This window comes from Nelusetta ayraudi, unplaced genomic scaffold (genome assembly GCF_046127955.1).
Source record: "Nelusetta ayraudi isolate G7.1 ecotype Tasmania unplaced genomic scaffold, CSIRO-AGI_Nayr_v1 ptg000070l, whole genome shotgun sequence".
In the NCBI taxonomy this organism is placed as follows: domain Eukaryota; kingdom Metazoa; phylum Chordata; class Actinopteri; order Tetraodontiformes; family Monacanthidae; genus Nelusetta; species Nelusetta ayraudi.
This window is the reverse complement of record NW_027466120.1, coordinates 8,721,575-8,793,495: the sequence shown is the minus strand read 5'-3', so window position 1 is coordinate 8,793,495 and position 71,921 is coordinate 8,721,575. Positions and strand designations below refer to the sequence as shown.

Sequence of the window (71,921 nt, the reverse complement as noted above, 5' to 3'; positions counted from 1 at the left end):
AGCCACTTCCCCTCCTCAACTAATTGAGACGTCTGCAAATCCTGATAGAGTGAGATCTTTCCCCAAAACTCATTAAATCCTGGAGGGAAATCTTATAAGTGTGTTACAGCAAGGAGGCAGCCTTTTAAGTTTCAGACTTGCAGAGGCAGTGGCACTGCAGGCACTTTTTTGATGTTCACAGCAGTCGCAGACTCTCACGGCGATTGGCCCCGTAAAAATCTTTGGTATTCCTGAAAATAAGCCCTTCAGGGGGAGAGAATGCAGAGAAGAGGAGGAGGAAGAGGAGGAGGAGGAGAGAGTGCGGCTGTACAAGATAGAGAAAGGAAACCTAACCTCGTACATAAAAAGTGTGACTTTGAAAACCCTCTTTGAAATAATGTGTTGCAACGGCAGTCCAGTTTGGTTCATCGCTGCCTAATTTTTTTAATATAGCTAAATGAAAAGCTAGTGACCATCAGTCATTGACTGCATCAATCAACTCAGGATTGGTTTGCAGAAACACTCTATTGGATGTCATCCACAGATGTGAAGACTTTGTAACTGTGCTTTGGTGCAAGCATCTAATCCTACAGACGAGAGAAGTTTGTCTTTTAACAGGTTAGTTTTTGGTTGGTCCAGTGACTGAAGAACCAGGTCTTCCTCAGTTCTTTTCATCAATCAAAACTCGTCCCATTGGAGCATGAAAGCAACTGGATTGAAACCCTGCTGCTGAAGAATAACCAACACAGTGATGTCATCAACAAATCAACACACCTCAAATGAGACTTCTCGCCAGGTCTCCAGAGGTAAATACAACACCAGGTAAGTAGATGTATCTGGAGTTAGTATATGAAACATAGCACTGTGAGCTGCATACAACACCACTGTGTACCAAGAGCTCCTCTGTACCCTCCTCATCTGCAGCAGTGTGGCTGATGGAACAGTGTACAAATGCACTTTTCAAAGGCAAAATTGAAACAAAAACAAATGTTATTATATTTGTGAGACATTTAGGAGACATTCAGAAAAAGTGACCTGGTTATACAGTGTTGATCAAATTAAATGACAGAAAAATCTATGAATGCCATGTAGGTCTGAGAGGAAGATATTTTTGTACAATATAAAACACAGTTGCCTTGAATAAGTGTAAATTAGACATCTTACTTCATTTACCACTGACTTTGTAAATGGGAAAACACTCCAAGGACATATAACCTTCTCTATCCAGTCCATCTCTTATTTCCTTGGACTAAAATAAGAAGCCAGGTGACCAGCAAACCTGCCCACCTGAAGTAAAAGCATCCAACCTATAACACAACTCTATATGTTCACTGCAGAATGGAGGCTTTCGATAGCGGTGAATGGAAAAGACAGCATGACACTGTCCTGGTAATACAGAGTGACTGAATGCAGCTGCCTGCTTGTGAGTCACTGTGGGTGTGACTAAAGGGCTTGTTACCATATGCGGCGCTATCTCCCCTCCACTCCACGTCCAGGTAGCTGGAGGTGGCAGCTCTTCCACCCACGGCTGGCGGGCCTTCTGATCAGCTTCCAGACACCCACTCGCCCTCCAGGAGTGTCAAGTCAGCCTCCGCCACCGCGCCGGATTTAGCCGCAGCTAAAGAGGCGGGGGGAGAGCCGACGGTCCTTTGGAACTTTCAAAGGCTCTTCCCCCTCCAAGGCTGGATGACGCCATGAGAGCCATTAGTGAAGGCAGTGAGAGGCAGCGTGCACACGATAGCAGGAGCGGAAATACATGTGAGAGGTAGAGCGGGAGATAGGGGGAGTAAAGACTGAGGAAATTGGGGGCCAAAAAGCAAAAGATATGATGGGAGCAAAAAGAAGAAGTAGTAATGAATGTCATCGATCTACACTGCCAGTCAGAAGTCTGGACACAGCTTTTGTGAGTCAGTAGGGCTGTCACAGTACACAAACATCACAGTTTGGTACCGAACCTGGTTTTAAAGGTCCAGTGTGGAGAATTTGGCCTGATTTATTATTTTTATATTGGTAAAAGCTGAATATACTGCATCTAGTGGCGCCATATTTCTATGGAAGCCTGGTGTGGACAATCCAGCTGCCTGACAACGCATTTCATATTTAGGGTTAATGCTCACATCCTCAAATAAACCAACAAGAAAGTGAATGAGGTATCCAGGGTTGTGTGTGCAGGCAGTTGACTGGCAAGCTGCGGAGGGGGAGGTGTTTTTATGCACAATATATGAAGCTTTTACCAATACAAAAATCATAACTCAGGCCAAATTTTACACACTGGATCTTTAATACACACAAAAAAAAATGGTGTTAACTTGCTTGCATAGAGACTTTCTACACCGTTCCTGCATTTAAAAAGCTACTGTGCACGTGCACACACAATTAGCCAAACATTTTCCCAGTTTGACTACAGCGTGTCATTGGCTGTTTGTAAAAGGGGGCGAATATGCACCTTGTGCTCTGTCTACTTATGGAAGGTCTCTGGTTTCACACAGTTAACCTGTAGCTGTTTAGAATAACAACAAAAAAATTCCCCTAAACTTGCCAAGAAAACGGAATTCAGCCCGGTCGTCCTGCTTTAAACACACAGAGCGCAAACTCAGTGAGACGCCTTCAAAGCAGAGTGAGGCCAAAAAACAGGATTAAAGTCAGGCGGCTCTACCAACCATATCTGCTCGGCTAAAAGAAGATGGCATTACAGACATTCTGGCACAAGTGTGTTTTTGTAAAACACATACTGGGACTGCCTCCGACTTGCCAACAAACATGACTGGAGCTGAGGCCGTCACGGGCTGGCAGACAATCAAACCAGGGTCCATTCACTCAGACATATACATTTGTAAACCGCCTCTCATGGATTTAGACGCGTCAAATCAGTTTGAGTGTGGGCTTGAAGGGAGCGCATTGATTCTGTGATTTTTTTTTTAATCCATAATGAAAGGATTTTGTAGGTATCCTGTTCAGACAGTTCTTATTTTGTCTCATTTTTCTAAAGCTGGCAGGAAGTGATATCACCTACCAAAGCATCTGGATGGCGCTTTCTTTGATGTCCCTATGTGCTGTTTCAGAATGTCACCGACCAAGGAGGAGAACGCTGCGCTTTTTGATCCAGCTGGTATCTACAAACCCTCCTATTTTTACCAACTGAAAACCACGAGGTCTTTGCAAGAATGATATTTTGGAGCGTAACGTTGGTTAATCACAACTTATGCTGTCGTGAATTCAGTGAAATACAAGTTGTATTCCCAGGGAACCTTTGAAACTCATGTTTTCCTGGAAGTGAACTGCAAGCTCATGTAAAATAAAGGTTAGTTAATTAGGATGTGTGTGTGTGTGTGTTTGTGTGTGTGTCTGAGCATGTGCACATATGAATGAGAGTAATGAGTAATATAGGCTAATGTAGAGTAATTGCACCAGAAAACAACGGTGAAAATCTCCAGACATACAGCGGCCTGCATGTTGTTCGGGCCTCTGTCTCTTTGTGAAAAGCGAGGGGAAAAAATAAAAAATCCCATTATTGAATTTAGTGCCATTGTAAAATAGACTGTAATGAAAAGCAGGTGCAGCCAGGCTTGAATTTAAAAGTAGTGATAAATTGTGAGTCACATTTCAACACATCATAATCACTCTTCATTTGATCATTCGATCATAACCAATATGTGCATATAAAACACACGCAGGTTAAATAGCTTCTCTACGACACTGGAAGCAATCAGTGCATTTCCATAACATGCCAAGCAAATTCACAGTGAACCTGTGAAATAGAGAAATAAAAATGCATTTCCATCGAGCAAATTAACAAACAAACAAACATTGTAAAAAAAAAAAAAAAAAAAAAAAAAGATGCTCTACTCTTTAGCTTCCACTATTAAACCATTATTTTCAGTATCACTAAGTTGAAGTGATGATGATCTGGTGATCAACTCAAATGCATTTTCTTAGCCGGCTGATGTGAAAAAGGTTGAAAACATGTCAGTTGATTGTAGCTGTTTTGTGCCTCTTCAGACAACACTGGCAGTGTCTTCTGACACCCATGACGGCTGAATTATGACGGATTCATCCAAGTAACTCAGATATAAAAGAAAATTGTGTCTTCTCGTGAGTTTGCAACCCCCCCCCCCCCCTCCCCTTTTTTTTTCACTCAACCACTCGGCTTCTCTTTTGTCTGTCACCTGTTTGTCTCCTTCACTTCCTCCAACCACAGCAGCGCCGCTGCAGCGGAAAACCAAGAACCCTGGACGACCTCCAAGATGTTGCTTCCCACATTCCATTTTTGATGCACCACCTGTCACATACAAGTGAATTTCAATGTCTAATCAAAGCCATTCTCTTTCATTCGCGGCTGAAAAAAAAACTCAATTTCTCCACCGACTGTGAATTCTCATAGAATTCCACTCACTCATTAAGAGTCTTTGACTGAAGGCTGAGCACTCGGTGGGCCGGGTCAAAGCAAGCAAGGAGTGGTTTTCAGTCGGGATGCCCTCAAGGTTAGCTGATTAGCATATAACATGAGACTTGGGTATTGAGAGGCAACCAGGTGGCTGCCTCAATCCTCACACTGTACAAGAGCTGTTGGCGTGTTCACCGGCCAACACGCCTGGCTGCTGTTGTGTCACGTGACGTCACTGGGCATGCGTGAAGTCGTGTAACGCACGCTTTGTCTCACTCTCACTGTCTCAGACATAGGTTGAAAGTGTCTTTTTTTTTGCTTGTCTGTGGAACTTCTGGATTTTCTTTACTTTTCTGGAACCTCACTCCTCCCTTGTAGACGTCAAGCTGTCTTGACAAGTTTGACCCGGCCGCCTATTTTGCTCTCATGGAAGGCAGACTTTGCTCTGCTCCAACAGCTTTTTCAGCACAAAGGCAACTCAACATTATGTTTTCTGTTCGGTTCAGTCTGCATCGGCATGAATAACACCGAGTGCCTTTCCCAGTCTGTGTACTGTCTGTCAGTACTGTGTACCAGGCCTATCAGCTTCAGTGTGAGAGTTTCTGTGGTACCACTTCTTTAATCAATAGTTTTTTTTTCCCATTGATTCTGTAAGAGCCACTGTTTGCATCTTTGGGAAAGTATCTATTGTCACAGAGTGAAAGATTGAACAGATTTGCATTCACAAAAATAATGTTTCAAGTACGAGTGGGATATGATGGGATAGGCTCATGGGTCAGGATTCACTTGACCTGTGCCTTGCTGAAAGAAAAAAAAAGAATCACCAGCACGCAATAAATCCGAATAATACAAGATATTGTATCATCCATTATCCAGTTTTATAGGAGAGAAAACGCAAGAAATGTAGATTGAAAAAGGCCACCGGAGCGTAGCTCAGCACTCTGTGTGAGAGGTTGGACTTAGTGGTCATTAAAACTCGGCTGCCACAAGTACAATCTGAGTCATTTGAGCAATTTACGTCCTTGTCAGCCAGGCTGTGCAGGTTCCAACCAAACCAGCAGGCAAGAGGCACCTCGCAGCACTAATGTGGCCCAGGCAGCCCTGCCTAACACATGGTTGAGATGCAGCTCCGCTCACTTCCCCGGCCGAGGCGCACACTTGTACATTCAGTCGGTGTTCTCCTGCATGGGCGTACTGTACATGCATATGCATTCTCTTAGCACACATATAGCCACACTTCTTAGACATGGGAGAGGTAATGATGTCATGTGTGCCTCGGGGCAAGGTCAAACGTTCAGCTGAGTCTGAATGTGGGCAGTGCGGCCTGCGTATTGGAAAAAGCATCATGTTGGTTTTGCAGATAGCTTAGCAGGTCTGTCAGCGCACGACGTGGATCCCTGCGTGATGCGAGTCGCCCCCCCGTGCCAACGGGTCGGCTATCTTGGGCATCTGGTTACAGCCACACCAGTTGGAAAAACACATCATTACCTGCATCATGTGAGACAGAAGGAAATGACAACCTCAGCACCCGGCAGCGAGCAAAGATTCTGCATTCAGGAATTCACCTCAACCCAACAAATATAACTAATACTGAGGCAACACATATTTAACTTATGTCTGTGCATCCAGGAGACAAATACCAGCAGTGAATTGAAGGATATCAGCCTCGAAACCAAACAGACCTAGTGGACTCTGCAGGAAAAGCCAATTTGTATGTAAACCAACATGGTAGTGGTTACTGGTTGAGGTTAAATTCACTAGCTGGGTGAATTCATTTAGACATGGTTACCGTGACATGTAAATTACAATTTCCTAGAATCCCATCCACCATCCACCATGACCTCAACGCAGAGTTTATCCACTTCTTTTCCTTACTGTAACTAAAGTCAGTCACCCTACAGCAGTGCTGTGCTGCGCATACAGACACACCTGAGTCTATACTACAACCAGTCAACTACACTTACACCTGTGTATCATTGGTTCTCAATAGTCTGATGGTGTCCTCGAAATCCTTGAAGAAAAACCATGTAAATATAGAGCCTGAAGTTGTGTTTCTTCATTTCTGGAGAGCTGAAATGAGTCACCTGGTTCAACTGGAAGTTATATGCAGGTGGACTCTATCATATTGTTTCTTTCCGCCTGACCCTATTTCATCAGCACCAGTTACTCCTCCACCTGCCATCCGGGTGTCACATCGGCGCATGTCCCAGGGCCTCGCGCCGTCCTCCTCCTGTTTAACCCCCTTCCCCGCTGTCCTTCAGGGGCCTCACCTGTCAGTGCTCAATTCTATAGAAACCTATAGTCGTCCTTGGATATGAATGTCATTGTATAGCGGGCCTGCCAAATGCATCCAGGCACTATCTGTCTCCAGCTGCTCTCACCTCCTCCCTGCCTCCCTTCCCCTCCACTCCTCCCCCCTTCTCTTAGCTGCCACTATTCACACTTTCATCCCTCCCTGAGGGCCATCAATAATGCAGTGTGGAGCTCCTCGAGCCGTGTGTGTACACACACACACAAAGCATAGGAGGATACACAAACAGCGCTCCAACGTGCAGCCTCGAAAAATACACACATGAAGGCTGGGTTGTCTCTGTGTCCCCCGTGTGATTTATAGACGGGCACAGTGAGGGGATCCCCCTGCGGAGTCCATTATCATGCAGGCAGGCACATCTGCAGACATCAATAAGTGAGGCGGGGGGTTAAGGGGGTCCCAGGGTCACCCTTGTGGGGCGCCCCCAGTGTCAGCAGAATCCCCCCTCAGACTGTCACGGCCTTTCACAAGGGATCCCAACAACAAGCAGCGCCTGCCCGCCGCTGCTTCACCATGGCTGTCAGTCAGTCTGCTGGCGGTTGAAAACAAGAGTGCGGACGGGGAGGATTGGTGGGGTGGGGGGGGGGGGGGGGTGAGGAGGGGCTCCCTCGGACATGTGTATTAACAGAAGAGAGGCCAAAAGAGCACGCAGAGATGCTGGAGGCAGCGTTTCAAGCGGAGCGAAAAGAGTTTGCAGATGCAGTTCCCAGTTCACTGAACAAGTGGAACCAGCCTTCAGGTTTTGAGAAGAAACTGCGACATCAAGTGGTTATATTTTACATTGCAGCGCTCTTTCGCTCACTCTCACTCTCCCTCTCCTGAGTTTGCCAGTGAACTACGGTGGCCAACAAGCACAAACTTGGATACCTCGTCCATCTTCTTCTTTGTTGTTTTTTTTTGAGGATGCGATCGTTCGCCCTGAATGTGTCATGTGTTGCCAGGCAACACATAGAAATATGGTGGTAAAAGATGGCAGCTAACTGGGTGCATGGCCCTTGATCTAAGTATATTTTTATATAGATATAGCAAGGTACTGTATGTTCTTATACATAAATAAGAACCATTCTATGATCAGTAAAACCAAACTACTTTTACTGTACTGGAAATATACTTTTTTTTTAAATGTACTGATGGGCAGTATATTAACCTTTTACCAATATAAAACTCATAAATCAGGCCAAATTCTCCACACCGGAACTTTATTGAGAGTAGCCGTGAAGAAACGATGAGCAACGCCAACAGTCAAACTTCTGAGAAATGATGAGCCAACTCCAGTGGTCCATCACAGACAGGAGATGATTAGGAATTTTGCTGATTTTTTGGTTTTTTGCCTCATAGTCATCATCAGGATGCCTTCGTATTCCGAATCCCCATCGAGTAGCCAGAAAGGTTTAAATTATTAACAATTATTAACAATTCAGATAAGCAATAATAGTGTTTTTGCGATCACTCAACATTCCACGCGCAGTCCCTGCGGCCCTCACTCTCGAGTGGATGCAGCTGAAATGAAACACCCTGGCTGATCCAGCACATGCTCTCTGCGATTCTGGCACACCCTGACGGAATTGCACTTCTGGCATGGTAATGTAGACGACCACTGATACAGCTGCTCAAGAATCCAAAGAGAAGAAGGTTCTCGGATCAACAAAACCTCCACGGTCTACCTCAATGGTGGCTTTGCAGGTGCTTCTGTAGCTTGGATGGGGCAAGCTGGAATGTTACCTCTTCCTGCCTCGGCTGCTGTCTTTCTGTGTCGTAATCCATCCCTCCAGTTAGGACCAACCTTTGCTCGCTAGTCACCCAGTCTGTCCGCTGTGTCACTGGCTGTGCCGGACCAAAATTGCCAGAGACACATGCTGTATGTATAGCATGTTCAGGAAAACACCTTGGTGGTTCTCTACTCTTGCACCTGCTGTCATTTGCATGTGCAGTTTAGTAGGTCACCCTTAACATGCAAACCAAGGTTGCAACCTGTTAGCCTGGACACACAATTTGCATACCTCATTTGAAATCTTGGTAAATGAGGCCCTCAGGGTGTCTGCAAACGATCATTTAAAACAACTTCTAATTAGCAATTAAATTAAAATGTTCGCTTGAGGTGTTTTTTGTCTTTTCCAAGTCAGAGCTAATACAGCCAATTTAGAGTTTCCAATTCACCTCACAGTTTGGTCAGTTTGGTAACAGAAGGGGTTCCTCCTGGGTGGGTTGTTAGTCCTCTGCAGGGTAGTGGGTTGGTGGGGCTGCCACCTCGCAGCGTACCGACATGCTAGGGTCTTTGCCTGGGACCTACCCTGGAGACCGGCCCGCCAAGGGTGGCCCTACCAGGAGCGAGCTCCCGACGGTAACGCTCTCCAGGGTCACTGGAACGCACAAGACCCCTCGCCACGTCAAGGCCAGACCCAAGGAGTCTGGCATTCTCCAGTTTGACCCGAGGGCCGCAGGCTGGAGACAGACGACCACGAGGCGAGGCCTGAACCCGGTGGCTCGACGTCACTGCAGGCAACCTCCAACAACACAGACTTGCTGTGGAGGATGCAGAGCAGCTGGCACAAGACCGCCAGCACTGGGAATAAAAAACAAACAATTTATCTAAGTACTCAGAGAGAACCCGGGCAGACACACAGAGAACATGCACTGTCATCTTCCTGCAGTGAGGTGACGGTGCAAACCACTGTTACACCCTTTAGCATATTTATTTTGTCATTTTTAAAGCAGAATTTCAAATGTCAATTTTCAGTTCACGCAACATTTTTGTGCGAACGCACTGACTGAAGGAATTGTTTGCCTCTTGTTGGAATGAATTTCTTTAAACTTTCCACAACTTCAAACATCTGTGACCTGCATTTTCACACAGTCAAAACATCATCTATCATTTCAGCGCACTTCGACCTGCATCTGGAAATGGATGCTAGTGGAATCTGAAAATGCAGTTTTAGTTGCTTTCCCAGTATGATCACAATGCTTGCATGGTACATTGTTTGTGTGCTGTGTAAAGCCCTGCACAGAGCTTTATTGGTACACTCTTTCCAAAAGGTCAGACCTCACATCTGTCATGTTGATTACAGTAAACATCATGACTAGCTTGACAGGTTTGACCTGAAATGTTTCCTATGTTGTGAATGTGTAATAGCAGTGTGGTTATATCTATCAGCTGTGAGCAGAGATAAAAGTCTTTCTATATATACAGAAGTTAATGAAGAAGTACATGAATAATTGTACATACTTAAGTAAATCATTTTACTTTATTTCCCATCAGGGGTCGGCAACGTCTGTTTAGTTCTGTGTTTATTTTGGCATGGGTCTTTAACGTCAGCTGCCCTTTCGGACACAACCCTTGCATTTATTTGACTTATTAATCTCTATCTGTTTCTAAACGACTATGTGATTTCATGCAAGTACAATTTATACTGCTGTGCATGTGTGTGTGTGTGGGTTGGGGTGGGGGTGGTGGCCTGGTAATGCATGTTAATGTCAGGTGCGAGCATAGAGCTGTCAACCGCTTTGGGATTAGTCAGGATGGATTTTGGAAGCCAGGTGGACGCAGGGCCACGGAGACCCCCAGCTGCCGTGAGAAACATCTGGAGCCGTCCCGCACGCCTGCCAAGGAGCTCAGTCACACAACATACATTTGGAAGGTTCTTCATTGGGTGTCCTTATGTGAGCGGTTGCTAGAGACAGCAGCTGACCTTTTGATTCCCGCTATGATCCCACAGCTGGGGTGATGGACACAGGGAGGAAACTGCAATCGCATTCTTTGCGCAACTGGTCACTCAGAGTTTCCTGAAAATGCTCTCAGGGATTCGAAGCACATATCTGACTTTCTCAACTTTTTCTGTACTTTTGTGGAGGCTGCTGGTTTGTCTCAGGGCGTTCGCTGACACTGTCGTCATCTTCATCAATCGGCATCGCGCCGTTTGGATTTCAAATTGGGGTTTCGTTATTATTATGTTTAGTAACTGAAATTAGAAAAATTTGCTCCAACGCCCGTGTGGCTGGGATTCCATGTCAGTCACGCGCAGTCCGACCGTGCCTGCAGAACTGAGTCGTGGAATGAAGTCGGTCCAGTGAGGTCTCTGCTGCACAGGAAATTAATCAATACCTGTCATCCTGTAGCCACAGGGAGGACAGCTGACGGCACCCGCTGCTCACCAGAGCAGGGGAAAACTCCTCTCTGGATGTTGCAACTTCCCATTCTTCTTGGTGTTGTCGAATAGATAGATAGATAGATAGATAGATAGATAGATGTTTAGAAACTCACTGTTGATGTTTGCTCCTGGCTGTGTTCTGTCTGTACTGTAAAATTGGATAAGGGTGCATATGTAGTATTCAGTACACTGTAAAATCCATGCACCATGCTGTAGATGGAGTTAAGGAGGCTATGAAAGAGACAGAGCCAATTGAAAAGCTGGGGGAAGTGAACTCTTCCCTGAGAGACCCAGGAGAGCCCATACATACCTCAGGAAAATTGATGAAGTCTGCACATTGCCTGCACTGCACATGCATGTGCGCGAGTGTGCGTTCACATCTCCAACCGTTCCCGTGATAAACCAAGGTAGCGAAGACGAGTGCTGCCGAGAGAGAAGGGGAGAAGAAAGAGAAGGAGCCAGTCAGCGAGAAAATTAATGGAGCGAGGGGAAGGAGAGCAAGGGGAGCGAAAGAGAAAGAGAGCGTCAAAGTCAAACAAATTCAGAGGGATCAATGTGCAGACTTCTCCTGGCATATCCAAGGGAGTGCCAGACTCAAAGCTCTTCAAGTCCACAGTTCAAAGTGGTGACACGTCCATTAGAATTTCTAATTCTGATCGCATCGACAGGCCCGCGGCTACGGTGGAGGCAGAGGACGGGCAGAGTGAAAATGTGGGCCAGTGCTGAGAAAGAGAGGAGCAGGAGGTAAATTAGCGTGCAGATTTCCTCTCTGTTCCTCTGTTATTTCCAATCGACACGCTGCACCATTATCTCCCGAGTCAGAGGAAGGTACTCTTGAAGTGTTGTTAGGAAGAGGGCAGAGAGCCCTCTCTCTTCGACTTGAATCTGCACCTTCTTGCCGCAAGGTGGCGACTCCACTGGTTCTCAAAGAGACATCTGATTGAAACCTTGTGGGGAAAATGAACCTCTATCTGCATCATTTGGCAGCGGCTCACTTTCAGAAAGAGTACCTAAAGCTGAGAATACAGTTTTAAAGTTAGTCTCCGCCTTCGTCTCTGCCTTTTCTTCTTTTTATACACTGTTCTATTCTGTGACTGTGATGCTTCAATCCCTCCACAAAGGACAAGATGCCCTGCAAGGAAATTTTTGTGTCCAGTTGGAAGAACAAACCAGGTGGTAGCAAAAGAACCTCAGTCAAGCAGGGGAGTTGTTTCCAGATGATGCTAGCAGCAGCCACTCAGTTCAAGCCTGTTCAGGTCGTGGCCAACTACCAGACTTCCACCAGATGTTCATCCATTGACACATCTGAAATACAGTTTCATCACCTTGGCACAATTTCTCCATTGTGGAGTCTATTTTTCTCTTTTTACAATTCTATTTCAATATACCACATTTACCAAAAACATTTTACATCTGACTTGACCTCGCCCATCACACCCGAGCCTTTACTGTGATCTGCATGGCTTCTTTGGAAGCTTCTTCCCTCTGTTCCTCTCTGCGTCGGAATCCTGGAACATCCGACAACTAAGGCACTTCTACCCAAGGAATTTCTTTCGTTACCTTCCCGCTTTAAAGTCAGTCAAGACACAAAATGAGTTAAAAAAAAAAAAAAAATTGTGCCTCAGGAAGGCTTTTCGTTAGGGGGTTTGAAACATGAAAACATCCACAGATAAAGAACAGTGTTGACACCACAACCGTAAAAAGAACCAGTTTTCTGCCTTGAGGACATGAGGGGTTGAGACGCAGGATGCAACACGGCAAGTTTTACTCCTCATCTCTTTGCATCCACGAGCTAAGAGCTAAAAGGGAGACGTAAAGGTTGCTGGTGGGATGGGATGGTAAAGGATAGGGGCAACAGTGGTGGTGGTGGTGGTGGTGGTGGTGGTGGGGTGGGGGGGGCGACGGAAATCTGTGGGATTTACCGTTTAATCTTCTTAGGCTCTTCCCCGTCAGCCGGAGCTTGCAGACTGTGGCTGGGAGACGTTGGTGCTGGCTCAGAGCAGCTGTCAGGATCCGCCCCGCCACCAAATCAATAGAGGTCTTCTTCCCCACCTCGCCGCGCGCCTCACGCTCCCCGGCAGCAGCCGTCAGCCTCTGACTGCCTGCGCCGAATCGATGAGACCCGGAGCTGATTAGCAGGTTCAAGTGCGGGTCATTTCGCACAGCCCGAGGACATTCTCACCAGCCGGCACGCTCGGAGATTCCGTAATGACACGGCACAGGTGCAGCGGCAATGCTGACGACGTCTGGAAGACCCGGGAAATGTGGCGCCTATATCTAAATATCTTCCCGTTGCTCTTCTCTCGGTGCTGCAAACACATTGTGTCGAGCAGCTCCATCAGTACGACATCACCATCAGCTACCTGTGTTTCTTTGCGTCATTGTTAATGCAGTTCAGGTGAGTTTGACATTGTCATTGACAACTGATGACTCCTAAACCCTGAGATAAAACAAAAGTATATTCACCTTTTTAAATCAATGTGGGATCTCAGCCTTCAGTTACTCCTCCGGTACCTTTTTGATGGTCTCCACCCCAACGAACCAGACAATGTGGGTGTGAGACACTCATTCATCCGTCTTCTACACCTGCTTCTCCTGCACTCAAGGTGGTGGGAGGCATTGCAGCCAATCCCAGCTGTCAACCTGGACAAGTTGCCAGTCATTGTTAGGGCCACACAGACAGACAGACAGCCATTCACACGAGCATCTGCGGACAATTTAGAGTTCCCCATTCACCTCCCATCTGTATCTGCAGACACAGGGATAACATAAAACTAATAGGGTTGCCACCCGTCCCGTTTTCCCCAGAATTGTTCTCTTTTTTTCACCACCTGTCCCGGGAAAAATAAAATCTCTCCCGGAACACAAATTGTCCCGTTTTTTAGGGAAAATGACAAAACCTCATTTGATTTCCGTCTGTGGTCTAGATAGGGTTGCCAACCCTCCCGTAAAATACGCCATTGTCCCGTATTTGGCAACTAAAAAACCTGTCCCGTAATGAACTGATACAGGACGCACTTCACTTTGTCCCGTATATTTCGGGGACGCCCCCCCCCCCCAGAGATCTCCAACCCCCCCAAAATGTCCCGGATTTGAAACTCTAGGAGGTGGCAACCCTACATGCAAACCTCACACAGAAAGGCCCGCAGGCCCGGGTGTTGAACTTGCAACCTCCTTGCTGCGAGTTGAAAGTGCTGACCACTGCACCACCTGGTGGTCGCAGAACATGTTCAGTGAAAACTGATGGGGAAACACGATGCACTCAGTTTTGTTGTCCAAACACTGGTTACCAGTTTGCTTTATCTCGACAATTCCACTCTTTTTTTCCCCACAGGAAACAATAGAAGTAACTGAAGCTAGCATGCATGATCATCTTTCTGGGAAGTGTATATTTGCTATGAATACTGTGCTCACTCACTGTTTGTGTATTCCATTTAATTCCAAACTATTTCGAAATTTTAGAGATCTTGCAGATTTTCACACCACACACACATCTGAGCAGCACTTGGACCAACTTGCCATTAAAGTTTGGAAGTTGGGCTTGGTACCAACTCTGATGTTGAAAGCAGAGAAACAGCACAGCGCCGTCAAGGCTCCGGAGTCCAATGCCTCACCACGGTAAATGATCATCTGCCGCCAAGAGTTTTCCAAACCATCAGAAATACAATAGCGCCTCCATGCGGCCATGCGCCTGTACAACAAGCTGACTGAGAAAAGGGTGGAGTGAGGAGCCACGGGCCGCCCGAGGTTCATCAGCAGCACACACAGTTATCAGAGGATGACGCAGAAGGAGACGCAACCCTGCAGGCTTCAGTCGCACACTCGGAATCTCTCTTTACACTCGTGAGAGCTGCTGTACCTACACCCCTTCCATGGACCCGCAGCGATTGCTTTGAAACAATTACCCCGGTGCGTCTCTCTGTGCTTACTCACCAGCTTGCGGTCTGAAGAGAACATCAACTTCACGTCTCTGCGGTGGAGCAGCTGGCGTAGGCAGTTGTGGTTGTGCGTGCGCAGCGAGAGGAGAAGGAGCAGACGTCCGCTGGTGGGATGAGTCATCCGCTTGAATCTGACTTCCGGATGTGATGTCTCCCACTCACTGCCGAGGTCAGAGGTCGACCGATGCTGCCGTTCGCTATGATTGTCATTCATTGTTGTTTACTGATGTTTATCTGCTTACCCTTACCGTGTTTTTGAATAAAGATCTTTATTCAGTCATCTTTGTGTGATCAGCTCTAGAGCTGATCACACAAAGATGACTGAATTTCACAATGTCTTCTGTCTTAGACTGTATTTCAACCAAGAAGATGTTTATTTTCACATATTCAAACATGCATTCCTAAAATGTTTGTTTTAAAGATAATATATGTGTGTGTCTGTGTGTGTATTTATTTATTTATTTATTTATGTTCATTAAGAACAATTGTACATTCTCAACCACAACTCAAGACAACATTGGGGCTACTGGGGAATTTATTAAGAATGTCCAAACATAAAAACATAGAAGAAGAAGCAAGACTATGGTTACTACTATGCTTCAAAAACATATGGTCTTGACTCGGTGGAGGTGGGATATTTGATGACATAAATCTTGACACATACAAAAAAAAAATAGCAGTTAGTACTTGCAGGCAATTAATCTGCAGGTCCTTGCAGGCTGCTAAAGAGATACTGGTTACTGGAGGATGTGTTCTACTGTGATGGCTATAATTTCTGAAGGCAGATCATCTTCCTCACCTCTGACTCTACCCTACCAAACGTGCATCATTGAGAGAACTTTCTTAGGCTTTGCTCGTGTCTGAGTTGTCCTGCTCTGCGCACGCCTGTCCGCTGCCGAATCGGCGATTCAGCTCTGACGTCAGCACGTTGCAGCACGATTTCTGAAAGGCAAGAGAACAGGCAAGACTGTGAGCCACATCTAAATGGCACTGACGCTTTTATAAGCGTGTTATGTTAATGTTGTGTGTAGAACAAAATTCTACCAAAAATGTTGTTTTGGCAGGTAATTGTCAAAGTGAAGAGTCTGAACCCCATAACTGAAGTGAAATTGGGGAACCCCTAATTTAGGTAATATTAAACCTTTAGATCAGTTCCTGGAGTGGGGTTGGGTGAGTCAGATATTATGGGATGGTCAGTGTCAAACACTCTACAATCCCTCTACTTGTGAGTAGCAGTTTGAAGAGGCCTGTTTAAAGTCAGCATGGCTGTAGCTTTGAGGTGAAAGAAGCAAGAATATCATCAATAAGTCATCGAGCTATAACACATGGTCCCCTCCCGCACCTTGCCATCCTTAGCCTGGTGAATGGCCCGAGACAGAAGCTCCAGCAGGGCCAGCAGGAGGCCCAGGCCCAGGCCCAGGCCCAGGAGGAGGAAGAGGCCCTGCAGGTCGTGAGGCTGGAGCGCCTCAGAGGCGGAGGACCCGTCCGCACCCACACAGCTGCTGGCCCACCACTTGTCCCGCAGGTACTTCAGCTCACCGGACTCACTGAGCTGGAGAATGGCAACCGTGAGGTTCTTAATGAGTGGGGAACCTGGAGAGGCACATGTGGTGGGGTAGAAGGAAGGAAGGACATTCTCTTTTAGACCATGTAATGTTTCACCTGATCACCTGAGTCCAGTTTACTGATCAAGTGTTGAAATATCTTTACATATATGGAACACATGACAAAGGAACGCATAGCTCAGGCCGAAGTAGCAACTGTTTTTATTTTGATCTTAACTATTTTCAATTTTCATTCATGCTGATTTGCTATTGGACAAACTGGTCAGATGACGTGGCAAAGGGAGGAGCATACTATCGTACTACAGTGGGTTGTAGGCGATCTGGTTCAGCAGCTAATTGTTAAGTGTGTAATATTGGGAGCTTTAGAAGAAAAAACAGCCCCACCGAGTGGTTACGTTTTAGATTGCAGTGCCCGTGACTCTCAGATGGACTCACCCAGTGGTGCTGCGATGGAGTAGCCCCTCATACCGATGACTTCCTGTGAACGGATCAGCTTGCAGGAGCGAGACGCCGCCAGGTCCAAGGACACCGCCTCGCCGATGAAGGCAAAGTTTCCCTCCTGCGCCCGGCGGACGCCCTCCTGCATGCTGGACACGAAGCTCTTCTTACGCTCCATGTGCTCGTACATGCGGCGGTAAGTGGGGTTGTTGGTGTTCTGGAACGACCAACAGGAAGCAGGAGGGAAAAATAGACATTGGACTGTTGTAAGTGGGGAAAAATGGTATTGTAATGCCATTTTTGTTATAATAATATAATGTATTAATAATAGTAGAAGTGTTTGTCTCTCCGGACTGCTGGGCTTGCCTTGAAGAAATTCATGGTGGATCCAGCTTCCAGTGTTCCGTAGTCGACAACATCCTGGTTGGCGAGGTCCTCAAAGGTCTTGATGGACACTTGCTTGTTGTGGGAGTGCATGGTGGAGTGCAGGTTGCCGAAGTAGCAGGCCAGCAGCAGTACAGCAAACAGCCACCAGATGGAGCTGATTAGCCGCCCAGACAAGGCTTTTGGGTGGGGGCCAGCACCTAAAGACACACACGCACGCACACACACACACACACACACACACACACACACACACACACACACACACACACACACACACACATCATTCCAGTTAACTTTTTGTGTTCTGCATCTTCTCGCTGTGTCTGTGTGGTTCTCTTGGTACAACGTCTTCACATCATCCAAAAACATTAACATGGGGCAAATTAGGGAATGTAAACTTGAAACTGTCTGTAGGTACAAATGTTTGTTCGTTGTTTCTATGTTGCCCCACAATAAACTGCGGACTTGTCCTGGGTGTGACCCCGCCCGAGGAAAGCTGTGGTGGACTCAGCAATACTGCCACCTCGAGTGCAGGGGAAGCAGTGACTGTGTTAGTAATCTCAAGGCACAGAATGCCATTAGCCTGATCATGCACCTTATTAGCTTATAGAATATAGAGAATATATTTCATACTTTATTTTTTTACTGTTACTCTACTGTTACATATCAGTACACCTACATAACGCTACACAGCAATACACTGCACTGCAGCAGCTTTATTCTTCTGGGTCACTGTCAGCAGCAGCACCACTGTGTGTTTGCTTGACCTCAGTCTTACCTTGGAGGGTTAGAGCGCCTGTGATGTACCAGAAGCTGTGCAGCAAAGTGAAGTTTTGGCTCCCTGTGCCTGGCTCCGCCCATTCACTCGGACTGATCCTGCAAGACGTGACCCCATTTGACTTTAGGATGCAAAATGCACAAGCTAGAGAAAAGCTAGCGGCGGTGAGGTGCAGCGAAGGCGATGAGAAGCTGACCTGCTGACCAGGAATATGCACAGACCCGTGAGCAGGAAGGCAATGAGGAGGCCCACCCACATGAGGGTGGAGAAGGGTGACAGCAGGCTGAAGGTGCTCTCTTCTGCAGTCGCGTCTTTTGGTATGATGAAGCCAAGCCCGGTTTGCATGAAGGGGGTGCTCATGTCTACAAACTGCTCTCTGACTGCAGTCAGCGTCAGTGGAGCCACGGCCAGGTCAGCTTCCTGAATGGTACAGGAACATGTCAATATTGTAGCTGTGTGTGTGTGTGTGTGTGTGTGTGTGTGTGTGTGTGTGTGTATACATACATACGTGTATACATACATACATACATACATACATACATACATACATACTAATAGGTGGAAAAGTGGAGAGTGACATTTCCTCATACACATGGACTGAATGGCTCCCAGTCGGTCCAAACCATTAAATGAGTGAATTTGTGTCTGTGTGTCATACGACTGCTTGTCTGTCATGTGTCATGTGACCACGCTGCAAACCCAGTTGCCCCACCTGCACCTGGACTATAATGTTGTCTACAACTACTAGTACTACTAAATTTATCCTCATGACCTGGATTGTTAGTTCGGAATTCTTGCTAATGCATGACAACCTTTTATCCATCATTGCCGTTGAGGATTCGGGCCACAAGAAAAACATACTTACACAATGGAGATTTTTATTGTTTTTAGTTTCCAGATTAAAGTTCAAATTTCAAGATTAAACGTTTTTGTGATGAAATACAAAAAGCTCTGTGCCTTGGGTAGTTTCCTGTTCACTGTGCTTAACGTCATTCTATGTCACAAGGCTTGTGCACAGAGACTTTTGTCTTCAATCCGGAAATTCCGATTTTACTCTCAACATTTCAACTCTAATCTTGCGATCCAAAAAAAATCTGAAAAGAAATGTTTGGAATTGTTTTTTTTTCTCCTCTAGTGGCCATAATCCTCTTTCGTTTCATAATCTCCAGCTACAAGGAGCTGGGGTTATTTTTTGGGGGTGTGAACAAGGTACCACTGCATGGTCAGTGACTTACCCCACTGATGATTTCCCCAATCATGCCATTCCATTTGCCAGACGAGTCCACTGATCCATAGCGGCCGTCCTTCACCAGCTTCAGGCTGTACTTGAAGCCCAGCCTCTGGGAGAGTTGAGCTAGCAAGTCAACACAGTAGCCCTCCCACTCTGAGCCTTTGCTCATGGTGTACGGTTCTTCCTGAGGAAACACACCATATCGTCAACATATAAAGTCACTGCGTCAGTCTTGAGACCACTTTCTCCTTAGTCTTGGTTCCAGCGCTCTTTGGTCTGGGTCTCGAGGCAAGTCGGTTCTGGTGAAGCGTCAGTATTATTACATCTCAACACGGTCTTGTCTAGCTCAGTGGCCTAGCGGTGGAGCGTCCGCCCTGAGAGTGTTAGGTTGTGGGTTCGATCGCCAGCCGGGTCAAACCAAAGACTGTAAAAACGGTCCCCATTGCCTCCCTGCTTGGCACTCCGTATTAGGGGTTGGAATTGGGGGGTTAGATCACCCAGTGATTCCTGGATGCTGCATCGCTGCTGCCCACCGCTCCTCTGGGCGGTGATGGGTCAAATGTGGACAACAAATTTTGCATCCTTCAGGATGTGACAATCACTGGGACTTTAACTTTGGTCTCGATACCCCTGGTCCTGGTAGTGTCTTGGTGTTGAAGGCAGTCATGACTACATCTAGATCACTATAAGACATGCTCTTTGTAATCCATAGTTGGATTGGACCAGATATGCACGACTGAAAATCACACTTTTCAATTCTTGGTACTTTCATTACTTGCAGTGATGCCACACTTTGATATAGTTGTAGAGGTTTTTTGTCATTTCTGCATATAAAATGTTTTTGATTGTTTTGTGCATTTCTCAGCAGAATTACACAAGATATCATTGAGGATCTTCTGAAATTCAGTCAGCAGATCTATCTAGAAATAAAAATATTTTTATAGTGGTTGTCACCAGGGTAAATTAAACACTTGTTCTGGACTGTTGAACTTTTACCAAGGGAGAGTTGTGCAAAGAAAGGTTTCTCAGCAATACAAAGCCAAAAGCATTCTTGCACCGGGAAAAGGCACACAAAAGTAAGAATACCTGTATAGTGGTGATGGATAACTCCTTGGCATCTAGAATTGTGAGAGGAAAAGAGAACAAGTGGCTCAGTAAACATAATTAAGCATGAACATCAGCACAAGATGAGAGGATTTGGTCTGGGCCTGTTCTTAAGCTGATTAGTGCAATGGCTTTATGTCTACAAGCCTATTATGCACAATGTGGCTATTTGAAAGCCAAATGAAGTTCATGATTGTTGTTGGAGACTCCTTCATGAATCTCTCTCTGAATGTCAACAGTAAATAAGCCAGACAGCCACTCCGGGACAATGACAGCGTTGTTGCCGGGTGTTTTTCAGGAGATCTTTGGGAAGGGGGTGAGTAACATGGTGCCTGTGCAGGATCAAAGTGGGAAGCACTGAACTAAAAGGGACCTTTCATCCAACTTGGGGTGAAAAGAAACAAAACAGACTGAATTGAATTGTTGTTTTTCACAGATGTTTTGGCCAGAGTTCTGAGACCATCTGAAACTGTTGGCTAACTCCAACTCCTCCGCCCCCGAGGCTTCACCCAAGACACTGTCGCGTTATTTCAGCCATAGCTGTGACTAATGGATCCAGCAGGCCCTAACATGGGGCGGTGGTGGGTGTTGGGGTAAACGGAGGTGCCAGGGGTGCGAGTTTCTCATCATTGCATACAATCACAAAAGTGGGCCAGCTGGGGTCACACATTGCCGATGACACCCCATCAGCATCCAAGGGAGACTGTGGCAGGACCTGGGATCTGCGGATGTGGCTGTCAACACAACCGCCACCCCCCTCTGACACACAAACACATCACAGACACAAACACGGGTAATTGATTTATCCGAGTGCACGCTGTGCCGCAGCAAGGCGGCGGCCCCTCTCACTGGTGAGAAATGGGACTGTGCCCACAGTGGACAGTACTGTGGTAGGACTCCAACAGTCCAGCAGGGCCAGTAGGGGAAAGAGTCAAATGTGGGAGCATGACCCCCGTCTCAAAGGGCAGCCAGAGCTGGCTGGCAGCAGCGCTGGGCTTTATGTCTGCAGTCAGCCTACAGGGGAGGAGCTGACCAACTGCCTGGGAACTGAAGCCGTTACGAGCAAGAATCTTTACGCGAGAGATTTAACTGGTAGAGTAACTGTAGAGAGTTATTTTTTTTAAAAAAGGTGCAAATGTAACAGTTCCTACTGCGCAACATTTTCGTCAAGACATCTGCATAGAACATGTGTAGCAGTACACACTTCACCCGTCAACTTAAAATAATAAGATAAAGACTGTGTTATTTGTTTTGCTTTACATGACATGAAGAATCCCTGTACTCTACGTGCTGCCCTGCAGGAAGAATACAACATAAATAATTGCTTGGCCTTGTTGTTGTTGCTTCTGCGAACTAATGGTGACACCAAACACAGGAAGACTTGTGGTCACACAAAGACCTCAGTGGAGATTGTTGAGCAGAAAGAACCGTTTCTGTTCTATCTGACCACACCAGCCAAACACATGTCCATGCAGAACTGCTGGAGCGTCATGCTGTTCATTCAGCACTACGACCACAGGAAATAGAGGCATGTAGTGGACCAAGGTTTGGTCACACATGGACAGTATTGGTGGACATCTGGAGGTTCAGTTTTCCCTTTTCATGTGGGATGTTTGGATGGCAAACACTATTGTGCAAGAAATGAATAAAACATGAATGAAATAGCAGTATTGATTTAATATGCATAAACTCAACAGTTATGACTGAATCTTTGAATCAAGCAATCAGTACTGCTTTCTAGGACTGGGAAGAGGGGGAGGCTTTTCATAGATAGACTCACTCAAGTTGGAGTTTTTTTATTTGTGTGTGTGTGTGTGTGTGTGTGTGTGTGTGTGTGTTGTTTTTTCAAGAAGAAATACAGTTGAATTTGAATGGCTCACCACACAGGATGTGATCAGTTAACCTGACCCAAAGAAAACAATGGCTGCACAGAATGATCATGTTTAGTTTGCATGACATCCAGACCACTTCTACTCAGTGCAGGACCCAGAAACTTTGAGCAGGCAAATTCACAGACAAACTACTTAGCGCTGTTGTGGAAATACAACAAGATATATTACGCTGCTAAAGCTAAATTACCCTGGTCTTCCTGCGAACATTATCTGATCATAATAATGGATTCATCTTTTAGACACTTGACAAATCTTCCCTCGCAATTGTTTCTACATCCACTTTCATCCTGATTCAAGATTGAAAAAAAAAGAAAAAATTGAAAATATTTGTGGTCTTCTCTACTTATGGAATGTTCCAGTCTCCACATTGCTGCCATTAATTCATCCCAAAAATGACTAAATTAATACATAATAACTGTGTGTTTAAGCAACCAAAATTAAAATAGTAATAAAAAAAATGAAAAGTATTATTTTTTACCTGCCATCGTCCATGCAGTGAGACCTGCCGCGCAGAGGACCAAAGCCAAACAGCCGTTCATGTTTAACCTGGAACTGCAGCACCAATTTTTCCCCAATAATAATAATAAAAAAAAACAATATGACTTTCATCAGTGTTTCGTTCATACAGAATGAATATTGAGTAACAGAATAAGTGATGAAAAGACAACCTTACCTCTGTCGAAAAGGTGCAAAGGCAATTTAAACTTTGCCAATGTGTGAAGGAGGAATTCCACAACAAAACAAAAGTGTGAGGAATTCACTGCACTTGTGTGAGGAAGGCTAGTGCGCAGCATAATGGAGTGGGGTTTTATATAGTGGGCAAGAAAGGAGGGGAGAGGGGCTGGAGGGAGGATAAAACTCATGATTGTTTGGCCCACTAACGTCCGGGGGGATCAGGATAACCACCAGAGTTTCGCCACACGTGTTTTTGAAAGGTTATATAACTTTTGGTGTTTTTCCTGGATGTGCGGGGGGGAGTGAGGGGTGGGGTCTCAGGCGGCTGCTTCAAACCCCCCTGGAAAGGGGGTCTGTAGATTCTAAAGAGAGAGTGTTTCAGAAACCTCTGTATTTGTTGCTATTGTATCCATCACAGACGGATTCCTTCCTCCGCACTTTTTTCTTCTCTTGGGGTTTTTTCTGTCTCTCTATGAGGGTTTTTCCTCACCCACTTCATCCTCTGAGGCAAACTTGCGCTGTAAAATACAATTTGATTGGCTGATTGTGTGACATGGCAACTCATCGTAGCACACAGTTGAATATGATTGCATAAATAAAGATCTTGTTCCAAATTATCACAATCAGCATCACCCCGGAAAACTGCTCCATTGAAATAAACCCTGCAGGCTTTAATCCACAAAATTTGCACAGAAGCAAACAGGCAGTCATTTGATCTTCAAAAGGACAGACTGCATTCAACCTCCAAGACAAAAAAGCCGCCCCGAAAAAAAAAACCTCTCTGAAGCCTGAAGTGCTGGACAGGGTTTTGAGGTTTGCAGTTGAGAGGCCAAGTTGCCCCGATAAAGAGGCTTGAAGAGGAACGCTGGGGCTTTTCGCGGAATCTTAATGAAGCCGTCTTTTGTGTTTTTTTTGGTGCGGGCTCGAGCAAAGTCTGTGGTGCTCAAATGAGCATGTCATGCTTCACAAAGTCTCACAGGGCTGAGGAAGGGAAGGGGCCTGGCAGTGCGTGACAGCTCACCAGAGGTGGCTGTCAGCTCAGGCCACCACACAAGACAACATGGGCGACGCTTTGACGGACAAAGCAGAGTCTGGACATCCGCGCCAACGAACACATTTCCAACAATCTGCATGGATTGTTAGTGATAGGTCAGGCTGCACCTGGCACTTTCTAAAACAGTAGACCCCTCATGTCCAGTAAAGAAATGATTGAGTTGAGTTGTGCGTCCTGCAAAACAAATGCCCAACATTTACTCTAGAAATGCATATTTAAAAAAAAAAAGAGAAACTGCCCACAAATCCACGACCCAATCAAAACAGCTCCATGACCCGCCTTTGAGTCACGGCCCACTAGTTGAGTAACGCTGATCTAATTAGAAGAATAGAATGGCGAATGTGATTTCTTTTGTTTGTTTCGTATGCACAAAGTCTCTGGACTGTACAGAAGTTGTCGTCGCTTGTACAGTCCAGAGACTTTGTGTGAGTCATTCTTCGTCCCAGCGGGAGGTCTGGGGGGCAGGGGGAGGTGGGTTTCCAGAGAGACGGAGAGGTGATGGCTGGTAAACACGGTTTCAAACAGAGCCCATAATTGGAGCAGCAGACTGACCAAGCCAAAACCAAGGCCAGAGGCCCTTTTACATGTCACCTTGTATAAGGCTCAGCCCAACCGGCTTGTTAAGCACCGCGCTGCTTTGTGAATAGAAACAGGCTGAAGAGGTTCGGCGCAAATTAAGCAAATTAATCGAGAAAGCAAGTTAAATATTCATGTAAGATTTATTCAGAAAAACAAAAAAAATTATTACACATCGCTTCAATTAAATATCATCCCTACAAGTCAGCACACACAACTGGCATGGCAGTGCAAACAATACAGCAGGCCGACAAATAAACGTGCTTGATACAGATTAAATCCACCTCGTGTTAGTGCCGTGAACTGATGATGGAAAAAAAACAAAAAGAAGAAGAAAAATGCGCATGATGCTCTTGTTGGGTGGCCTCCTGACAGCCGCAAACAGAAGGTCAACAACTTGACAATTTTTTTTTAATCAAACTCGTCTGTACCAAAATGAAGCAGAGCCTAAAGGATAAAACATGCAATTCAATGTAAAAAGGTCCTAACTTGGGATCATGGTACAGGATTGAAGTGCTGTGACATGCCACGGGTTACAAAGATCAGCAAACTATTCAGCGGTTCTGTTCAATACATTGTACTTACGTAGGACTATTGAAACGTGGAACTTTTGTTCTGCCTTGAGGAAACAGAACCTTTCAGCAAAAAACTAGCCTTATTTTTTTTTTTAAACATTACATTATGTTCAAAATTATGCCATGCCGTAATCTTAAAATATTGCTCATGGATGGAGGGGCCAATAACAGAATGACAAGATTCTAATTTTTTTCTCTCTCTCTCTTTTTTTTTTTTTTTAGCTCAGTTTAAGTAGTCGAGAACCGTAAAAATGATTTTAAATCTTATCCACAAATTGAGATCTATTGCTACTGTATGCTCATGTAAAAATACTCAAACATAAAAGGAGTCACAGTCAATATGAACAGCTAAATAAAAACTTCCGATATATATATATATATATTTATATTTTTAAAAGCATTCTGGCATTTTCTAACATTGAAAAACAGATGACATGACTGTACTGGTTGAAGAGGAAGTGCTGTCCGCTAGTTTTAAACAACGTCTCTGTTTTGTTTGTTTGAATGCAGAGATAAAAAGAAAGGATCTTGCACACGATACAGAAATGCTCGATTGTTTGTGAATTTTCAATTAAGGACAGAAAAACTCTGGCGAGTCACAACGTGAGATATGCTTCCGCCCGGAAAACAAGAACAAACAAACAAACAAAAAAACAAAAAAGTGTTTGCTTGAGAAATCTGGACTGGATTCCACAGTATCTCAGCTGCGTCTCACACACTCGTTTCCAAGTTAGCCACTTCTTAAAGTTTAAGCCTGAAAAAGACTTCAGTGTTTTGAGAGTCTGGTGAGGACTGGAGCTGTGGAGGGGCCGGAGCTCCCGGGGGGGCGAGCTGACTCAGCAGGTCCAGATTAGTGCAGGGACTGGGCAGGAACACGCAGCAGGCCCCTTCGGGGTTCCCACGCTCCTCGATGGGACTGGCACCGCTGCCGCCGAGGCCCGTGAGACTGAAGCTGGCGCTCCTCCCCTGGGCCAGTCCCTGGAGCCGCTGCCTTTCCTGGGCCTTCTTGGCCCGGTTGGCGATGTATCGCACCCGGCTCTGGCTCCTGGAGGAGGTCCTCCGCACCAGGCTCTCGTCCGCCGCCTCCTCCTCAGCCTCCCGGCTCACTCTGTTTGCGCGGTCAAAGTCGCTGGCCGTCAGCGGCTCCACGTCGGTCAGCTGCCGCAGCCGCTCCGTCAGGTGGTCGGCCGGCCGGCTCTTCTGCGGGCCGCCCCTGCGGAGCTGCTCCCTGGCCGGCCTGACGATGAAGCTGCGGCTGATGCTACGGTACTTTCCTTCGAAGGTGCAAGCGATGTCGTCCGAGGTCAGGTCCCCGAGGCTTTTCGACATGGAGGCGGCGGTGGCGGTGACGGCGGCAGCCGGCGGCGACGGCCTGCTGGCCGCCGACTTCTTGAGCCCCTCCATGTAGAGCCGACTCCACGTGTGGCGTCTTTGGGTGAGGTGGCCGGGGGAGTCGTCGGAAGCTTCCTGCGGCGGCTGCAGGGGCCGAGGTCGGAGCTCGTCGGCGATACCTTCCTGAAGGTCGGGGTTGGATTTGCTCTTGCTGACTTGCTGGGTGTCACAGGGGAGCAGCGACGCCGAGCGGCGGTAGCCGACCCATGGCGGGTCGCCTCTGCCGCTGGTGAGGCCCTTCCTGGCCAGGTTGGGCAGCGACAGGTCGATGACGGTGTCGTTGGAAGAAATGCTGGAGGAGGACGAGACGCTGTTTCGGTGGCTGCCGGGTTCCAACTTGCTCCAAAGTCTGTCGTTCATGGTGGCGTCCGTGCAAACCTCGGGCACCGCCGACTGGGCCTCCTCGGCCTCCTCGGCCAAGGACACTCGGACGTGGCCCTCGCTTTTGGTCCTTCTCACTGGAGAGTGGGAGGGAGGGCTGTAAAACAGTTGCCTTCTGGTGGGGATGGCCGGCGCTGCCGACACTGAGGTGGTTCCACTGGAGACATTGGGAGCATTGACAGGTTGGGGCGCGTGGTCATATTTCACATCCAGTGCCAAACTCTTCTGTCCAATCTGACATTCTTGATCTTGTCTTCGGCCTGCTGCGAGCTCCATGAAGGGACGTGAGGACTGGCCAGGCCGGGGAGGATGAGTTTTGTCGGGGGGTTTCACTGCGCTGGCTGGTGTGTTTTTGGAATGTCTGGCCTCCACGCTGCTCTCGGAAACTTTTGTCAGGTTTGACTCTGGATTTATTGCTGTGGATGGTGAAGTGAAGTGAAAGGCTGCGGGCGAGGAATGTAAAGTGAGGCCCTCCTCTGGGACGGAGACGGAGCGGATGAGACGTGTGTTCCTGATGTCTTCAGAGTTTAGTGCAAGGAATGCAGGAGGGGGCGCTGGTCTCTGCACTGTGGAATAGCCTGTGAAAAGAGAGACACAAGTGAAAAGGCTGTCGCCAGCGCTGCCCAGGGTCACTGGTGGTGTCCCACTGGAAAGGGGCCATGACTGTGGACCACACCCCCAGAGTGCAAGACGGCTCCAATTCATTTCAATGAAGTTTCTCGCCCAGCGCAGACGCCGAAAAAGGTTTTTGACTTCTGCATTATTGGGCCCATACAGCCTGTGCAATAGTGTCAGTACTGGGACACTACTGCACGTGTGGGAAGCAGCCAATCAGAGGGAGCGGAGACACAGCAGCACGTACGACGTGACGTCAAACTGGGAATGAACTCTTCCTGCTGATTTTCTGGCCTTTAACATTTTTTTAAAATGACAAAAACATTCAAAATAAAAATGTTGCTATGAATTGCGCTTCAGGTCACAGTTGACCTGTCAGTCATATTAAAGGCGTTTATTTTTCTATTGTGGTCGATGGGAAAAATGCTTTTTGGGTCCATGGGATTTTTTTTGCTGCAGTCCCTCGAGTGGCCACTGCGAAAAAAAAATCGGCACGCCGCCACATTGCCAGTCCAGACTTGTTCATCTGATACACTATGCACTTTACTCTTTAGTCATTTCCCACTCTGAACCTTGAACCTGCACCAGATAAAGGTGTGAACGGAAAATGCACCTGGCTTCTTTGGAACGTGTAAAACTAAGAGGGTAAAAAGCATTTGGAACCTAAACCAACCACAGGTTGAAGAGACACAAAGACGGATGGGTAAAGTGAAGGTGCATAGGACAAACACAAGGGTTGCAGGCATGCAGCCGTTTACCTGTCTCTGGTCATCCCCTCAATTCTGCACTAGGAACAGAGAAGGCGTGCAAAAAAAAGGGACAAGAGGAAAAAGGAGTTTAGCATAGGAGGGAAAGTGAGTGCAGGGAATCGGCTTCAGGGGCAGAGAAGGCATTTCAACCAGAGAGAGAACAACACTGACCAACATGCTAGAAAACCACCCGATTTTTTTTTTTTTTAAGCAATTGACAAAAAGAGAAGAAATGAAGAAGTCCAGCAGAATTCATCTGACCATTACACAATCTCTCCTCATGTGACCGGACAGATGGTAGTACTTAATGGATCTTGCAATAATTATTTTTTTTTAAGAAAACAATTCCTCTCAAGTATATTTCCCCACAACTTTCCCAGAAGATTCCTATGCACAGTAATGGTCATCACATGATGCAGTCAGAAACTAAGACAGATGATTCGTGTAGAGCATCAGGTGGTTCCTTCTCAGCTGACTCCATTCCCTTGACGTTAGTACCACGAACACAGACGGGTAGTTTTTTTTTTTAATGTAGTTTCAGTGTTTGGTGACTTCTAATGTTTTAACGATGTACAAAATCTTTTTATGAAAACGTATGAGAGGACTGGCTGCCGTCCACTTCTAATGAGCAGCCTGTGCTTGTGTGCAATTTGTCATATGACAGAAATTTCCAAGAACCCAAAGGATTTGGTTAGCAGAGATTTACAGTACGCAGCGTTTGTTTTTAAAAGAAGCACACTGCTTGTCCTCTTCCTCAGACATATTAGTGTTCGAAATACCAGCAGTCGTCACTACACCACCGGGTGAGGATTCATGCAGAAGGTGGAAGATTTTAAGTACTGAAATACACGTTGGAGGAAAAAAAGAGAAGTGAGCTGTTTCTGAAAAACTGAGGGCAGTGTGAATGTTGCTCTGAGCAACCGTGGCACCTGAATATGTATCACAAGCTAACAAAACAAACTAATGTATTCAAGCGTACAGCTACCAAATATTCATTTTAAGTAACTTACCACTTGTCTCATCTGTTGATGGTGTTGGTAAAGTCGTGTTGTGGCGTGAAAATGCATAAAGAAAAAGACGAGACGGCTTAATGAAGGTGTGAATCAGGGCGGGGCTTGGCTCAAAGGTACAATGATGAGTTCTACCGGGGAGCAACGAGGGACTACCGTCTTCTTCCCACTAGAACCAAGAACGGGAAATACTCATTCCAACTAATTTGCTCTAGTATTGGCAGGTCGGGGTGCTAAGGGACCTATGGATCTATGGTGCAACTACGCTTCTGACAACAACCACTACGGCTACAGGGTCCGGCGCCAGACCGCCTCATATTCATCTTACCGGCGAAGAACATGGGGGACTTAAGGCGCAACTCCTCCATTTTCTGGGCAAACAGGGCGTTCATTTCCCTCTGCAGGGTGCCCACGGCCCTCTTGCGGTTGTCGAGGACGGAGCACGGCGGCAGCATTGGAGGCGACTCCGAGCTGCTCAGGCTGCTGACGCTGTCGCAGCTGCTGCTATCACTTAGCAACAAGACCCCGTTGGCGAACCCTGTGCCAATCGCGCCGTAGCTTGGCGGCGGCGGCGGTGGCTGGCGGAGGAGCTGGGACCTGCGGTCGGCCGTCGCGTGCGGCGCCGGTGTGACGGCGTTGGGGGAGCGTCTCCTGGGAACGCTGCAGGAGCGCACGTACCTCCGGGGCGACGCGTCGGGTGCGGCCCTGAGGTAGTCGGAGGCCAGGGTCTGCCTGGCTTTGCTCCGAGGGAAGGGGGCGGGTCGGAGGAGCGCCTGGGGTGAGTACTGAAACTGGGCCTCCAGGTAGGACTTAGGGAGGGGGCGGGGCTCCTGCGGCGGCGGCGCCACCAGGGGCTGCGTCTCGCTAGCGCGGTCCGACTCGACCTGCTGCCTTCCCTGCTTCTCCGCAGCGGCGCTCTGCCTCTCTTTCTCCTTCCTGTCGGCCTCCGGACTCTCCTTGGAGCCCATCACGCACGCGATGCAGTTGGAGGACACCCCCACCCGACCCGAGCTGCTGAGCGCCACCCGGGCGAACACGCCGCCGGGCTTGGCGTCGGGCGGCTCCTGGAGGCGGAGCCGACTGGCTCGCTTCAGAGGTTCGCTCATCGGCCGCGCGCCCTTACCTTTAGCCTCGTCGGGGTGGAAGGCCCCGTTGGTGTCGGGACGATCCCAGGGGCCTCGGGCTTGGCGGGACGCCAGGGAGTCCCCGTTGCGGTGCAGCGGTAAAGTGGGCTGGTGGGAGGCGGCGGCAGCGGCAGCGGCAGCGGCAGAGGAAGACTTTTCTTCGGACTCTCGCTCTTCGCTGGCCCCCTCCGAGCTGTAGTCTTTGGTGTCGATGCCAATCTCTGGGAAGCCCTTCTTGAATTTGGGCTGGCCTTTGGTGGGCGCGCTGGCGGTGCGGCGCAGCAGGTGGGCGCCAAACGGGTGCTTACGACTGTGCGGCGCAACAGCATGGCTGTCGAGGGAAGCCTGCTTTGGGTTTCTGTGAAAGAGCCCTTTTATGCCGCTGGCCGCTCTGGCCTGTCGTTGGTTGAAAAAAAAGAAGAAGAAGAAGAAGACGTCATATTAGTCGCTCATGTTAACCAGCGTGACTGAAAGAGAGAAGTTCACACCGGAAGACGTTTGTCCATAATGCGTGAGGCGCTGCTGCACCCAGCATTATTCCAGCGATACTCATTGGACACTGAGCAAGCATGCCGTTGAAAGGTCTAGTGTGTAATATCTGGACATTCTGAAGAAGAAACAGCAACGCCCAGTGGTTACATTTTAGACTGCAGCGCTCTTTCACTTAGGGGGACTCTGTACCCTCCCCCTCCTGAGCTTGCCAGTGAACTACGGTGACCTGCACACACAAACTTGGATGCCTCGTCTTCTTCGTTGATTTATTTGAACATGCGAGTGTTCACCTCGATTATGAAATGCGCTGTCAGGTGGGCTGGATTGTCCACACCAGGCTTCCTTAGCAGCAAACTGGGAGCAAGACCCTTGATCCAATGTATATTCTTGTAGATATATATATGAGAACCGTTACATATATATAAGTGTAATAAATATTACATTTATTTTACTGCAAGAATACACTTTTATTAATGTATTTATGGGCAGTATATTAAGGTTTTACCAATATTAAAATCCTAAATCGAGCCAAATATTACACACTGGACCTTTAGGTGATAAAACCAATTACAGCAAATAATCCATAACACAACACTTGTTTATTTAAGACTAACAGTGTTATTTGCTTGTCGTGATTAAAGCTGAAAATCACTGCAGTGTCGGTGTGTTTGAAGCAATAAGCACGGATGTTTTTCCATAGAGCAGTTCAACCTTTGGGGCAGTACGTTGGCAAACACATGCTTTAAGTTGCCCTCCTGACCTCCCCTGTAACAATTACACACCTGAAACTGGCTTTATGTGACAGACTGCCACAATATTTAAGATCTGTTGACTGTTTAAGAAACACAAACATACTGAAAAACCCTGTGAAATAAAGACGTGCTGTTAAGATCTGGAAAGAAAAAAAACCCTGTGATTTTTAAGGTGAGGTTAAACTTTAAAACTGTCATTGTGTGGGATCTTTCCTGTGTCGGATGGGTCAAAGGTCACACAGAGAGTGGCAAACACGATGACGTTGATGGAGACAACCAGACAATGACTGTTGTCAAACCATGGAACCCAGTTTGACAGACACTTTTAACAGTGGTGCATCACCAGCTCACAGTAATGTCAGGGCAAATGTGGAGTTCAAGTGGGACAAGGCATCAAATTGCATTAGAACACCGGCACTTCATTCTTTTTCCGCAAGTAGATCCAAATAGTCTGACTGTTGACCACTGTCTGGTCACTGGCTGAGGAGAAGAGGCGGTGGCGGAGTTAACAGGCAGTTTACATTCAGACTGACGTCAAGGTGAACAAACTCCTGGCAACTTCTGCTTGACTGCACTGTTTCCTGGTTGTTGGCAACTAAGTATGCACAGTAAGCATTAATAATGTTTAGTTTAGTTTTTTGTTTTTGTTTTCTGGCAGTGTGACACAAGCGACGATTTATTTTTCATTTCAAAGTGACCTTTAACAGTCTGACATCATGGGGACGGAGACAAATGAGCCCTTCGTTCATTCTGTAATGTCCATTTTATACCATGAGTGGCTGCAGCTGAGCTCTTAGCTCACTCTAAATAGTGAATGCAGTTCATTTACAGCTGATTTTAAAGCTACAGTGATAATGATTGTCAAAATATCTGTGGGTTTCAGCACTAAAATATTGACCAATAAGCAACTATTTAATGAAAGCCTCGGAAAAAATTCCTTAATTTTCAAGGCTGTGTGAGTTAAAATGCTTATTCCCAATGATGTTCCACTTGTTATCAAGTAATGTATATTGCTTTTAAAAAAACTAAAGAATTTTGAATAAAATATATATTTTTAGGGGTAGAAACAGCTAAAAAAAAAATAAATGTAAAGGTTGAAGAAGGAACGGCCTCAAAGTATTTATAAAGAACAACAATGCAAGCCACAGAGCAACTTCAGACACTTCAGAGCTGACAGTCGGAACAGGGCTGTGAATGAGTAGAGAGAGAAGCCAGTCTAGTGCTGAGAAGACTGCTGAGGCTCACGTGTCCAGACTTGTACCTCTCGTCTTTCCAATTGCTTCAACTTTGCAGCTTGGATCTACTTTCAGAGTTTATGAGAAAGCAGGCACATCAAGCCTTTATAACTCATGTAAGGCATGAGTTGACAGTTTCACTTGTAATGCTTGTAGTCTGACAAAGGGGGTGGTGAGGTTGGGGGGAGCGGGGGGGGGGGGGGGGTCACTTTGCTATAGCAAAAGAGGGTGAAGCATGTGGCTCATGCAAGATGCCGACTGGGTCCCACTACACCTGAGTTTTGAGCGGCAGCTTCAGGACTCCTAAAACTTTTCTGCCTCTAAATGGAGCGTTTGGAAAAATAGAGGTCCACTGAAATCACAAACAGACAAAAGGCAAAAAGAGAGGGAATAAGAGAGGATGGCGGAGAAAAAGAATGGGGAAGCAGGGCAGGGAGGAGGAGGGAGAGAGAAATCACAACAAGAGGCACACGGCAACAGCTGAGAAAGAAGAAGTTCAAAGTAAGGACAATGCAAAACCAACAGAGCGGTCGAATACAACATGGACACTGGAAACAACAGTGTGTGTGGGTGTGGGTGTGGGTGTGTGTGTGTAGACACTAAGCAGTAGGTCAGATCGATAGCTTGCGTGCTGGTAGCAACCTCTTCATTATTTAGGAACTGCACTAAACCTTAATGGACAGAAATCACCCAATCGCTGTTTAACTGCCTCCAGTAGTTTATTAACTGTTGTCATTAAAGTGTTTAATGTGGGAAATAGATCTCGTTTTAACTGCTATTCAATTTGAAACAGGCAAAAAAAACTACATTGACATCAGGATTTTTTTTTTAACTTCGTTTACTAATAAATATTTTGGATTTATTTATACAGTATACTGCAGATGCCAAATTATTTAACAACCACATTCAGTTTCGCAAAACAGTACAACTATTAAAATGTAAAATCTTCAAAGAATGACCACCACAAAGAAGAGAGAGAGATTTTCTAACTACCGTAGTTTAAAGCCGAGTCCTCCTACAAATAAATGAAGTAATGAGGACTTTTAGCCTCAGCCAAGGAGACAAATAACCAATGGACCTGTCTGTTATTGGTCAGTCAATGTGCGCAGTGTGCTGCCTTCTATTTATGAAGTGGCTGTGTCACCATGAAAGTGCCCCACCGCCACCACTGGTGTTTCAATATAGACAACAACCGCTGTGAAGAACATTTTAAAAACACCGTCAATTATCGGAAAACCTCAGACAGCTCGTTTTGTTTCTGAGTAATCCAAGTTCATGAAATAAACCAAAATAAACTTTAAAGCTCCCAGAGGGATAAAAAAAAAAAAAAGAAGTCTATTTTCTATTTCAAATTTGCCTTTTTAAATTAATTTCTGGATTTTAAAGGAAGTTTCAAAACGTCAGATTTTAGAGCAACAGGGATTTTTATTTTTTATCCACGCGTTCCGTTGTCAGTACTCACCTTACCAGTGATGTCATTCACAGCTACATGAACAAAAACTGAAGCTTCCTCCATACCTTCCAGGTACACGTGACGGTAGCCTACACACACACACACACACACACACACACACACACACACACACACACACACACACACACACACACACACACACACACACACACACACACACACACACACACACACACACACACACACACACACACACACGAAAACTTCAGTGTCAGTGTTTCCCAATGAACAGAGACTAAATTTCATTTCATTCAGCAGTTTTCCTCTTCAACTCTAATCACCAAGCTCTGCTCTGCATTCCACCTGTTTTGAGCGTCATTCATATTTTGTAGAGAACAGCAACATTTGGTCTCTGCAGCCATTCAGAGAATATCGTGGAAAAAAACAGCATGGCTGTGTTTGAAGAGTGGCCTGGGGGGGTTCCAAGGGCTGGTTGCTGGTGGCACGCATGCTTCCCCCCTAAATCTTTCATTAACGCGCTGAATACCCGTCTTTGAACAACAGCCTCACGACGTACTTGGAACGACAGTCTATTGAGAAGAGGCGTCCTCCCACTGCCTTACCTGGCATCATGCTGTTGAAGGCAATAGTCCGCTGGCCGATGAAATCTTGACCAATAGGATCATGATCCCACACCAGGAAGCGCACCAGGGTCAGTTCGGGCATGTGGACGGTGAAGACCAGCGTCTCCTCCCACATAGGGTTGAAGCCTGCAGGGAAAAGAAGGTTGAAAAGTGAGAGAAAGCGAGTGGGATGGATGCTGCATGGAGAGCCAGAAGAGCGGCAGTGCCAGAGGACAGTGAGTGAGGACAGTGAGTGAGGACAGTGAGTGAGGACAGTTCAGGACAGAGACAGACGGCTCAGCACTCATTAATTATTGAGAGGTTAGCGAGCGGATGGAGAGGAGCCGTGGATGGAGTGGAGCCGTGTGTGTGTGTTGCTTGAATCATCACTTATCGATCAGGACACACACACACACACACACACACACACACACACACACACACACACACACACACACACACACACACACACACACACACACACACACACACACACACACACACCAAAGAAACTCTGTGGACTATGATTGCCTAAGGATTTTAATACTAACCTTAGCAAATGAAGAGCAAAAGAAAATAGAATTCTGCTCATCATCCAAGGCATCACACACAAACGTGTGCCTCAGGTTGGAGTAAAGCTCATGATTTTATTTTACACATGAGCAGAGGACAAGCTTGGATTCCTCCACCAAGGTCAAATGCAATGAAAAGAGCTGCGAGCTGCTACAGTGTGTACAGGGTCAGGTGGCAGTGGGATAGGCTGCCATAAGCGACTGCAATATGGCTATATAATATAATAATATTATAATATTATATCAATATATAATATTGCTATATAAGCAAAGAAAGCTGCTAAAATGTTCAGCTTATTAACACCACAAACCCACAAACTCAGAAAATTATTATAAAATTTGTCAATCAAAGTTTTTTTTAAGCTGCAAGACCCGATCAGCAAATATTCTAATTGTCTGGGTTATTTGGAAGGGAGGGATGGGGGGGGCAGAATGGAGTATGAGTGGAGTGTCGCTGTATTTGTGTATTCATTTATGTCAAGTGTAATGTATTATATGATGTATTTATATAATGTAACGTTTAAGTGTGTGTACTTCTAAGCTTTATGGAGCCCAGGAAGATTAGCTGGCGTTCTGCGTCCGCTGATGGACATCCAAAATCAAACTAAAACTGAAGCTAAACCTGTGTTTAAGCGGAAATGACCAGAAGGTAACAAAACTGAAGTGACTAGTTTATAAAGATATAACAGCAGTAGTTAAAGCGCACTCAATAAAAAAAAATATCAAGACGGTAAAACAGGCAGCAAGTCACCGGCACATCACTTCACCAACTCACCATTATCATCCACAACTCTGGTCTGCTCCTTGCAGCAGTCGCCCGGGAGGCCAATAATCTCCACCTCCACAAAGGGGTCAATGATCTAGCGGACAAGTGAAGACAGCATCAAGGTGGAGTCCGGAACAACCCATCAACCATCTCCCATCTCTCATGTTAGAAGCCACTGCACTGTTTTATCCTCAGGTTGACTGGAGGTACAGTTTGCAGCATGCTAGGTTGTAGCGTGGCTTGGAATTTCTACTGTAATGTCGAGGTCTACTTCGACTCTACTGTAATGTTTTCACGATCTCAAAGTTACAATGGGCAAACCTGAAAGACACAAGAGTCACTGAACAAGCTGTGATATTAGAACTTACACTCCCTGCTCTGCCCATTTATTATTATCTATATATAAGAAACCCTGTGTGCGTTGCCATGCACTGCGTCAGCCAGCCACTGAACTCGGTCCTGTTCTACCTCTCCTCTGTCTCCCAGCATTGAATCTTTGGGTTTGGGCAGCTGTTGTCCACTGATGATCTTCAACACCAGCTGTTTCTTCATCTGACCCGGCACCGGGTCCTCCAGGTTGGGGTTAAAGGCACCTGCAGGAGAAAAAAATAAAAATGAAATCATCCTAAGTGCCACACACACACACACAACAAGAGAGGTGAGTGGAAAGTTAGCCAAGTTACGAAATGACTTTATTATCCAAGCAAAGGGAGGGACTGGAACTCATCCCTGGTCTATGAGACAATAATGGTGATAGCTGAATATACGTCACTGAGAATAAGATAGTATTTTATTTGTTTGACATCATAAAATGAAAGCTATAAAATACAATGGAATAATGAACTAATGAGTTTTACGTAACTAGCATAACAAAAAGAGGCATTACACTCGTGCTTTCCCACACTTACAACTTGAACTGCACTGAAATGACTAGAGGATTGTTTTTTGCTGCCAACCTTCACACATGCAGTCAGGCTTGAGGATGTAGCCACAGTTGCCATTGCTGTAGAACTTGGCTCTGTTGAGCTGGAGAACTCTGCCCTCCGACTGGTAGTTGAGTGCAACTGAAAGCAAAGATTCTGGTTAGATTCTGGTTATTCCCATGAAGCCTGGCGTTGCCTGCCGAGTCTGTTAACGAAGTGAGCAGCTGAGCGGTGGACACTCGGCGGCTGCTGAGGGCTCTGATGCGTCCTCACCCAGCTGGCAGCCGGCGTTCCAGAAGGGCTGCGGGTTGAAGTTGGAGGAGTCGACGCGGTACGAGGACGGGTAGATCCGGGACAGCTGCTGCTGGTTGAAGTGGATGAAGGAGGTGGCTTTCTGTTGCATCACCTGGTGGGCTTTGGTCTCACTCAGTGACGACACCTGCCAGCTACAGTTGGCTGTCAGAGGAAACACGCAGACTCAACATGCAGAAGGTCTTCAAGGACAACACAATGGATGCAAACTGCTGAGACGTGTTTTTCATTTGTTTTGTTTTTCAGGAAATGAAATTTGTCGTTTAGTTGTGTTTATTTGTTTTTTGCAGGGGTGTCATGTGTTTGATTGAACAAGACAACAGTCATGTCTTGAAGAACTTCTTGCTATTAAAGTTTAAACTGAATTTGAGCCTCGGATGAGCAAAGCAGTGAGAGCGCCTGTCTTACCTTGTGCCTCGATGTCATAGAGACCCACAGAACAGGTGTATTTGACCAGGTCAGAGAGGGCTCTGGATAACTTCATTGTCTTCTTCTTTCTAGGAAGGGTGACAGATACACAGAGTGTGAGAAGCTGACACCTGCTGCAATGGGAATCTGCAGAGGAACTTCCTCCAAAGGCTGAAGACTGAAACATTCTTCCTGTTTAACTACGATGATTCTACAGTGATGAAGAGTGAGGCCGTCCTCTCTGTTTTCAACTCTAGAATGTGAGAGCTGGAAAACAAAACAGCTGCATTCACAGCAAGTCTCCTCAACCAATTACTTTAGCAAATTATCATCATTCAAAATGTTTAATCATATGTATGCGCACATATGTATATATATATATATATACACATACATGTATATATATATATATATACACATACATATATATATATATATATATACACATACATATATATATATATATATATACATATACATATATATATATATATATATATATATATATACATATACATATATATATATATATATATATACATATACATATATATATATATATATATATATACATACATATACATATATATATATATATATATATATATATATATATACATATACATATACATATATATATATATATATATTTACATATATATACATACATATATATATATATATATTTTTTTTTTTATGTGTGTGCATTTACAGGTACTACCCGAAAAATTTGAATATCAAGTAAAAGTTGTTTTATTTTGGCAATTTAACATAAAAGATGAAAGCAACACATTGTTATAGAGTAAATTATTATAATTTTTTTTTAAGCTGCAAGATCATATATAATGTCCCATTCACCTTTTTAAGTTGAATTGCAGAAATACAGCAACCTTTTCAGGATATTCTGATTTTCTGGGTAGCACCTGTAAGTATGGATATCTTCCGTGCATAAATGAGGGGCATTGATTGGGGATTAATTTGAGATTTTTTTTTTTTTCAACCTTCATCTCAGTAATGGCTAAAACGAGACGCCGCTCCGTGAGTGTGAGTCCGCACTGCAGTGAGTGTTGAGCGTACTTGTTGTGGTGCGCAGGGGCGCGAGAGGCGCTACTGGTGCTCTCCTGGTCCGTGTCCGTGTCCTCAAAGCTCGACGACTTCTTCATCTTGCTGGTCTTTTTCTGCGGAGAGGACGATCGGTGCCCGCTCAAAATCTTTCACCGCAGCGCCAGACAACAGACGAGACAAAATAAAACCTGCTTCCGCAGCTTTAAGCGAAGAGAAGTGAAAATTCCAACCTTGCGCTTGGAGAAGCTCCCGATGAAGGAGCGGCCGGTCCGTTTGTTGCTGCTTGGATTGGCCTCGTCGGCCGTGTCGGCTCCATCCTCACTTTTATCCTGAGGAGACGGAGAGACGTGGAGTGATGTTGATTCAATCATTCAAATTGGCCCGTCCATGTTTCAAGTTACGGGGTGGGTCAGCAAACTGGGCAAAATCATTACCAAACTCTGTACTAACTGTCTGTGGTTTAGGAAAATGAAGCAATACTGTTTGTATACAAGTTTCTAATACAATCATTTCAGTAACGGAAACGTTTCTACCTTGGAGCTTGTTTTGTCATTGTCTTTGCCAGCAGGGGGCAGCGCAGCGATGGTGAAACTGTCCGGGTCTTCTCGGTCTCTGATCTTCGACTCCTTCATCAGGCTGTCTAACTTTTTCTTGGCCATATTCTCCACCTGCTTCCTGTTGGCTGATGTCTGAAGAGGAAGTCACACAAACAGCGAGTCAGTGATGGTTGTGATGATTAAAAGTCAATCAAATGAGAACAGAGGAAAGCATTGGAACGTTTGAACATCTTCCAGGCTAAACTTGACAGCCCAACTTCCTGACAGCGCCTGAGTTCATGGAAATCACAGTTGCAGTCAGTCACAAGTTGATCTGCATGTTGTCAATGAACTGATGAAGGTCACCAAACTAACTTCAACAGACGTGACGGTCTGAAGTGGGAAAAACAGGGCTCCGTCAGGCAACATTTTCTTTCATATTACTCTATAGACACCTCGGCTATGCGCCTCATTTCCAAGCGGCAGCGGATTAAAGAAACACAGATACGGCAGCCAGTCGTTATCTTCCTGGTTTGAACATGGATCACATTGGCATGTTTTCCTGATGAAGATGCATTTGTGCGGAGGTGCGGCAGGTTTAGACACAGAGAAAGCATGCTGCTACTACTACTACTACTGATGACAAATGGCTTCATGCATTTAGACAGTGATGTTAATTTCAAAAGTCAGTGAAAGGCACAAACCTCCAAGACCTCCAAGACCCCTGGGACTGAGGGAGGATTCTTAGCGCAAAACTGTCATCATAATAATAATGATGATGATGACAACTATTCTTAATGATCAATGATGTCATCAAAACCAGAAAAAGAGAAAGGAACGAGCCTCGTAGATTTAAATCAAGGATTTAAATCTATCGAGGGAGGAGTTTCAAGGCAAACGGTGTGAGAGAGCAAAGCATTTTTTTATGGTTCAGGTAGAACATTCAAGTTTTCTACGTGTTTGGCCAAGTCAGTATTCCAGAAGTAACACAGCAGAAAGCAACACACAGACTTTATTTATGTGTGCAAAATGATGATATTATTTATTTCCAAGAACAATAATAATAATAATAATAATAATACTACATTTCATCATTATTATTATTATTACTATTATTGTTATTATTGTGCTTTGTGCTAGAGGCAATATATAAGCTCTTGTCATTGACATTGACTGGCATTTCAATCAAAACTGACAAAAGAACTTCATTGCCACTGTCACGTGCGAGGCTGCTTTAATAAATTAAAGTGAACCTTAAATCGCAAGTGAAAATGTACATGCTCAATTCAACCAGCAGGTGGCAGAGTTTATCCATTAAGCAGTTGAATCCACAGTGAAGGAGGTTTTGGTTGGTATAAAAGTGCTTCTGTTGCTGACATGGAGCAGTGCAACACAATATAAACACATTGAGACGTGTAATTCTATTTATGTCTTCAAAATTATAATTGGTGGCCATGAATGTTGAAATGTGCACTGCGTATTCCAACAGCAAATGTAAAGTAGTGTTTTGACTGCTGGGTGTCTCTTGTACTTACACAGCATTTACATACACGCTGGCGCTGGTGTGTGGTGACACTGCGTATGAATTATTAACAACAGTTTTCATTGGTGTGAGTGACCGCCCAATGAATATCGTGTTCTCTACAATTCACGCCGAAACTGTTTTGGTAGAAACACTGAAATGGCATTTTTGCTCAAATATATTTGTTGATTTCTGATTTTGATATCGATAAGGAAAGACTACAGGGAAAAAAGGGTGATGTAACAAAGTGATGAAGAATCTTAGGTGCATTAGAAAAGGGGAAAAAAAGCAACTTCCCAATCCCAAAAATAAAATCTTTTACAGGCAAGATGAAGAAAGAAAAGGCTAAAAAACAAATATATATATATATATATATATTGGATGAGAATAGGTTTTTCATACAATACCTTCCACTGTGAAAGACGCAAGGAAGAGTTGGGGAGAGGGAGACGTCAGACAGGAGAAGAAGACAGAGGGAAATGAGAGCAAACACAGAATGAAAGAGACTGGAGACAGCATCATAGGACAAATCACAGAGGCACGACAAGAGCTAACAGCTCGCGACATTTAACAGCCGGGAACGGGATGCAAAATTTCACTCATCGACTCGACACCGGGACTCTGCCGAGCGTCAGACGCGTGGAGGAGGCGAGAGAAGATCAGAGGGGAAACGTACGTCTCCGTTCATCAGCTTGCAGTCGTCCTCCATCTCGTCAGCGCTGTCCTCGTCGGAGACGTCGCCCTCCTCGGCGTTCTCGTCAATGTTGGGTGGCAATTTCTTCCCCTGGTGGTGGTGGTGGGGGGGGTGGGGGGTGAGGGGGGTGGGGGGGGTGAAACACACATGTTAAATGGTTCAAAACAAACAGATGTGACTGACAATTTATTTTGTTGTGTCCGGGGGGGATAAAAAAAAAAAGGACAGCCCCTATATTATTATCAGGATTATAATAATTACATCCTGATTGGAGTGCAGACAAGAACATTTTGTCAGAAGTCACTTCCTCCCAGGCGCTGCGCTGCTGTAAAAGATGAGCTTTTAATTCTGTCCACCGATTCCCTCGACTGCCTCGGTCTTTAAAATGAAATGGGCATCTTTTAGAAACAAACAAACAACCTTTTCACAGCGATATAAAGCCCAGGGGAGGGGAGTCTGCTCAAATTGCTACAGTTCAAGTCGAGTCTCAAGGCCTTACCATCGAGGAAAAAAAATCAGACCAAAGTCTGAGTCCATGACTGGAGAGCTTCAGAGGTTCAGTGCGGAACATTTGGAGGTTTTGAAGAACAAACAGCAACATCACAAGGTTGATTGATAGATTGAGGCGCTCTTTCACTGATGTCCCCTTTGGGACTCCGTACCTTCCCTCTCCTCAACACGGGTCTATTTGTATTGTACTGTATTTGTGCACTTTGAGATTTGACCACAAATGTAAAGTGTGTTACAAATAAAATCTATTATTATTACTATTATTATTATAGGAACCGGATACCGGACTGGCAATATGGCGGCAAGCCGATTCCTCCCAGTGGCCCATCGAGGTACTGCAGCAGAAAAATCCCATGGGCAAAATTTTTTCCCCACAGAGTGCAATACAAAAGGAAAGCCCTTTAAAACGGCTGGCAGGACGACTGCGACCTGAAACGCGATTCATAGCAAATCTTTTTATTGTAGAAAATCAGTGAACTACGGTGGCCTGCGCAGACAAACCTGGATACCTCGCCTCACCTTCTTCTTCGCTGCTTTATTTCAAAACGCGAGTGTTGACCCTAAATATGAAAGGAGCTGGATTGTCTACACCGGACCTTTAACACTGTTCAGAATGGTTCGTGCAGCACCAACATACTGGTGTCGGGTGTAAGACAGGTGTGATAAACAGGTAGTGCTGCTGGTCTAACAGCTGGTAGACAGTTTAAGTTTTTTTTGTCGTCAACCCGGCATTAGCAAGCCGCCACCTGGTGTCCATAAAGCCTCATTAACCTCAATACTGTCTCCTGCTACTGCTAACTGAGGACTGCTGCCCCACCTCAAGGTGTCCCCCATGCTGTGCTGGTTAGCCTGGCATGAACCATGTTCTCGCTGCCGGGGACGACTGCTGCACAAGTTTGCACTGGTTTGACCATGAGCTTCCTGGTCCACTCAGATGTGCAACACAGTGTCAGCTCATTTCCATGTGGCCAATTGAATTCCACAGGGAGGCAGTGTGTCCCCGTTTCTACCGAGGGTTTGCAGGGACGCTCTGCATCTGAACATCTCAACGTGCGGAACTGCTTGTGACGTTGGAATCTTAAGTATGTGCAAGTAACTCGGCTGTGTGCTGTGTACTCTCCATGTAGCGCTGGGTTACAGCAGCTACGCTCTCGTGGTGCACAGAATGTGACATCCAATGCAAAGTGATACAGATCAACGTTATGTTTGTAATGAAAAAATAAAATAACAAAACAGGACAGCTGGAACTTTCAGCACAGCAATCTACTAAAATCCATCCATTTTAAAAAAATGTTTTTCAAAATTTACATTCAATTACTGAATTTCTCTGACTTTGTCATCACTGAACACGGCAACCAGCCGCGACTGCTCGACTCTGGAATCAGCACTTCTCACTGAGCTTTGCTCAATTGCCCCTGCACTCATTTTTCTCACCACATACAATCAGAGAATCAACTGCTTAGGAAAGCTGGATGGTACCTTGACAAGGATCTTGCCCCTCAGATTTTCTGGGGAAGGCAGCCGCCCGGTCCCGTCAGCTTTGATGTTGGCCAGGTCCAGTTTGTCTCCGAGGATTTCAATCAGATACTGGGCCATCTTCTTCTGCTGAGGAACACTGCAGTGGTTCTCTATGGACAGGATGACCGGGTAGCTGAAACGTGATGACACAAACAACAAGATGATTATTGTGCCGACGTGAAAACTTGCTACAAACTCATCTGTGGAACTGCGCGTCCACAATGACATTTTCAAAAGCACACGGTAAAGGAGAGGAGACGCCCACGAAGCGAGCGTTCTTCAAGCGAGCGTTCTTCAAGCGAGCGTTGTTCATCAATTTACTTGAAGAGACAGGATCTAAAAATAGAGATTCTCACTTCAGACTGCATGCGTGTCAATGGGATTAGCACGCTCTGACACCGTACGAGGGGAAGTCTGCGTGTTCTTCTCTATATGCGTGACTGTGCTGTGCTGTCGAATATCTGCAGATTTCTTTGCAGGCTTTACGTTAATATTTATGGATATTATTTCGTCTGCTGCTGGGAGATTAGATTACGGAAAGAACGACCAAAAGTGGCGAAATTCAAATATCTCCCATAGACACAAACTACGCACAACGAAATAATCCAAAAATACACATAACAGTGCAACCTTGTATTTGATGTGTGATTTGGTGGTGCATCAAGAAAGTGAGAACAATTGACTCACCGCCTACATAGAAACTCAAGTCACAGAAGCAAAGTCGAGCGGAGAGAAGCTTTCAAGCTAAACTGAGTGTGAATTATTTTAACTGTCAAAGACAGCGTGGCTGCATTAAGCCATGGCAGTCTGCGCTGGTGTTGCATGCATCACTGGTCTGTTGCTGCATCCCAGTCAAACAAGGCAGCAGACTGTGGAAGGAAACACTGCAGCGTGTGCTGGTAGCATGAAGCTGAAGCGCGCGCACACACACACACACACACACACACACACACACACACACACACACACACACACACACACACACACACACACACACACACACACACACACACACACACACGTCTTGTCGGTTTATTTATGACAAACCGTGGAACGTGCGTGCGTGCGTGTGTGTTTGTGTGTGTGAGAGAGAGCTTTTTCACCGTGCGTCAGTCAGAAATGTGAGCCGGTCAGAAAACTCACCCCAGAGAAAAGTGAGAAAATGTGAGTGCAAAGCGTGCAAACTCACTCATTCTTGATGAAGGCATATTTGTTGATGGTCTCTATGACGTCTTTGAAGAGGATCTTAGACGTCAGTGTGTAGCCATGGTGAACGATGGGCTCACCATCCTGGCCATCCCAGCAGTCCACTGTGGAATCAGGAGAAAAAAAAAACTTTCATGCAGGTGTAAATGATCTATCCTTTTTTTAAATTCACTAAAAAGAAATGCAAAATGCTTGCATTATTTATTTCTTTTTATAACTCCATAAACTCTAATCTATCACATTACTGTGTTACATTGTATATTATCTATATACCTATTGTGTTATTCATTGTTTGTTCACATTCACTATTATCTAAGTTTAAGCAACATTTTTAGTCTCATCGTAGAATAAATTGATAACAGCGACAGTAATTTGCAAATTAATACATTCTGAACAGCAACTGTAAAATTCAGCTTTACAACAGAGACAGCAGCAAACTCAAAATTCCAGATCTCATCCTAAAATCTTCAACCCCGACATTAACGGCAGGTCAGTGTTTGTCCAAGTCGCAACGGTGCAGCAGTGGACTCGGACCTTCAACACAGCGACAGCCGGCCTGGAGCACCCAGGCGTACATGTCCACCCTGGACTGCGACATCAGCTGGTCTCCCATCAGGTAGGTGTTGTGCGAAGAGGCAATAAAGTAGCTGCACAGTGGCCGATTCATGTCCTGGTTCACACTGTAGTGGTCCGGGTTGAAAATGTCCCCAGCTGGGCTGCGCATGTAGTTGGTAAAGCCTGCAGTGGAGAACATCAAGTCAGTAATTAGGACGGCTGGGAGTTTGACCTCCTCGCTCCACGCTTTGTCCTTTTGAATTGAAAAGTTTCCCCTGCTGTGAATCCGGCGGTCGAGCTCAGATTGACAAAACCGCAGTAAAATGTAAAGGACTGCTTGATTGATTGAACTAGTTTGACATGTGCACTGGTTAGTAGTACCAGTTTACGAGTCGCTTCAATCCTTTGATACAAACATCATGCAGTCGTTGCTCCTGAGGCATAATGAAGCACAGAATGCACTGTGATGGGAAATCTTCTGGCACCAAAGAATTTGGTCGACAATATAAATAAAGCAGCAGCTCTTTGCTAATTTGACCCCGGGGCAGATCCACACCACACACACAGCGCTGCAGGCAGCTCCATTTGAAATACAAACAAGCAAAATGAACAACTAATGACCTGCAAAACACTTGCAAAGTCAAAAGTGAGTTCTAGAACAAAAAAGCAACTCACCATCAATTCCCAAAACTCCTTGCTTTTGGTTTTCAGAGCAGGGCTCAAATTTGTTAATGATCTCCAAGCAGTGGTCCTTGGTCACCTTGGTCATCTAGAAGTGAGGAGATTGTGACATGTTGACAAGGTGACATGTTTTTTCCTGACAGACAGCTGGAAATAACTGCAACTCCACTGGATTCTGAAGCATCGGCTGCTAAACGTTCCCTACGCGTCACGTCAGTGTCCATCCTGCAGCAAAGTCAAACCGTTTACCAGGCAGCTGTGATCTGCAGGGCACCGATAGGCTAATCACAGCCGCTGGGAGGGAGGGGGGAGGGGGGGACATGTACTGTGTTTCTGGGACATTTAAAAGAGCAGGGTTCTAGTGTAGCAATGGCATGCGTCATTTCTAAAGGGTTATTTACATTAAAAAAAAATAATAATAATAATTAAAAAAAATCCCAAATCCTGCAATTAATGTATTAATTTGAGGCAAATGTTCCAAATGATGCTGAACATATTTAAACCTGCCATCCATCTGACCATAGATAGCACATCTAGGCATCTTTGTCATTACCCAGATGTGAGACTTGCTTGTGAAGAGCAAACGACTTCCAGGAATTCAGTCTCATCTTCCATCAAAAGCTTAAACTACGACAGCATCACTAGCTCCTATTAAAACCACTGCAGTTGGAATTCTTTAACCGTCGCTCTGCAGCGCTTTCGGAAAAACCTCAACTTGATACGACGCAGGAATATATACATAACCGTCCGTCTTTGTAGCGGTTTCAAATTTCCCAGTCCGTGCGGAAATAACAAGCACCTTTTGCTCATTCTGGAGGAACCGGGTCAGGTCGTCTGCGTCCAGGTGGTCCTTCAGGTTGCTGTAGGTGAGCATGAGCAGGTAGAGATCCCGACGGGTTGACATCATCTTGTAGAAGGAGCAGAACTCCTCGAAGCCCAGCGTGCCCTGGTTGTCGTCGGTGTCAGCCTCCTGCACAGCCAACACCACACCGCCACCAGACACATTGTAATGTTTAGCATTTACACTGCAAACCTGAAATAATACAGATTTAAAAAAATAAAGGAAATTCTGGTCATTTCTGCTTGTGCATGGTTTCGGGTGAGACGATCTTCTTTCTCCGCTCTGGTTCGTGAGAATATACTGTCATCTTGAGGGACGCACAAACACACTGTGTTGCTTATTGTTAATAAAACAAAAGAAGAAAAGTCAATTCTTGTCATTCCTGTGCTCCTATATATACAGGTAGTACCCGAAAAACTGGAATATCCAGTAAAAGTTGTTTTATTTTGGCAATTTAACATAAAAGATGAAAGCAACACATTTTATTGAGCCATTCCACACAAACTGACATCCCAAGCAGTTCCTTGTTGTAACTTTGCTGATTAAGATTTTCAGCTTATTAAAACCACAAACCCACAAACTCAGAAAATTATTATAAAATTTGAGTTGTTTTTTTTTTTAAGCTGCAAGACCTGATCAGCAAAATCCAAAGAAATTAAAACTTGAAATATATTGACTTGCATATTATTCCTTTATATAATCACGTTCACATTCACCTTTTAAGTTGAATTGCAGAAATACAGCAACCTCTTCAGGATATTCTAATGTTCAGGGTAGCGCCTGAATGTGTTGCAAGAGACGTCATCTTGCTGAAACGTCCACTTCTGATGTGAATGGAGCGTGCATGTGCAAGCATGCGTGTTTCCACGTGCACGTGTAAATATGAAAATAAACTGCACTTGGAGACCTCAGACTGATTCATCACACAATACAGTGCATCAGCTTTTTTTCCACCACTGTATAGGAAACACTTCAGACTTTTTGGTTTTGTTTTGACGGCCGTTGAAAGGCTTCCACTGTTTTGCACACACAAAAAGAACCCCAGGTTAGTGCAGCCCCCCCCGCAGTGGGTCAGGCCACGTGCCTGTGTCATCCTGCGCTGGGTTTTTAGCAGGCAGTCAGCGACTGACTCCATATGCCGTGCTGCACTGAGAGCGGCCACGCACTGTAGGGCAGTGATATTTTGGCTTGTTAGCACGTGACCTCTGAGCTGCCCGCCGCACTCCCCACGCTGGGCAGTGAACTGTGCAGCGCAGCGTGAGAGGCCGCTGCAAACCGACAGCCTTCTAATGCTTCCTTTCAATGCAGATGACACTCAGGGTTTCTTTCTGCCTGCAAAAAAATCCTAAATAAGTCAATGAATAAATAAAGATTCTCGCTACCGTCCCTGAGCGCGTCCTCGTGAAATACATACTCAGGTTTTCTGGATGATAAAAAAAATATTATTATTCTGGAGAAGAATCTGAACCTGATGTTAATTTTCTTCAGCGTTTCTATGGAATTGTGAATTTGACGTCATATAAATCTGCTGTGTGGGTTCTCCGGCTTCCTCCCACAGTGCAAAAACATGTGAGGTGAATCTGGAAACTCTAACTTGTCCGTAGGTGTGCATGTGAGAGCGGACAGTTGTTAGTTTCTATGTGGCCCTGTGATGAAGTGGCCAGGCTCCAGCAGACAGAGGCGCTTTTCTCATTTAGGGCGGAGACGATGAGAAGGAGCGCCGCTGCCTTCGCCGGTTCTTAGTGGACAGGAAACATCAGTCTGCCTTTATTGGCTTCCATCCGTTAGCAGGCTGGCGCTCTGTGTTTTAGCTCGGCAGCTGATAACAGAGACATAACAGACCCAAACAGTGGCAGACATCCACTTGTACTTCTGCAAGCCTCCACTAGGGGAGGCTTCCGTGCTCTTAGTGATGACTGAGAACGTAACTGAACTGGATTCATCCAGCTAGCGTTCTCCAGTGCTGAGGGTTGTGGCTGCTGCCGGTGCCTGACCTCACAGTCTTTGGGTGCAGGTGAGGTCACACCCTGGCCAAGCTCATCATGGCAGGGCCACATGGACAGAGGCAACCGCCCACCCTTGCAACCAGACTGATTCATTATTTGTTAATGTCGTTCCGTCTCTCCTGCTTCATGCCGTCTAGAGAAGTCTAAACAGACACAATGAATAATAGTGTAACCATCCAAGTTGAACTGAATACGTTGGTTTACAAATTACAAAACAATTGGAAAATATCACGTCAAACATGCACTCAGCACTTCATGTTTTTATTTATTATAGCTTTGTGTCTGTTTTTTTGTTTTTTTTTCGCTGTCTGCTTTTTATTGTTGGAATGAATGTAATGCAGCTCACCACCTGAATTTCCTTTGGGATTAATAACGTTTGATCTAATCTAATCTAATCTATTGGATTTACAATATTAAGTCAATGTTTATGATTCCCATTGTCTGCATACCTCTGCCAGTCATCTCAACTTCTCTTTGGAATAATGATATTACTACTATCTACTATTCTCTCATTGATGCACCTCACTGGATTGTTTTTATCATCATTCTGTTTTAGAAAAAAAAAAATTCAATTTCATTTTTGTTTTTTCTCTCTGTAACAAGAAGAAAACTTGCAATGGTGTGCATTTTAAAAAGCAACGTATGGTGCCGTGCACACACGATACTGCCCCAGACTGACAGCCACAGTGACAGAGTGAATACAGGTCAGGCCTGCAGGTCTACAGGTCTCCCCGGCTTCCTTTCAAGTAGGTTAAGACGAGGAATTGGCCCGCCAGACCGTCAACACGCAGGTCGGCCCCTGACGTCGTTGACCCGGCATTACACCAGAGGCCATCTGTGTCCCTGCACAAGCATATGGGCGGCGGCGCTGCTAGCGAGCCGGCTAGCAGGAAGCTTAAACAACACGCTTAACGTGGCAACGTCTTAATCCTATAATGCAAAGGACAGTAAGCGGCTGAGCAGTGTGTTAGCCAACATCTGCAGCCACAGCAGTGGACAGTCAGTGTCTGCACTGCTTACTCATTCACACTGCTCCCAAGTGATGCAATAATCCCATTGAATGGGGTGGGTGTCATCATTTAGTGCTCATTAGCTGCAGACTTCTTGTTGTTTTGGGCCGTTTTAGGAGCTGCCAGTGTAAATAAAGCCTTCCCACCTGTGATTGATTGGACAGCCGTGCTTAGTGGTGAGTGGGTTGGAATCAGCAGCAAACCCAAACACTGAATCTACTCTATTTAAACTGAACTTCCCTCAGCAGGGCTTCTCCTTCCCCACACTGACTGGCCTGGGGAGAATTTCTTCAAATGTTCAGTGAGGTGCAGCGACTTCAAATATCGATTTGCTGATTGATCATGGAAGGTTTAAGTCGTGAATGTCTTCCCAAAGCGGTTTCTACTTAGCAACATCAGTGCAGGGCGCATTGAAGCACAGGAAGCACAGCAAGCAGCCTGGTGTTGAACAAATGCTCTGGTCTGTTGCAGGACATCAATGTCACCACACTGTTGTGTTTCTCTGTTTCAGTCATGAAGAGACCCCGTGTCATAATGTGATGTATATTCCCAGTAGTGAGCTGCATATCAAGGCACACTTGATTAGCAACTGTTTGGTCAGTTGGTGATTGACGACCTCCTGTTTTTAGCAAATGTGCCCAACATGGGATTAATAAATGTCTGCCATTCTATTTGCTCCTTACACTTTGATGCACCACAAGCTGGGAAAACGTCACACGGCAAAAGCAAATGTTAAACCTGAATAACAATAATTAGTTTATAAATTGTTTTAAGGAATGAAGATCATTCTCTAATCGATGAAGCTGTTTTAGATCCACTGGAAAACCTGCAGGGAGTTTTGTCACTGCCATGAGGGAAAGACAGAGTTTAGAATTTAGACTCTGCGGTGCCGCGGTGGCAGAACCGGACCGCTGGAGCCGGGACGTTTGCACGCTGCCTGGAGACCACCGAGTGCCGGCGGTGCTTCTCATACCTTGAACATCTGCTTGACTTTCTGGCGCGGCAGGTTGACGTTGAGCTTGTGGAGGAGCTGGAGTACCTCGCCGATGCTCAGACTGCCGTCGCCGTTCTTGTCGGCCTCGGCGAAGGTCTGTTTCAGCCACGTGACGACGCGGAGCGGTCAAGGAAAGCAAGCGCGACGAGCCGAGACGCGAGCGACACTTTAGAAGGCCCGCGAGGTTCAACCGGAGTCCGCCGGTAAAAGGATATTGGTCCCGGGTGCGCTGGCGTTTGGCCAGGCTGTCCTCGTCGCTGATGCCGGCCATCAAATATTTCAAGCCCGTGATCCAGGTGCGCGCCTCCTCCCCGGTCCCAGACACCAGGTCCAGGGACGCCATGTGTTCTCCATAGTAGAGGCTGAAGCAGCAGTTGGGGTCAAAGCTGCCCTCGGCGTAGCGCTGGAAGATCTCCGACTGCTTCCCCTCGCACACCTCCCGGATGGAGTCGATGGAGACTGATGGAGCAATCAGACAGACGATCACATGGAGCGGTAACAGAGTTGAAAAGAACGGCCACCTGGAGCAGATTGTACAGAGAGCAGGACGGCATGGGGAAAAGTTCCCAGCGGGCCTGAGGAGAACCGATCTTTTAGTTTTGGTGCTTCACTGTGGGAGGAGCCTCTGTCGACCTTGCATGCACTGCAGATAGGAAGCGACCCTGCAGAGTCTTCCCCAATCCCTGCAGGCTCGCTCCAACCGCCACTGCCTCCACAGAGAGAGAACACCTTGCAAAGAAGCACTAATGACCTCCTGGTTGACCTGTGGCTGCTCCACCAGGACAGAGTGGGCTGCTGCTCACACAGAAGTTGCCGCTGTATTTACAAGCCATTCAGATTTTTTGGAGTTTGGGGTTTTTCTGCTTTACAAGCAAAGGTTTGTGATGAGATTTAGATATGGCCATCCACTGTTACAAACTTTTCCTCATAGCAGGGATCTCTCGCTCTCTCTCTCTCTCTCTCTCTCTCTCTCTCTACCTTGTCACTGGGGACATGGAATCACCCCAACAGAAGCTTTAACTCTGCCCCTAGTGGCCGACCGTCTACGAGAGCGGAGCCAATTGAATGGGATGTGAGAGGACGGTGGATTAAGAGAGATGAAGCCGTGCACCGCCTGCCACCCCCCCCTCCCCCCCACCCCCCCCTCCACACACCCACACACACACACACACACACACACACACACACACACACTCTAATGTGTGAAAGTCGATTAAAGCCAGTATCACTCATTTGGCTGTTGGGGGGGGGGGGGGTAAGTTATAATATAGCCTTTAGCATGTTTGATAAATACACTGATTAATAACAGCTAACTGGTGATCTGTAAATGATTTCAGCAGCATGTGCAGAGGAGACGCTGCTATTTGGGCAGATTAATGTTGAGGAATAATTAAGTTGACTTAAGAAGCTTATTAACTGTGTGGCTACAGAGCAGAAAGACCAACAGTAACCAGCCCTGCAGACACACAAGGAGCTGCTTTTTTTTTTCCACTTCCTATCATTACAAAAGGTTTGGTTTGATTTGTGTTAATTCTATTAAGAGGTGCTTTACAGCTCTGCGGAAACAAAACAGTAAAACGCCTCCAAGATGGCAAGAGTTTACAGTGATAAAGGACATAAAGGGCTTCCTAAGAGACAATATATTTGCCACGAGTTCAGACAAATTCAAGCAAAATACAAAAGCAGAAAATATACCAAAACTGAAGCTGTTATAGTGAACAGGTTAAAGCCATGCTAATACAATTATCACTAGATAGATAGATATTGCAATATTTAATAGGTCAATTCAAGTCAAAGACAAAGAGTGACACATGTGCTAATAGATTGCCAAGTGCAATGGTGAAAGAATGCACAATGCAAAAGAGGTCTCCATTTTCTTGGAAACAAGTCAAAACATGCACGCTAGCTCTAGCAGCTGGCTAAAGACTTCATGCATGCTAGCTCTAGCAGCAGGCTAAAGACTTCATGCACATGCACGCTAGCTCTAGCAGCTGGCTAAAGACTTCACAGTTTAGACTTTAAACACTTTTGCTCTGAGCAGCTGTTGCTGTCAAGGTTCACTATGTTAACTCTTAGGTTCTTAGAAATACTAATCAACGTCTAATAAAATATTTTGCCAGTAAATGGAGGAGAGACACTCACTCTTGGCCTTCTCATTCTTGCGCGACGGCCTCCAGCGAATGCAGGACTTGTGTTCGTCCAGATAGAAGAAGCGCACCAGTCCCTTTGAGCCGCCGCGTAGCTTCACCATCTGGGTTCCCATCTGCATGGAGCTCATACATTTCTCCACTGAAGTGAGGAAAAAAGAAAAGAAAAGGGGAAGAAAAAAAAAACGTTGGAAAGTTGTCAAGTGTATGCTGCGACTCAAAACAGTGTGTGACAGACAAACAATGTGCATACATGACATGTTTTAATACGCATTTTCACAATATTCCATCTGGGCTTCAACAAAAACAAAACAAAAAAAAAACAACCCTAATTAAATGGTGCAAACGCATGAACACAATGGGGCAACGCCGCCACGTCGGATGTGTGTGTCACTGCTGTCAGGGCTTTTCCTCGTCAGACGCAAAGAAAAGACAGACAATGAACCTCTGTCCCGTGCTAAAGGCAGCGCTGAGGCTAAACGACCACTGACCTGCAGACAGCTTTGGTTGATGAAACAAGTGGGTGGAACAAAAGACCAGAATAAGAGCGAACAGAGCAGTGAGAGAAAGGGCTGAGATGCCGTGGAGTATTGTTTATAATGAGCAAAGTGTGAGTGGACATGTTACACAAGCAGAGTTCAGGATTGCACATCATCAGTAGAAAGCTGCTGAACGCTGAGACGGCAGTGCGGAAGTCAGAAACACTAAATCACAGTGCAGGTGCACTGTTGGGTTTGGATTCGCTACTGATGCACCGGGAGGGAGGGGGCAGGAACTGCATGTTGATTTGCAATAATGACAGCAGAGTACAGTAGATGTAAGCACTGACCTTGATAGTAATTTGGGTTATTGGACAGCTTTGCACAGGAACCTGATAGTGAAAGTCAATAGTCTCTCCTGGTGCGGCAGTGCAGCCGCTGGCTGCGTTCACACCCGGTGTAGCCAGAATATCAATGATCACTCACATTTACACTCAGGTTCCCAAGTAATGTTCAGAAAGTTAGGCCACTTCACTTGTATGTGTGTTTGTGTGTGTGTGTGTGTGTGTGTGGGGAGGGGGGTCATGCTGCCAAAGGTCTTTGACACACAAACTCCATCGCACCACCGTTCCATCACTTTGTCCTGATGTGACACCAAACAGGTTCCAGCATCTTTACAGTTCAGAGTTGACAGAAAGTCAGCGGCTGACATGTGACTGATCTGAAATAAATGAGCCGCACCGGTGCCGTTTACAGTACATAGATCTCCAAGAAGGTGGTATGCAAGTGAACTAATGCCACCCAGCGAGGCATGGACGGCTCTAATTGAGCATTGATTTGGCATGGCTGCGGTGTCGGTGCAGGAAGCCCCTCCCTCAGGGCGCCTGGAATGGAGTTCAATCCCAGCTGCCAAAACCTCCGCTGGTGCGAGCGGCAGCAGCAGCAGCAGCAGCAGTAGCAGCAGCAGTTCCTTATTGCAGAGCCCCAACTCACAGCGCTGTTAGCAGAGGCACGTTTGCATGCTTGGTTGTTAGGCTGTGCTTCCAACAGCACCACGTCCAGGTCCAAGGGTCCAGGACGCCGAGTCTCAGTGCTCTGTGAGCTACGGCCCAGTGCAGCGTCTCTCAGCGGCTGCAGGTCTCTGAGGGCGCGTTCACACCAGCAAAGTCCTTCAGTTGGCTTTCTTTGGTCCGGACCAACATACAATGTACCTTTTTCTGGTTTGGTGCCATTCCTTTTCACATTGCAATCTTGGCAAGAGTCCCAGGATTTGACAACAAACCCACAAGTGTTGCAAAGATCGTTCAATCATTGGACAAAAGGGTCACGGGAAAATACGCAAATTCAACAATCATGGAGCTCCAGCGTTTGCAGGTCCTTTGGAGTATCAAAAGCTCCACGTTGAACCACGACTTGTGTCAGCCTGACGGTCCGACAACGTGCTACTAAACCTTCTACTATGCTAACCAAAACATCATTTCCCACACTGGCTGTGGCTACGGAAGCCCGTGACGTGTAAACAAGTGTGCGATTTCACAACTGGTTGGAGCCACGGTGCGGTCGCTGTCACACGTCAAGCGAACCGCACCATGGTTGGTTTGGAAGCGAACCCAGACCTCCTCTCCGTCTCCGTCTCCGGCGAGGTCTCGGACCGCCTGTTTGCGGTCTGTTCAGTCGGAACCAAACAGGGCAGGTGTGAAGACGCCACTTTGATTGTACTGCTGGATTGCCAAGAGAAGAAAGAGGTCATTGTAAAGATTATCCACAAGTTTTTCCTTTAATGTTTGGACCAGGGAGCCGTCGGTGCTTCGGTGCCGCTCGGACCCAGAAGTGACGCGGTATGAATGTCTAGCTGCAGAATTCTGGGAAATCTCACGGAACGAGAGTTCCGGCTGATGGGCTTCGTACCGTTCAATGGAAGCGCAGCTGCAGTCATCAACACCACCAGAGGGGCGCCGAGGTGGCTCTGCAGCAAACAACGGGCTAACTGCTCCGTGATTATTACACGCTTCCTGTTTTTCAGCTTCATCGCTGTACCGCTGCATTTTGGTCACTTTGTGACGGCAAAGCAAACGCATGAGACCACAGTGAAGCGTGATTCCCGTCGGGTTCCTTTAAATCAACCTCCTATCTTTCAACTGGAGTCAACACGAGTGAAGGAAAGCGCAGTGCAAAGTTGCAGTGCAGAGTGAGAGCCACATGACCTCTGCGTGGCCCATTGCCCCGGCCAGGAGACAGACAGAGGACGACACAATCAATGTTGGAGCCAGCACAGAGTCCCTGTGGCTGGGGAGCTATCGATCTCACAGCAAGCCGGTGCCCAACACACACAGTTCAAATATAAAGAAATGCTGCACTCATGTTTTGTTTTTACCGTTTTTCACGTGTTTTGTCACATTTTACAGAGAATGAAATTGAATGTAAAAAAATTGAATGAACCGTAAATGTGGTGAAATCGTGGCAGAGGTACAAACTAAGTCAGGTGTAAAAAAAATAAAAAATTTTAAAATTTTAAAAAAGGCTGAACATAACAGATTTATTGAAAAAAAAAGCATCTGACCCAACTGGATCTCAAGGCAGACCTTCAGGTTCAAGTACTGAATAAACATGTGAGTCATTACACACAACACATCCAAACAAGCAAATACTCTCGTGTGTGTTATTGTTGTTCACCATCCACATCCAACCGACCCTTAATGATTTTGCACTTTGGGCTTTTTGTCATGCAACATAAATGCCACGTGAGCGCGGCGCAATTTATATTGATTCCAAGGAAGGAGTCTGCAGTGGCCAGCGCCTGGGGGGGGCGGCGCTACGGCTGAGGGCCGGCACTATCTCAGCTGTAGTGGGGAGTTGGGGGGGTAGGCAGTAATCCATGAAATGAGCCGCTGTCAAAGCACGGTGGAATGAAAGCAGCCTGACTGGCTGAGCTTCCCGGGCCTCCTGACACTGAGACACTGAGCTGAGTGGCTCACCCTGCTCCGCCTGTCACGGCTGAGCTGCACTCTAACAGCCATCGCACTCACTCGCTCCCCAGGCCCACATTTACATGGGCTGGACCGGCGGCCTGCATCCGGCGCCACGCCGTGAGCCCGCTGTTTGCGATGACTCCGCTAAACGTCCAAAAATAGATCCTTTGGAAAATCAGATTTTCGAGATAAGTGGAGATGAGGAGGGGCAGTGGGGAGTCGGCCGTAGACTCATCCCGACTTGACTCGACTGGTGGAGTCCCACGACCCAAATTCATTCCACGGCACTCGAATTTATTCCACAAAATTAAAAATGCAAGCCTGCTTTCTAACACGCCTCGATGATTGAAATTGTTGAACTGAATTGTGTCCTGCAAAATAAATGCCCAGAATTATCTCTACAAATATATATTTATATTAAAATGGGGAGGGACTGCCCTCAAGGCGACGACCCAATACAACAGCGACCCACTTTTACAGCATGAAGCCCGTCAAGATGTAGCCAGAGACTTGTTTCTGGACGTGCTAAACGCTGCTGTGATCTGTGCTTGCTGCAGTGATGACTCCCCAACCAGAGGGCAGCGATGGGAGTCACGTCCTGTTCAGAGAGGAGTGTGTTTGCAACAGCGAGCGCTGTGTGGGAAAAAGTGGTGGGAAGTCAACCGACTCTTTGAAGAGTTGGACTGCGCTGTACAGCGGAGCGGCACGGACCACAGAAAAGGCTGAGAGTTATTATTTTTCTTTGCTAGCAGACCAAGCAAATGTGTGATTTAAAATCATAATATAGTTATCAATGCTACCTTTACTTTGGGGATACACAGTAGATGACAAAGGAGGAGGTTTTAACCTGATGCCCCCCTGTTTACTCAATAAATGGAATCTAATTTGGATCTAAGTGAAGTTAAAAAAAAAAATCAATGATGTAAAATCATTTGTCTTGAAATCCAACAATGTGGTTTCAAGCACACTAGACAGAATCCCGAGTTGAATGAAGTACAATCCTTGAGAATTACATTGCAAACAAAATCAATATAACTTTAAAAATGTTATTATAAAAAAAGCAATGCGTCTTGTATTGTTGGCTACAGGATGAGCGAGTGGAAACTGATCTGCCTCTTATGTACGATGCAGTGTGCATTTGCTGAATTGATAACGAGGAATCACACTTTAGGATTATCCATGGTTCAGAATTTCACACTTGTTTTATTTTCCATGTCTCTAGTAAGTCATGTTGAATGACTGCTAACATCCACAAGAGCAAAGTACAGCACACTGGGACTGGCAGAGCAGCACGACGACCATCACTAGCAGGGATCCGCGCCTGTTGCCATGGCAACCAGATCAGACTTAAAGCGTGCTGAATGCAGAAAAGACATTTACAGTTTGCTGGGAATTAGCTGCAAGTTCAAAAGGCTTAAAACAAAGTCAGCGCGATAGAAAAGTTGCAACTGTTGAAAGTCATGTTTGAACTGAGGGACGAAAATGTAGCTTTTGCTCCTTTCTTAGACCCACACCAAGAAATCCATTGAAAAGATTTAACAGTACCATCCATCAGTCATCTCTAGCCGCTTCCCTCAGGGTCACGGGGGTCTGCTGGAGCCAATCAGCAGCTGAGCCACAGTTCATCACAGACACCCAGAGGCCCGTTCACACTCACTCCTATGGATCATTTCAGAGCTCCCAATTTCTGGAGTGTGGGAGGAACCTGGAGAACCAGGAGAGAACCCAGCAGACACAGGGAGATTCATGCAAAGTCCACACAGAAAGGCCCCAGGCCCGGATTCCAACCCGCAACCTTCTTGCTGCGAGGCGACAGCACCAGCCACTAGAGCACCCTGGTGGTGCTTGACAAAGAAATCAGTAAAGCATGACCCCCAACAAAGTCACTGATGGTATCCATGAGGTATTAACAACTTCCTCCTTCGCCGGCGCTATGGTCACTTAATGGGCTTAGAGTAGGAAACAAGTCAATGGCTGCCAGCCACACGGTCTCCCACTAAAATAGAGCAAGGACTGCGGCCATGTAGGAGCAGCAGGAGTCGCCTCAGCGGCCCGGCAGGCCAACCTGGGCGTCTGCTGTCCCGCTGCCACACTCAGAATGTGGGCCAAGCAGTCGCAGTCAGCTGCAGTCAGGACACTAGGTTAAGCCCAGGAGGATTGTCAACACACCATATGTTGCACCTACTTGCACACGAACAAGTAGGTGCAACACACACACAGGTGATTCCATGATGCAGATGGTCCCTTTGCTGGCGCTGAAGCGCCACAAGCTAACACAGTCTGACAGTGGGTCACACACAACAACACACAGCCAAGTGTGTGAGAGAGGCCTCAAAGTTGATGATGCAAATCAATTTAAGCATCAGGGCAGATTTTAAACCTGCAAACTCTATCAAGTAAAATCATTCTCATATCATTTGCAGAAAACACTTGAAATCTGAATGTAGCCAATTGGAGAGCTCGGTGTGTGCATACTGACTGCTTCTTGCACGACTACATTAACTTCATGAAGTAAAAGCAAATTAATGTCCTCTAATATTCCTAGTAAATAACAATAATAACTATAATAATAACAATAATAATAACATGTTTCATGACTAAAAATCAAAGATCAATGACCCGCAGCGCATGTCTGTTCTAGTCATCTCACCATGCCCAGCACAGCAAATGAAACCATTTCTTTAATCCACAGCAAAGCAATTAAATCTTCCCAATGAAAGAATTTAAATCAATGGAGTGAGGTATGCTCATTCATTGTGCAAACTAATTAGAAGCAAATGAGAGTACAAACCAACCAATCAATTAGCCATCTAACTGTTGATGTCCCTTGCAAAAGCTTACCCATATAGCCAAGCCTCCACTTGGAGAACGCCACAATGCTGCTGCCAATCCAGAAGAACTCCTCCACCACGCCAGACACGGGCCATGGCTGCTGCTGGCTCTTCAACTCAGCCAGCTCCTTCTGCTTCTCCTTGTCTCCCCCTCGGGAAAAAGCTCCCTTGGCCGGGGGTGCAGGCTTGTCTCCGGTGGCGGCCGGCGTGGTGGAACGAATCAGGGCTGTCGACATGGGGCCGATGGGGAAATAGCTGCTCATCTTGGATGCGCTCATTGGAACAACCGAGGTTCAGCTGTTGTCAAATCAAGAACTTATCTATTCCCCCCCAAGACATTTTCTCTCAAAACGATTGAGTAAATATTATTTTTAGAAAACAACCTATATTTTAATTTAATTGTGCGTTTTCAAAAAGTCCAATAAAAAATTTTTTTTAAATGCTCTTGGTAGTAGTTTTCGTAAAAGGACTCCGCACAGAAAAATGAAGTGAGAAGGAAGGAAATCCAAATGGCATCAACAGTTGGTCGGCAAAGTTGTGAAGTTATTCTTCCAGTAATTCTTCAAAATGTGTCCATCTCAATGACCACAAAGACGCTGCGGCACGTTCCAATCACTTGAAATCTCCCGAGTTGTGCGCGCTCGTAGCTTGAGTCTCCCCCCTCAGTTCACATTCATCAATGGTCCTGGGAAACAGCTGGCTCCTCGTGAAAGAGACACTCTGGCTGCATGCATGGAGTGCAGGAAGGACACGCAGGCAGAAGACTAAAACGGTAAGTGTGCAACATGTGTTGGGCGGGCAGAAATCCTAAATCCCTTAGAAGCAGTAATCCTGGTCTAGGAGATTTGCTAAATGTGCAGACTGAAAGACCTGCAGCAGGCAACGCATGAGAGGGAGGAGAATAGGACTAATGAACAAGATACAGCTAGAATTCATGGTTCAGAACCTGGCATAAAGTGACCCAACACTTTCTAGAGGATTTACAGAAGGTTGACTCACAATGCAATCTGTTAAAGTTTTTTTTTAATTATTACTGCTAAGGGTTCAGGGTTAGTAGTTAGTAGCAAGTAGTAACAGAAATTCATTAACATGTTTGTTAAATTTGACAGAAATGTAACGATTAACGATTTCCAATTGCAACAAGCACAAAACATTCAACTAACTAATAGAACTAATGTTATTATCAAAAACACGTTCAAATTATTAAGACATTTTTTATTCATTTTTGGTCAGTCTTACATATCCACTACTAAAGCTAAAACTGCATCTATAAAAAAAAAAAAAAAAAAAGCACCATCAAAACCTTGAGACTTGCATCTCTGAAAAACCAACGTGCACAAAAAAAAAACGATGCGTGTTACTGAATATGTAACAGTTTGGTTCACAGAGCTGACAACGTCTGACAACGAGGGCAACAAGGGACCGAGCTCAAAGCAGAATATTTAGGCTGGCTTCCAAAAATAGCCTCGGTCAATACAACCTGAATCGCAAATATCGTGACTGTCATGACATAACTGGAGGCTCACCACAATCATTTCAGAGAAACTGCATCTGAGGATGAACAAGACTTTGCCCCAAGGCTCAATGCTGCGCAGGCGGAACTCATTTGAACACAGGTAGCAACGCCTTCAGGAGACTGAGAGCTAAATTACAGAGACCCTCCGGAGCATAACCGACAATCCTGGAGTGAGAATACCTTGATTTGTCTTTTCAAAACAATTAGTGTCCACGGTTGCTCACAGGGAAGCAATTAGATGCCCTATCCCAGCAGCCTTTGAGCAAGGCAGTGTAGCACCCTGGACAAGTCAGCAGTTTATGGAGAGACAACAACCATTTCCCAGCCTGTGGGAGTAAACAGACCCAGGTCCTGGGAACAAACTCACAGCGACGGTTCAAACGACTGCACCACCGTCACCAATAACAACAATGCAATTGTCCTATTTTAGAACAACAGTGAAAATCATCATTATGGAATACTATTAATTCTGGCCTTTGGTGGGTTTTGATGAATTGGAAATATGGCACTTTATTGATGGTTGTGTAAAAAAAATCTAAACGTTGAGCTTGTTTCTAGCGTCTATTGGGAACAAAACAGTTCAAACTCTCTGAAGCACAGACTTTTTCTGAAACCCTATTTTAAAGTTATGATCGACCGCTACTGGCGACTGGCCTGTGATGGTCGTGGCCCCAGGCACTGCGGGAGGCGTCCTTTATTTTTCCGAATGAAAGTTGGCAACATCCGCTCTTGCTCACAGTACAGGTAGTACACGAAAAACTAGAATATCCAGTAAAAGTTGTTTTATTTTGGCAATTTAACATAAAAAGATGAAAGTGACACAATTTATTGAGCCATTCCACGCAAATTGACATCTCAAGCAGTTCCTTCTTGTAACTATGCTGATTAAGATTTTCAGCTTATTAAAACCACAAAGCCACAAACTCAGAAAATTATTATAAAATTTTAGGTTTTTTTTTGTTTTTTTTAAGTTTTGTTTTTTTAAGCTGCAAGACCTGATCAGCAAAATCCAAAGAAATAGAAACTTGAAATAAATTGTCTGGGTAGTGCCTGTATTTACTTTGACACTCTTTGAACTCGGGCCTGGACGTTAGCCCGAAGCTAACACATAGCACTGAGTAGCAGCGCTAGCAAAGGTTCGTACGTACACATCTGTCGTTAACTCACCGTGGCCGCGGAGCTTGGCCTTGTTCGTGCCGTTTATGCCAAAGTGACATTCTGAAACGCTACTCCTGAGCAGTAAATTGGGTTTCGTGTGACGTCTTAACACTCTGGACCAGGTGGCGTAGATGAGTATTTTTGACGTCCTGTCACGGAGGTGCCACAGATGAGCCGAGTCGTGGATGCCCGCTATCTGTCGCATAACAACTCAACACTCGGTGGGGGTTCATTAAAAAAAAAATAAAAAAAAATTAAATGTTAAATGGTGACGGTGTAATTCTGCCGGAGTAGAAAGAAGAGCTGTAACTTGAAACGGCTGTGGCGGAAGAGCAAAGCGAGACGTCAAAGCGAAAGACGCTCCAGACGACTACATCACGTCCAATGGATGGCGTAGGTTTCCTGTGACGAATCAATCGAGGTGTTCTTGTGCGGGCAGGCGCACCTGCGTTGCATTCGCGAAAAATCACAGGTTGTAGGAAATGACAGAACGGTCGTTTGCCAAAGTGTTCCTCGCGGGAAAGTACTTTTTGGCGTCCTTAAGAGTAACGCAGTAGTAAAATTAGTCAAATCATGACGGGTTTTATTAAATCGGGCTAAGTTAAATGTTATGAATGTTAAAATTGTAGTTACATTATTGGAGACATCACGAGTGTTTGATTTCATTTCACTGGTTCTGTATCAAACGCTGAGTGACACTGCTTCCATGTTGCTATTAAATATACAGGAAATGATTAGAATGAAACAATAAAAACGTGTAAAGATTAAATAGACGGCTTGTGTACGTTAGTCATTGGTGACTGTTCTTCTGAAGGATTCTATTGTAGCAACCAGCATCATGAATTGCACACTGATATTGTGAACATTTTGTTTTCCATGTGTTGATTATCTTCTCTCTATTTTTGCCCTTTTCTTGCAATCATTCAACATCAGGGCACAGTGTGAGCAGGCATTGTCATCAGCGGGGACACTTTCCAATTCCTTCTGGGCCACGCAGAGACACGTCATTTATATCCCAGGCCTGCGTGGTTATAAAATTGTTGCAACAAGGCCCAAACCTACCTGAGGGTCTTCGCCCAGATGGATGTGCCCAGCGCTCCTCTCAGGGGAGGCGTTTGGAGGCATCCTGAGCTCAGTTGGAGCGTAGACAGAGTGGTAAATCAAGAGCTTAGCCTGGTGACTCAGCTTTAGCTTCGTCACAGCAGTTCAGAAAAGATGCGATGAGAAAAGTTTTGTATGAGTAAATTACATCTGTCTCTTAAAAACATACGTTCAAAGTGAATTGCACATCATATATGTTGTCAGCAAAAATGCCAGCAAGAAGCAATTATTTCATTCATCCATCCATTGTCTATCACCGCTTCTCCTGCACTCAGGGTTGCAGGTGCTGCTGTGGCATAGCCCAGCTGCCTTCAGGGAACAGCATAAACTGAATCTAATTAAACATTTTCTGTTACATTACACAAAGATCATCTTGTCAAGTGATTGTATCTAATTGAAATTCTTGACCCAGAGTTAGACTTCAAAACAATAAATAATTGTGTGTGCCATTAGATAAAAGTAGGTCAGTGGAGAACGAGGCAAATCCCTGGTGGCTAATTTTTGTGCGGAGAAATGTCTCTTTCCATCGCAGTGTGTCTGTTTGTGTTAGCAGTGACTGCCTCAGGAGTCAGCCAATCAGTGAGGGGTCAGAGGCACTTGACCATTAAAGTGGACATACGGGTGACCTTCATGTCTGATTACTGTGGACAAGATGTGTGAATGTTCCCCAAGGAGCTGTGGCATCTCAACAATGTCACTTAATGAGTTTTCCCAACTGACACTGCTGCAGTGTTGCAGATCCTGAGTCGGCCCGGGGTGAGCTGACCATGGTGCTGAAATGCCTCAGCGAGACAAAGCTTGTCTGCAGTTTATGTGATTCTGCTTTTGGGCAAAGTTTCAGTATTTTCCTTTAAAATAAAAACTAAATACATTTTTTGTTTTCCTCACCAGGTTTCCTTGCACAGGCATTTGAAACAGGAAAAAAAAATGCATCGCAATGGTGTTTGAAGGGACCATAGTCTAAGAGTGTGTCTGAGTAGATTCTCTGTAAATGCTTTGGCTTTCTCACACACTACAAAGAAATATATGTTTGATTTGCTGACAGATTGACACCTTGGCAGCAGGATATGATTATGAGTGTGAAAAGCATGTTGCCCCTTTGTCCAGACAAAGACAGGCAGGAGCGGCTCTGTTGACCACCTGAGTGCAGGATAAACATGGGCAGGAAATGCGTGGATAGATGGAAGGACTTTGTCTGCAGTGGTTTGTTCCTACAGCATCAGCAAATGATGTTGATACAACGATAGATTTGCGTTCATATCAAATAAAAATGGAAGAATACAACTACATCTTAGAATATAGGAATATATATAACGTAAATGTTGTTCCACTTTTTTTTAAAACAGGTTAGCCAATAACAGGGTGTAATTATCTTACCCATATCTTAGTAACCATACCATATCTTATCTTAACCATCCCACATTGTCTGTTTAGTTGAGCCTATTTATCTATCCATTCATTTATTCTCGATAAAATGAATAATAAAGAGTAAATGATAAAGTGGAAATGAACATTTTATGTCGGGAAAAGAGAGATAAAGTATTTTAAGATCTGTAAAGATATCTTTCACTAGTTTCGTTCTTACATCCTTTTTTTGTTCAGAAGGCCCGAGGTAAAATAACTAATGAAAATTCCTCCTGCTCGGCCATAAGCTACAGGTGGGAAATCAGCAGGGAGGGGAAAAATGATAATGAAATGTAACGATAGAAAAAGTTTCACAGGGGAGCAATTGAGTCTCGATGTTGATTCCAAAAAGCGGAAGGAGAAAACCCACAATTTTTTTTTTTTGTACACTTGCTGTGAGGGTTTCCTCCAGTGAAAGCACTGGCCCAGTAATGAGGGTGGAACCAGGTGAGACGGTCTCCATTTTCCAGAGAGATTCTAACTCAAGGTGAACGCTGACCCCGAATGCTGCACCAATAGTCAGATGAGATTTACCTCTGAAACAAAGATTCAGAGTTAGATGTTCCTCGAGCAAAGAGAGAGAGAGAGTGTGTGTGTGTGTGTGTGTGTGTGTGGGGGGGGGGGGTATGTTTGTGCTCATGCATGTGAATGTGTGTGTTGGTGAGAGAAAGGGAGAGAAGAAAGGGAGCGATGAAAGATAAAGGAACAATCAAGTCCCCTTGACGGCTATAAATAAAAGGAACAGGATATTACATCAGCCCATGTCGGGCACAGGACATATTAGGGCCAAACCGGCTCCGTCTGCACAGTTTATAATGCCCCTGTGCACTTTGCATTATTACTGCTTATTGCATGAAAGGTCTCAGCAGTCAGAAACAGGACCTGTTTAGAGTGCTCGCAGTTTGGCTGTGGCCTCAGTTTATACTGTTTTGCCTCAGTAACACAACATAAAAATGTCAATAATGATTGAGAGAGACGATTGAAACATTTCCCATGACACGAGTCTGAAGACAAATCTCAGCTCTCACTCAAGCAGCTAGAAGCGAGTGCTTACTGCACCAGACAATCAAGAAGTGACATGCTTTGCCATCTGATCCCCGCCGGTTTGTCCGTTCCTCCATGAAGGCACCGCCACCCCAAAGTGCTCCTCTTTACGAAACAGCTTGTCTCAGGTTTTTCCTTTGTTTCAGCCAGTTGCTTGCAATGTATACCCTGAATGTACACAGTGTGTGTACTGCACACACTCCACCCACATCGCCTCAACAGGGATTAAGACGTCTTTGAGGCAACATGCATTTAATAGAGGGGAGACGTCTTCTGCTGCCCACACAAACAAGAACGGAGAGGGGCTCCATCCTGCCTCCTCCTGTCAGACTGAGGCGAAGGCTCATCATGTTTGCCTCTATTTAAAGGAGGAAAAGCAACAAAGATTTTTTTTTCCCCCAATTCACTGTTTTTGTAGTTTCAGAATTAAAATAGCTCCCATATAAATTTGGATAAAAATAGAAATTAGCGTTTTGTTGGAACGCTGACAAACTAAATTATTTTATCCATAAAATAATATGGATTTTACATATTACTGTCAAAAAAAAACGTTCATTCATACTCTTTGACCTGATACGTTATTCTGTGAAATAATATGAAATCAGTGCAAATGCAAAGTTATAAAATGGTTATAAAAGAGAGAGCAGAAATATTTGTTGAAGAAAACTGAAAGCACCTCCGATTTCCATGTGGGCTTGACTTTGGTGACTGTACACTGACCAACTGGGGATGGACTCCACCCTCCTGATCCTTATGACCACTCGGTCATGCTGGATGAAAGAGCAGGGTCCTGGTGTGAAGTTCCCAAACCATCTGAAGCTGCCAGATGGCCTAATGGCACAAAGGAAGCCGCGGCCTGCTACTTAGCGCCGCGGGAGCACAGCAGCCATCACAGCATGTGTGTGAGCGCGTGATAAAGTTGGGTCGATATGGAAGATTAGCGGCAGCACAATCTCTTCTAATGTCCACTGGACGTGTAACCAACACGGCAACACAAAACATCAATGCACTGGCCAGTTGGCACTGATTGTTGTCAGCATTATCAGTGGTTTTGCTGTGACAAGTGCAAAGACAAAATCCTACACACTGTGATCAACAGTTGATTTGAATTGACATGCTGTCTGTTTCTTGTCTCAGTACACAGAACGACACAGTGTCTGCGTAGCTCTCGTTTCCTCGTCGCTCCGACATTGCTTGACACACACCAGCTACTTATTAACAAATGTTTGATGAATGTTTTCACCAGGTCAAAGTACACAGATGTATTAAACACAAGCATTATTTAAGAGCCATCACGAGCTGCTTTCCATACTGTGTCCACGAGATCAGTCCACGTGTGTATGTGACAATATGCACTTTACCTATAAACAAAGCTGCTTGTCACAAAATGATGATACAAAAGTATTTATTGTTACTTCTTTTGGGGGGGTGGGGGGTGGGGATGAAGGTGAAGGTTAGTGGTGAGGTCAAAGACAGCAGATGTACTGTTGAGAACTCAGCTTTTTGTTTTTTAATCTCATGAGGAAAGAAAAAATAAAATAAAATATATGGAAATATTATTTGCAAGTATTCTTAGGGTATTACATCACAGTTTAGCCACAGAGTTTCTGCCACATTTCAGTTACGGTCTGAGACTTTTTAGTCACGTTTTTACCGACTCCAGAAAAGATATGCATTACAACAATGTTCAATCATGGGTGTTTGGATGGAGGAAAATTAGAATAATTTATATCGTGAGCAATATCTTGCTCCAGACAGGTGTTTGGCACACTGCTCATAACAGGTGCAGTCGAATCTAGTGACAAGTCCACCAACTTCACCAGATCTTTGGCCAAATTACAACACAATTCAACATTTTACTGTAAATTAGAGGTGCATTGTGTATTAAAAAGATCCATGAGACCTTTTTAGGGAAAAGTTTTTTTTCCTTGTGAGAAATAGAGCATTGTGTCAGCAAATGTGTAGGATAGAGGTGCAGACCATGCCTCACCCCCCACCCACCCAGCAGGTGGTAAACCTCAAAGGAGCAAGATTCTCAAATAGGAGCGGATTTAAAGGATCTATCTCATTCCTGGAGGAAAATACTGAGTAAAGCCGTGGATCGCTTTCTCTGTGAGGAATTGGGGCTTGTTGGCAGAGCTGAGCAGAAGACAGGGACACATAGGGAAGAAATGTTGGCACAATCAACGTTGCAGCTCCTTGAATTCCCTTTTGAAGTTTCAATCAACCTTTTGCTGATATGCTTTTCTACAGGCTCATTTCCTTCATCCCCTGAAATGCTAATGCTGTCACAAACGTAGCACAAATCAGCTTGGGTTCGGGGGGCAATTATAGTCGCCAGCAAATTACACTAAATATGTCATTAAACTGAAAGAAAAAGAGAGCGAGAGAGAGAAGATTGCCTTCTCAGCCACTGCTCAGCATTTAGTCCAAACCCAACCTGGATGCACAGAAGCGGTCTAGCTATGCAGTGATGGTTACAGGACAAAAAATGAAAAAACAAAACAAAAAACAAAGCAAAAACAAAATGAGCAAAGAGGAATTTCTCATTTGTCAAAATCATATATATGATACTGTGTAAAATGACTTCAGCAAGTCACTGAATGGGGCCAAGACACAAATCAAGAGACCTAAAATTCCCCATTGTAACCTGCAACAAGACAACAGTCTGTGGCATTGTCATTATAATATCACAAAGGGTTAACGGATGATATTTGCAGACACTAGTGTTAATGGATAAGACCAAATTCTTGCCGTATTTTCGTAATACTTGCTCGTTTTTTGTAAACTGCAGTGTAAACTGCAAGGGTTTGACACAAGGAAGCTAACAATCCACAAAGACTGCATGACATCTATTTCAGGGCGGCAGGTTTACGTGCCTTCAGCTCGATGTTCATACTCACGCTTGAGTGCACATGTTTAGAAAAAAAAACAAAACATCAGGGACAGAATACAAAGCCCATGAGTAAACCCACTTCACGTATGCTTTATTTTGTCCACCCTTTAATTGACATTTGTACAGAAATTGTTTTTGCTAAGGCTCCTTGTTCGTCGTCCCAAAGCTCTAATTTCTCCGTCTCGCTCAAGCGAGGCTCGAGAAATGATGAGGAGTCTCTATGGAGTAGTAGGCAGGAACACACTCCACTTAATGGCCAAAGGGACCTCTACAGCGTACCAGCCATTGATCAAAGGCTTCAGCTGACCTGACTGGAACACACATTAAAAACACATGATTTCTCCCCAACCTGCGTCTGTACTGAAAACCTTGAATTAGAGCACGTACTGTAGATGACCTGCTTGCAACAAGAACATACACCCAACTAAAGCGATAGGACGCCTGCACGTCACGTCAGTTATTTTAGTCACCCACACTTCATTTTGAAGAATAATTTCTCAATTCAAGCCCAGACTACTGAGTGTCGAGATTAAGCAGAGAAAAAAAAAACTTTTTGACAGCTGCAGTTCAGGATTTTTGACCACCACTTTCTGCCAGAGGAAAGTCACTGTGTTTGCAGGGGATCAGAGAACCTCTCTTTTCCTGCGTAGCATGAAGAGCTTAACTCCTCAGTCCATTAGCATCCAACTCGCAAAAAGCCATGGATCACTGTCACATAATCATAGCCTGAGACCTTACATTCTCTGCAACAAAAGAGGATTTAGCTCAGCCGGGATGAATTTACTTTGCCCTTAACCTTAAAATACACCTCTTTTTTTTTCTCTCTCTCTCTATCAAATGGGAGAAAACAGGCTCCTAAGGTGGATGCTCACTGTGTCTGCTGAAACAACACATTTGTCACTGTCATCCTGAGAAACCTTTCTTAACGCTCACCAATGAATCATGTGTCAGAGAGCAACAGGAGGCCAAAGCAGTTGACGCAACAGACGAGGCCTTCAGCGTCTGCAAAGAGGGACGACAGTCTTGTTTTTGGACAATTTTACACAACAGTTGGCTTGCTGACAATTGGGGAAGTGTTTCCTTTACGAAACACTTTCCACTTCACAAGTTCCATACAATTCACAAGCTTATGGATGTACTACACACACAAAAAAAGGCAGCACAGCTAAAATGTTGCTGGCGCAAGTGGAAGACCAAAATAAAACCACATAATTGTGCCCAAAAAGCAGTTCTGAATTAGTGTATGACGTTTATTTTAATGGAGAGACTCCATCAGAGTTACAGCTCAGCAGCTCATCGTTGTTCTTGTTGATTTCTTCCACTTGGTTTGGGTGCTTGTGAAGCTTCAGCATCTATCTCCAGAGTGTGATCTTCATTAAGTTTGACTTTGTTCTAGGAATGAAATTCAGTTTTGTGCTTCTGCTCCAACTTACTGCTGTGGCCAGTGTGAAGGTACAGCACATTTATTGGCATTATGTGCAACACGGCTGGTGCTGAGCCACTGCGACTGAGCTCAGCACCACTTTGGGACGACCTGATGTGTTTTTCCCCACGATGGCGGAGGAAACATGCACTCATGGGGATGTTCTGAATAGTGTGGCAGGCCACCGTGATGTATGTGTGACCAGCTGGGAACTGCCGTCCGTCTGTGAGGAGTCTACGCTCGCATCGTCTCCATACGCTTGCAAGGCTGATGATGACAAGTGTTGGCAATTTCAAATCACTGATGCATCCATCAAATTTGCTCTTCTCCACCAGCAAGCATCACTCTGTTCCGCCTCCAGGCAAAGGAGGCAGTCCCAATTGGAAAAATGTGTGTTTTGACGTTAGATTTTACACAGAGCTTGAGCCAAGGACGGAGACTGTCTTAATTTTCCCTTTTTAAAAATATTATTACTTCTCTCATTTCATAATTTTCCAAGGATATTTTTTTCTTCATTTTCTTAGTGTATGTATGAATTTCATAAAATTCTCCATAGACATAAAAAAAAACAACACCCACGTCATTTGCCATGTCTAATGTGCTGCATCGTTAAAATTCACAAATAAGAAGGCACCGAGAAATCAAGCCTTTTCCCATTCTTGGTGTGAGTCCTGGTGTGAAATCCACGGACTGTCTTGCATTGTGGCTCTTGTAAAGGGACTCCCACTAGGGTTGGGCAACTCGTATCGGCTTAAGCAAAACAAAGGAAATCCATATGAAGTGGAGCTCTGTTAACAGTGATTAAATCCTGAATCCCACCGTCTCTCTTGGCTCTCTACAATCAGTGGGCAACAACCCTAAAGCAAGCCCCCACATTAATAAGATTAATAGAGCAACTAATATGAGCCGATACGTGCCCTTTTCCATAGGCGCTGGTCATGTGATCTGAACCGCAGCTTCTCCGCAGCGTTCCATCGTGGCTTTGACGGAACAAGTCACGGACAAGGAGTTTGTCCCAGTCGGGGCAGACATCCACCCAGTGGAAAACAATTACTGTGGCGCTAATTTAATATTACTGTATGTGGGGCACCAAGACTTGTTCCACATTAGGAGCTCCACTCCAAAATACATTATTCATACGCTTCCCATCCTAAATGACGCATCCTAATCATTCCTTTCCGTGCCCACTGGATGGCTGAGCAGCTTTTACAGGCGTCCCGCAGTGGAGCAGCTGCACACTACACTACAACAAAGGAATGCTTGCAGGGCTGTGTTGAAATTATGAACAAGCGTGATCTTGAAAATCCAGTTCCTTTCCCCCTCGTGTGTGTGAGGCAACTCCGTCGGGCATTTCTTTGAAAGGTTTTCATTTTAGGGAGAGGAAATCAGCTCGCCATGAGAGTCGATGAGCCCTCAGCCAAGGAAGGTGTGACGGAATTAATATGAAAGCCCAAAGTTCATAATTCAGGTCCCTTAAATTCAGGGCATTTGCAAGTCAAAATTTGGTTGATGTGAACTCGATAAAACATTCCAATATTAAGTTCATCATGATTTTCTAACAATTCTAACACTATCAATTTACCAAACAACCACCTTGGGTAAAATGACAAAAATAGAGTTTTGAGAAGCTCCACTCATTCTGGCTGCAAGCCAGTGGCATTGTGACCACAAATGATCTCCCCAGTACAGACTAGGATGACTTGGTTTGCAGACTGAGAGAAAATAACATTTTAGACAGACTTTCAAGTTTTAACCGGCCTTTTCTCTCAAAGACATCCTGTATGAATTGTGCAACTGGCAGAAAGAGACTGGAAGCTTGCATCAAATGCATGACAGAGCAGGAAGACTTGTTGAAGTCACACACAGCTCTTGAGGAAAAACTCTGACTGAGGAAAAATGACAATAGTCCTCATTCTTCTGTTGAGGAAAGAGTGTGTGGGTAAAATGTTGGGTTGAGTTACTGTGAGGAGAAAGTAGTCCATTTATCACTGATTCTCTTCCTAGAACCTGGTTTC

At 45.4% G+C, this 71,921-nt stretch overlaps 2 protein-coding genes across 2 annotated transcripts; both read right to left on the bottom strand.

The window, feature by feature from the left end:
* Positions 1–15,274: 15,274 nt before the first annotated feature.
* Positions 15,275–22,926, bottom strand: LOC142898613 (putative glutamate receptor). The gene is made up of 10 exons (XM_076041634.1): positions 22,821–22,926; positions 22,631–22,698; positions 20,243–20,274; positions 19,161–19,340; positions 18,122–18,345; positions 17,926–18,023; positions 17,127–17,344; positions 16,758–16,977; positions 16,100–16,350; positions 15,275–15,699 (listed from the first exon to the last, which is right to left on the bottom strand). The coding sequence occupies exons 2-10, from the start codon at positions 22,689–22,691 to the stop codon at positions 15,601–15,603; spliced, it is 1,383 nt and encodes a 460-aa protein (XP_075897749.1). The 5' UTR covers positions 22,692–22,698; positions 22,821–22,926; the 3' UTR covers positions 15,275–15,600.
* Positions 22,927–24,581: 1,655 nt separating this feature from the next.
* plch2a (phospholipase C, eta 2a) lies at positions 24,582–59,684 on the bottom strand. Its single transcript, XM_076041633.1, has 22 exons — positions 59,375–59,684; positions 53,081–53,227; positions 51,154–51,397; positions 50,918–51,047; positions 46,887–47,057; positions 46,082–46,175; positions 45,386–45,589; positions 44,835–44,955; positions 43,607–43,778; positions 41,600–41,707; positions 39,399–39,554; positions 39,096–39,194; positions 38,878–38,978; positions 37,801–37,889; positions 37,354–37,536; positions 37,114–37,221; positions 36,626–36,750; positions 36,167–36,251; positions 34,820–34,966; positions 34,245–34,324; positions 30,303–30,699; positions 24,582–27,383 (listed from the first exon to the last, which is right to left on the bottom strand). Exons 1-22 carry the CDS (start codon positions 59,640–59,642, stop codon positions 25,774–25,776), a joined length of 4,839 nt encoding a protein of 1,612 aa, XP_075897748.1. The 5' UTR covers positions 59,643–59,684; the 3' UTR covers positions 24,582–25,773.
* Between the last annotated feature and the right edge of the window lie 12,237 nt (positions 59,685–71,921).

Bases quoted from the DNA above. Each gene is read 5' to 3' on its own strand.
- LOC142898613 (XM_076041634.1), bottom strand. From the start codon at position 22,691: ATGAACGGCTGTTTGGCTTTGGTCCTCTGCGCGGCAGGTCTCACTGCA. The intron at 17,345-17,925 runs GTAAGACTGAGG...GTGTGTCTTTAG, and splicing joins AGGCGCTCTAACCCTCCAAG to GTGCTGGCCCCCACCCAAAA. The intron at 15,700-16,099 runs GTGCGGGAGGGG...CTTGCCTTTCAG, and splicing joins ACCAGGCTAAGGATGGCAAG to AAATCGTGCTGCAACGTGCT.
- plch2a (XM_076041633.1), bottom strand. From the start codon at position 59,642: ATGAGCGCATCCAAGATGAGCAGCTATTTCCCCATCGGCCCCATGTCG. The intron at 38,979-39,095 runs GTTGGAATTTTC...TCCTCTCCGCAG, and splicing joins GGAGCTTCTCCAAGCGCAAG to AAAAAGACCAGCAAGATGAA. The intron at 36,751-37,113 runs GTTGGCAGCAAA...TTTCTCCTGCAG, and splicing joins GCCTGACTGCATGTGTGAAG to GTGCCTTTAACCCCAACCTG.